This window comes from Diospyros lotus, chromosome 12 (assembly GCF_014633365.1).
Source record: "Diospyros lotus cultivar Yz01 chromosome 12, ASM1463336v1, whole genome shotgun sequence".
Lineage (NCBI taxonomy): Eukaryota > Viridiplantae > Streptophyta > Magnoliopsida > Ericales > Ebenaceae > Diospyros > Diospyros lotus.
In genome coordinates, this window is record NC_068349.1 from 32,588,667 (window position 1) to 32,643,753 (window position 55,087).

At 35.1% G+C, this 55,087-nt stretch overlaps 2 protein-coding genes across 10 annotated transcripts; both read left to right on the forward strand.

The window, feature by feature from the left end:
* The first annotated feature begins 5,235 nt into the window (after window positions 1–5,235).
* LOC127787250 (uncharacterized) lies at window positions 5,236–16,761 on the forward strand. 9 transcript variants are annotated; one of them, XM_052315205.1, is made up of 15 exons: window positions 5,236–5,468; window positions 5,761–5,901; window positions 6,036–6,165; window positions 7,694–7,896; window positions 10,328–10,397; window positions 11,267–11,463; window positions 11,647–11,722; window positions 11,836–11,919; window positions 12,002–12,081; window positions 14,141–14,267; window positions 14,506–14,565; window positions 14,658–14,708; window positions 14,808–14,966; window positions 15,967–16,099; window positions 16,180–16,761. In XM_052315205.1, exons 4-15 carry the CDS (start codon window positions 7,739–7,741, stop codon window positions 16,428–16,430), a joined length of 1,446 nt encoding a protein of 481 aa, XP_052171165.1. In that variant the 5' UTR covers window positions 5,236–5,468; window positions 5,761–5,901; window positions 6,036–6,165; window positions 7,694–7,738; the 3' UTR covers window positions 16,431–16,761. The 9 variants fall into 9 exon arrangements, with proteins under 9 accessions (XP_052171165.1, XP_052171169.1, XP_052171171.1 ...); XM_052315209.1 differs by having other exon boundaries at window positions 7,718–7,896; XM_052315213.1 differs by having other exon boundaries at window positions 5,237–5,468; window positions 16,258–16,761.
* A 1,807-nt stretch (window positions 16,762–18,568) lies between these two features.
* On the forward strand, window positions 18,569–50,681 carry LOC127814136 (serine/threonine-protein phosphatase PP2A-2 catalytic subunit). Its single transcript, XM_052355413.1, has 11 exons — window positions 18,569–18,849; window positions 27,290–27,346; window positions 31,887–31,970; window positions 33,001–33,072; window positions 34,788–34,859; window positions 36,271–36,311; window positions 47,529–47,595; window positions 48,683–48,874; window positions 48,960–49,049; window positions 49,145–49,252; window positions 50,063–50,681. The coding sequence occupies exons 1-11, from the start codon at window positions 18,757–18,759 to the stop codon at window positions 50,126–50,128; spliced, it is 942 nt and encodes a 313-aa protein (XP_052211373.1). The 5' UTR covers window positions 18,569–18,756; the 3' UTR covers window positions 50,129–50,681.
* Window positions 50,682–55,087: the final 4,406 nt, after the last annotated feature.

The following is a 55,087-nucleotide window of genomic DNA, read 5'->3' on the forward strand; positions in this document are numbered from 1 at the left end:
CGATTAATGTTTGTACTGTTTGCTTCCTCTTGCTAATTCTTTCCTTCTTCTTTTAGGATCATAAAACCAAGTTTTTCTCAAGGTTGAACTCATTTTAAAGATCAAAAGGATAACAAAACAAGTATTGGAAGCTTGTTGTCTTCAAGCTAGCACAAAAAAAGGCTTCAAGGGATTTTGGAAGGCTTGTTTGGTGTGAATTGACTAGGCCCTTTACTGCTTGAAGATAATAAGATCTTCTCATAGAAAGTGTTTATACTTTATTATTTGCATATTTTTAAAAGATATGTACTGAATCATTCAATTTATTACATATGATGTGATAATGCATTGCTTAAACATTCAAATATTATATAATTTGTGTTAAATTTCATTGCATTTTCATGAGATGAAATTTTTAAATGCACACACATCCATATTAGTTCCCCAACAATAATTTGTGTAGATGTTCTTGTGTACTTGGAGAATGGGGGGTCACCCTTATTTATAGAGGCTGAAGTTGACAAATGAAAGAATATTTGCATCTTTTGGGATTGTTTCTTCTGACTTTCAAGGTATTAGTTTTGAAAGTTAGTTGGCATATTTTAATAGATACTACATTTGAAAGGGTCTCTATGAAACTTATCACTTTCCTCAAGAGTATTCCTTTCATGTCTGGACAAGAGTTATGGAGGAGCTCTCTAGACGACCTAAACAATAGGGTTTTTGGGAGATCTAGATAAGAGAGTCTCTCGGTCATTCGAGATTTTCTCTTTTATTTTTTGAGTTTGTTTATTCTTGAGTCTAATCTTTTTGCATTGAGTTTATTTATTTTTGAATCTAATCTCTTTGCAAGTGAGCTGTGGTCCGAGCTACATCACATTTAGTCTAAATTTTATATATGTGGAATGCTTCCCCAATCCATATTAAATTAAAGTTTGATCCAATGAGAAAGAGAGAATAGTAATTTCAAAAATTGTTTTTTTTTTCAAAATGATTATAAAGTTTGAACTCAAAAGTCAAAATGCTTTGGCTAGAAAAAAAATCTAATGCTTTATTTAGTAGGAGAAAAGTATAAAAATGCAAATTTTTTAAAATAATTTTATTAAAAAAACATATTACTTTTAAATTATTTATAAAAAATATTATTATTTTATTTTCTTCATTATTAGCGCCTTATTTCCCTTGCTCTAGAGTATAGCTAAAATGATTAGGAAGTTATTTACTCTTAATTACTGGGGAGAATAAAGTTCGTAAGCTACTCACCCTTTAAAAAAGTGAGTTTCATGCAGCTAAATCAACCGCATTGGTATTAATCACCCAAAACATTGATTTAGAAAAAAATTATAGTATTTTTATAAATAATTTAAAGGTTTTGATATTTATTAAGATAGTGTTTGTTAATTAAGATATAGGGTAAAAAATATCAAATATAATAAACATTCTAGATATTTGTTATTTTTAACGTATTTATTAAACTTATTTGACATTCTCTAGAGAAACTCTCACGTGACTTTTTATACATAAATTTATTTGACCTCTTTCTAAATAAATTTATCTGATATTTTACAGATAAGACTAAATTATCCATATGTCCCTTGTAGGATAATTAATATCATTTAATACATTTTAAAATTTTCTCTCTATATAAATTTTATTATCTAATACAAATTCCTTTAACCAATTTTTTAAATTATTTTATTTAATTTTAGATTTTATTATCTATTATGAGAACATGTTTTGGTATTTTTTAATTATTTAAGTGAAATCATTATAATTCCACTAATAATTATTTTACTTTTTGAGTCTTTTTAGAATATTTTTAAATATGAATTTAGAAAATAAAACACTATTTTAATCATAAATAATGTAAGGATGTTAATATACAATTTTGAATGAGTTTGATAATAAGAATATTTTGATAAAAAAAAACTCTTAATCTCAGTAGTTATCATATACATTTAACAGATATATGAAAAAAAAAATACAATTCTCCATAAATTTTAAAAAAATTAACAAATAGTTTAATAAAAATATTGAAATATTTCTAAGTCTTATATTGATCATTCTATATCTTAATTTGAAAAATATTTCAATCTTATCTTGATACTTGTTTATCTTATTCATTTTAACAAACAGTATCTAAATAGGTAATTATTGTCGTAGGTGAAGTAAATATTACTATATTACAAAAAAATATATTATAAGACTTATATTGGTTGATAATATAAGTATCATATTTTAAAATATTTTATAAGCTAATAAATTATTTTAAAATAAAAAATAAGATATAATAAATTAATATTATTTAAAAATAAAATATTTTTACTTTATCTCAATCATTGTTCTTAGAATAATGCTTAATGTTATCCTTTTTAAAATATTATTTAGTATTTAAAAAACATAATATTTACGAGTGTAATTATTAGCTTGTGCTTTAAGATAAGTCATATTTTATTGCATTTTTTTATTTTTAAATATTTTTATTAATTAATAAAATATTTCAAAATATAATATATTAAATACCTAGTAATATAACTGCATAGGGAACTAAAACTTTGGTGCATTTATTACACCTCATGTTACTTTGAGTGAAATGCAGCCAAATCGGATGTGATTTGAAAATATTTTTAAAAGTCTCCATGAGTTAGTTTTTTTTTAGCAAATACATCTTCTTTTTTATTTTTTTTAACGCATCATCACGAGTCCCTCCACTATTTGACCCCATGATTTCAGTAGGAAAGATAAATCAAAAAATCCAACAGATAAGTTTCGACTCCTAGCACAACCACAAATATGAGGACGACAAGCATTTTTTATTTTTTAGCATCGCTCCTTATCTATTGAATTATCTACTGAACATGGCTCGAACACGGAACTTGGAAAGTAACACCCTAGCGCTTCTTCCTTTGCAAATACACCCTTTTCATTACTAATTATGTTAAATTAACTTAATTATATTAATTAAGTGAAAATAAACCATAATTAAATTAAAACACAAATAAAAATTCAAACTAAAAATAAAAAATTGATTTGAATTTATTGCCGCAATAAATTCCTTGATTCCAAAAGCAACCCATTGCCAGAATTCATTGACTATAGGCTCTTACTAAAACTTATCACCCGTTAAGGAATACATGTCATGTGATAGATTTTGAAATAAAAAGAAATAGAAAAAAGATAATCAATTGAACAAAAAAAATAGTGTTACTTTCGACTCAATGAGGTTGATCGGGCTGGTTGCAGTGGTGGTGGAGCGTCGTGATCCAACGATTTGTGCACTGAAAGGTAGTTGGCACCTATAAGTACTCTTAACTTTCAAATTAATAGAGACTTAGAATATCAGAGTATGGGTAAGAATTGAAAAAAAATAAATGAAGACAAATATGAGTCACTAAGAAAAAATAAAGAAGAACTTAGAAAGAATAAGTCACCGATTGCGTTGTCATTGCACTAATTCGTCTCTCAATTCTCCATCGTTATCTTTTTTTTTCTCTTAATTTTCTTTATTGATAATCTCTCTTTTATTTTCACTCAATTTTAGAATCACGTGCTATTCTTTAATTTAATTAATATTAAGTTAAAGATAATTTAAATTAATTTGATAGAACTATTAACAGGATCACTATTTTTTTAAAAAACTAAATCATAGAGACTTCTAAAAGTAATTCAAAATCAGAGAAAGTGTGTCGCCTAATTACCCAAATCACATAAATTGGGATCTACTCTAGCTTTTCTTTTTATATATATATATTTTAAAAATTAATAATAAAAAAAGTGAAAATAAAAAGAAAAATGAAACCTAACCTAACGTCCCCCACAAAAAAAAAAAAAAAAAGTGGAATTGTTTGGTCAAAACCAACAGTCAAGAGCTGATGTTAGGTCTAGGTAGTTGTCCGCATTTGTTTGAGCCTCCAAACTCAAAATTAAAATTAAAATTAAAATTAAAGTCAAAGGTAGGAACGTCTTTTTCAAACAATTATTATTAATAATTCAGAAATTGCCTGTCCCTCCGATGTAATCCATAAACAGTGACGGCCCAAACTTCACGGAGAACAAGAATTCTCAGACTCATGGGAAGATCCCAATTGACCGATCGCCTTGCTTGCTTGTCCTTCTCAATTGACCCTTTTGCCCCTCCACCAGAGAGTGCTGGCCCCCACCCCTGGGGACTGGGTTGTCTTTTCACCACCTGCCACCTCATGAGCCACGCACCAGGCATGCGCTTTCTTTGTCATCCCACTACTATACATCACTCATGAATTTTTTGAATATTATAATTATAATTTGGTTTTTAATTTGAATAGACCTAAATAAATGAAATTTATGGTTAATGCACTTTCATCACTCCATTCCACAAGAAAAGGGCTATTGCCAGGGCAATAGTCCTTTTTCCTTATGGGAGGGGTGTTTGCTTCCGAGTTTGATCGCTTATAAATTATTAAAATAATTTACAAGTTATATATTTTTATTTTTTGATATATTTGATAGTATTTAATAACTCAAATGTTACTTAATTTTTAAACTAATTCACCAATATTTAAAAAAGCAGCTTCTTTCTCAACTTTTTCAAATAAGTTCATAAGAGATTATTGTTTTGACTAAGTAAATATTGAATTTATCTTCAAATATTTACACATTTTATCCATTTTTCTTCTTTTTCCCTCTCTCTAAATCTATTATTAGTTTTTTCATTCCCGCCAGTGCCTCCATCTTTTTCATGGCATTTGTTGTTCGTCGCCTTTAGCCCCATCTTCATCGACCATCGCCTCCAATCTTTATCAATGCCCTCAGTTGTTCTGTCACAATTGTCTACCTCCTCTATCGACTTTTCTGTCATCCGTTGCCTCTTCTATCGTCGACGTCTCTTTTCACATCATCGTGTGTATATATATACTATATTAATATATTTTTTTAATAATTATATATAATTTATCAATATCTAATAGTAAAATTTTATCAATTTGACATTATTTTATAATTGTTTTTATCAAAAATTAATATTTTTATGTATTTTATTTGTATTATTTAACAACATGTCTATTTTAGTCTTTTTGTCAAATTTTAATATCATATAAGCTCTTTTAAATCAAACACATAACTATTAACTGATATCTTAAAAAATATATTTATTCAAATACGTTATGAGTTAAACATTATCTAACTTTTAAGATTTATATAATTTAAAAGTTAAATAACTTAAAATTATTAAAAAAAAAAAAATGGTAAGCCAAACACAGCCAAAATGACAAGTCTCCAGGGCTGCCCGCGGATCTGGTGGAAGCCAGTTTCCCTCTTGCAATAGCAGAATCAACTGAAGGCCGCGAAATGCAATTCACGTAACCTTAAGAGAGGGAGATGGAGAGAGAGAATGAAGTAGTAATACTTCACCGGCAAAATCTCTTTCATAGTTACATTTTCTGCTCCTCCGTCGCCCAACCGGCAGCTTTCCCCAACAGCGAAGAAATTGATCTCATAGAGCCTCGGAAGAGGTGCGAATTACGATTTTTTTGCTAATATTTTTCAACACGCGTGTACAGAGGGGTGGTCTTTGCGTTGTTCTTGTGATGTTTCTGGGCAAGGACTACTCATTTCTGTAACCGAAAGATGTTTCTCCGTTAGTTCGCTTCATGCTTTTCCCCTTTTCTTCTGGGTATTTAATTGAAAGGAGTATGCGTTTTCACTGTTTTGTGGGTGGTCCGGAGTTGTATATTTTCTCGGGTTATGATCAACGAGTTGTTTCTGAACCAGAAGGTAAAAATCAATTAATTGTTTGGTATTCAGAATAGGAAAGAAAGAAAAATGAAGAAGTGACGATTTGCCTGGGTTAAACGTGAAATTTTGGGCTTATCAATGGATGTATTGTTGTTTCTGATCAAAGCTTTGGGTGGTTGGATCCAGCAACTTGGTTTCATTTGGAGACTGGTAGGTGGTCCTTTCTGATTATGCATACCCTTTGAAGTAGTATGCTTCATTATTTTTGGTAAAGTGAGAATATTTGGTGTGTGTTTGGATGTAGGAATCTAGGGTAATAGTTCTTGATTATTTTGTTGAAACAGTTTGTCTGATTGCTGGTGAAGGCTTTTACTAGTTCATCGGTTTTATGTACGTCTGCTGCTGCTGCTGCTGCTGTTGTTGTGTTGTGGGGTGCTAGATGTTGTAGAGGTTTCTTATCTTGCAGACATGCAGGTGTTGTCCTGTTTACTTTTATGATTAACATACATGGTTGGAATTTGGCATGAAGGTCGTATGACCTAATTATTGTTTTACTCGAATGAACGCAACATGCCTTTGTCCAATTGCCTGGGGTGGCAACACGGTATCGTTTTGTTAATTAGCTCAATGGTAGAAGCCCTATTGCCAATTAAGTCTAAGAAAACTTTTACTTGATTATTACCTCAAATCTCACTCTTCCTGCCCCTCCTCTATTACTTTTAAGTTTTAACCATTTTAACATAATCAGAAACACTCCTTGCAACTGTCTCACTTTTCCTGTACTGAACATGACAGTATGATCTCAAATGAGTTTCCATGGTTTTATCTGCAATTGGTGCCATTGCTGACTCAATGCGGTTTGGGCATATTGGGTATTTTATAATGAGCTACCTGAGTTTTAATAATGTGTATATACAAATATGTACACAGTACACACGTTGGTGGAACTGTTATATTCAATATTCATCATATAATGAAACCGACTGTGTTCACAAAGATAGGCATATTAGGATTGTACCATTATATGTCATGTTTACTGTTTTGCTTGTGTGTGTGAATCAGTTTCTTGGCAATACCGACTTCAGGATAACAGCCCCATGAGAGTCCTTTCAGCTTAATGCAAATCTTATGATCACAAAACTCTTAATGAACTTTCCTATTTTGGTCATATTACTACTGAATTTAGGCCACATACTTCTAAATCTATCGTTTTTTAAAAGCACTTGGACCAAGATAAGATTAACTCTTAGCCAGCGTAACACTTTCCCTGTTGCTCATCAGGTTTTATTTTTTCAAATTCTTATTTCTAATTTTGCTAAACTTACTCTTTATATTTCATATTAGTCCTACTTAAACTAAGTTTTTTAGATTCTAAGGCATCTCTCAAGCCTTTTAATTTATCATGTGGCTCATATGGCCCTCTTCCACTTGAATCTCTCTACTTCCTATGTCACAAATCTGTATTCCTGTTAATTGCTACCCATTGATGAGGGACCAAATGGGAAAGGGTGTTCTCAATACATGTAGACAAAGGGTTGAAAATAGCTGGTTTACCAACTTGCAGAAGAATGAATCTGCCCTGCCCTTGCACTTTTTTAAGGGGGGATGCATTTATTTGCTTACTTAGAGGTCTTGGTATGCCACCTACAACAAGTTTGCTGTTCTAAGGTCAACAACCTTGGATTTCTATGATTGGCAAAGAAAAGAAGTTTGTCAATGGATCTTTTCATTTCACTTTGTCAATCAATTAGAAATTTCCTAAATGGACAAAAGAAAAAAAAATGCAGAGAAGAAAATAACTGCTTCTTTTTTGCCGGCTGAAGTACACTCTATTTATATAATTATATTTTTTTATGCTACGGAATGGATAGGTCAATTTGCTAGATTTCCATATAACCTATTTGTAACCACCTGTCTATACCTATGTAATTTTTTAAATTCAATTATTATGTTAATGGTGAAACTATTTATAATCTCTGAAGCTTTAACTGACACTTCACAGATTTTTGTTGATTGGAGGAATTAGGAAGTAGCTTGATGCAACAGAATGACTAATGATATGGAAGATGAGGTATTATGTACCAAGCCCCTTGGGAGGTGGTCCGTCCTTTGTTATGGCGTAGGGCATATGCTTAATGACATTACATCTTCCTGCTGGTTCACTTATCTCTTAGTGTTCTTAACAGATATTGGGTTGTCTCCAAGGTGCAGTTTTTAACTCCTTGTTTCCAATTAATTCCAATGGATATGTGATATCTTAGTTGTTGATTTCAATTTCAATAATTTTTCCTTTATGGATGTGTTCCAAAATTAGAATGTACTGAATGGAAATGAATTTTTTATATCACATGAGAGTAAGCTTGGTAAACCTAAAAAGGCATATTAATAGTTGCAGAAAACCTAAAGATCATATGTTGAATCATAATGAGTTTGATGGCTGGTGAATGTCAAATTCTCAAGAAGGTTGTTATTTAGTATTTTTATCTTCCATCCCTGGTGGTAGTCCTAACAGAATCAATAAACCACAAGCCAGCAAGCAAGAAGAGTTGTAGAGTGACAATTAAAGTACAACAATATAAAATACGCCCCTTTAATGGGTAATTATAAATTGTGAGGTGTAGCAGAGTGATTTAGGTACAAACTAAACCATTTAATATTTATTTAGATACGGTCAATTGGCTTAGAAAAAGTTATGCTTAGAAAAAGTTCCCAACCTTGACAACTAATAAGGCTAAAAACATGTTATTGCCTTTTTCTCAAAAAGACAAACGAGAAATTGTGCAGTACCTCGAAGGTATGCCTCAGTGTTTCCGAAAGCATGGAGTGCGCTTAAGTGCAAAGCAAAGCACATGCTTAAGCGAAGTGAAGCACACATAAATCAAAGTATAAACTTTTACAAGCATAAAAAAATATAAACTATTAAAAAACCAATCATTAAAAATAAAGTAAATAAGAATTAGGACTGCAAATTTAACAAATGATTAGATACTATTTTTCATTTATATTTTATACTCGTTTACAAGTTCATACAAGTATAAGAAAAACACATGGAAAAAAACCATCCCTAATTGACACCTATCAGCTATCCCCAATCAATCAACCCCTAATATATAACAATCTCCAAACGATCAATCCCTAATTTACAATCAATCAACAATCCGTAATTTACAGCAATTAGGAATCAATCATCAACCTCTAATTTACAACAATCGATAATATACTAGCAATCCTTAATTTACACCTAATTACGTGTTTCCATCAATATTTATTGCTCGATAACTACAGTCTAGTCTTTTTTTTTTTTGGTCTAAATGTATATATGATTTTATTAGATTTTAAGCAGCTTTTTTTGGTAGGTTTCCATTCTTAAGTCACATCATTGCAAAAATTTAAACAAATCCAACCATTCATATTGTCTGATAAAAAAAGAAAAGAAAAACAAGAGTATTTTTTAAACACCCTTTTTTGCTCTTTGAAGCTCAAGTAAAAGCACAACTTAAGCGCACTTTAATTGTGCTCAGCTAAAGTCTTTGAGCTTCATACACAGCAAGCCCTAAGCATGCTGTGCTTTGTGCTTAAAGCATGCTTTTTTAAACTCTGGCATCCCTTTTGTTTTGTCTTTTTTTATTCAGCTTATTAGTAATAACGAAAGAAACAGATTGAATTGCTGCACAAGAAATCCATAAATCATCTAGTGACCAAAACCGGATGAGCAAATGGGGAACTAAAACCTCACTGTCCCTCTACACATTACAACTACTGGAGATCAGGAGTGCTTTTTCCACGAGTGGCTTTGTTCCTGAAGGAATACCCAGAAGTTTTATATAATGAGATGAAGCATAAGAATATTAGTGTTTATAGTGGCAACCCTCTTCCATCATGCTTTCTATTATCTAGCAGCCAATCCTTGCGCAATTAACAGTTTACATAGACAACCTTTTACCCATTGGATGGCTTTGTAGCAACTCAATTGTAGCCAATCCTTGCACAATTAACAGTTTACATAGACAACCTTGCACCCATTGGACGGCTTTGTAGCAACTCAATTGTGAGGGAACAATAAGGGATGAGAAATTAGAATGAAGTGGAAATACATAAGATGACTTATGATAATGAAAAATGACACAATGATGTACAGAAATGTATGGTTATGTAATTCTAAATATAGACTAGAAGTATCCAAAATGTGAAGAGATACCATAATTTTTTGTTTTTATGTTTACTGATACAAAATGTAAAATGGAAATGCACAAATATACAATGTTATTTACATGGTGTCATAGTGAATTAGGATTTGTAGACAGTCCATTCTGTGGCATACCTTTCAAAGCATGCGATAATTTGCAAGTTACTTTGGAAAATGTGTAATGTATAATGTTATTACATGGTCTCATTGTGAATTTGGATATTTAGACAGTCCATTATGCAGCATAGCTTTCAGAGCATGTGATTAGTTGCAAGTTGTTACATAACATTCTATTTATCAGTTATCTTTTGGCCTTCTGAAATTAAGTTCTATAATTGGATTCTTTCATTTCATTCTTTGTTTCCCTTTGAGAAAATCTGGGCATCTTAGGGTTCATGCATAAAATTGTTTTTAAGACCTTCTAGTTCTTTTGGAACTTGTATATTGCAGGGATTCTGCTGCTGTCATGCTTTCTGGTCAGATAGCTGATGGATTTGTAACCATATTTGCTGGTGAACTGGTATGCCCTAAACTAAATAAAGAATTTATTGCTAGTCATTTTAGATTAAGGTATTCATATATCCCACTGATTTTGTTGCTCTGAGTTTTTCAGTACAAGGATGTGTACTGAAACCCACAACATTATCTTAGACTATTTGACATTTTATTGTACACAACTATGTTGTTGTGTGTTTTTTTTTTCCTTTTTTGGCTGCTTTTACTAATAGTATTTAATATATTCATTTGCTAGTCACTCTTCAACGTGCTTATTTTCAAAAGGTTTGCAAGCCACATTAAATTTGTAATGAACCTTCTAGACAAAATGCTTCCCATCTACAGTAGCTTGCTTGAACAGCTAAAGGTGTCTAAATTTGTTTATTTGGTCATCTGCATGCAAAACCTGAGAAAAATTCATTTGTTTTTCAGGAGAAGACAGTTACTGAAAAATGTTGAGAACTTACAATAGAATGATACTTTTAATTGATTACTGAACTGTAATGACAAAAACTGAAGTGACTAGAAAAAGAGACTAATCACTTTTGGTGGCATCTATTCCAACATTCTGGAAGTTCATTTGAGATGTTAATCAGTTGTTTACCCACCAAATTAGAGTTATATGAACCCAGATTCTATGTAGGAGCCAGGAGGTGATGAGGCTTGCTAGAGGGATATCAAGATGTTTATATACAGTAAAGTTACTGGAACTTGTTGTGCTTTTTTTTTTTTTTCTTTTGATAAATAGTACTACTTGTCTTTAGTCAGTGGCTATGGATTAAGTGTCTTCAAATCAATATTGTATTTAGTTTTCTAGACTGGTGTGCTTTATTTTTGTTACATGTGGGAGCTTTTGTATGATGGAGGTAACTTGTGTTAATTGTTTATTGATAGATAGACCGGTTTGGACATTTCAAAATATGGCATGGCGCAGGATCTGTTTTAGTCGCTGTTTCATTTTCTTCTGTTTTTGGGCGTTGCCTGCCTTGCAAAATCTTTGGTACCAATACAGCTGCCCTGCAAACTATTGGATACAGCACATTTGCGGCAATCTTTAATGTGGGCTGGGCTGCTGCTCAAGTTTCGCACATGTAAGACAGTTCTCTGACCTGCTTGAATTTGCAAAGGATCTGTTGCTATTGCTATTCCAGTTATCTGAATGGCCATAGCATACAGTTGTTTCTTTATTTTGTATACTCTATGGTTTGGACTATTTCTCTATGCTTTTATAACTTATATTTTTTATTGGTTCTTATAACTTGTACCGACTCCAGGTCTATGGTGAATTGCATCACACTCAATTCAACAAGTAGAGTGGTCTTGGCTAGCTGTCGCAATGCTTTTACCATGGTTAGCACTTAATTGGATATGATATGGCTGTCTTATTATAAAAATTTTACATTATTGAAGGTCATGTGTGCTTTCTTAATACCTTTATTTGGCTTGCTGGAATCTTTTTAAAGGTTGCGAACCTCAGCCTGTATGCAATTGCTTTACTAGTCTTCAGTGTCAGTGCATCAAATACTGTTGTAGCTGTTGAAAACCAGGTGTGTATGTAAAAACTTTATGCACTTGTAATTCTTTTCTTATTTATTTCATTGTGATCTTACTTTGTCTACAAATGAGCAGTATCGCTGGATAGCATATTCATCAATTTTTATAGGTTGCTGCTTCGTGGCTATATTTTATCTGGGAACCAAAGAGCCAAGGTTTGATACAAATTCTTAACTTCACCTCCCCCCCCCCCCCCCCCCACACACACACACACTCGCACTCACACGCAAAAGTGAAGTTGAACTTGCACATATTTGGGTGTATTGTTATGACTAATTTGTCACTATTTTAGGCAAGAGTTTAGCCAACTGGAATGCTTCTATTTGTCCATACCCAGATAAGATACATATATTTGATTTTTGAAGAAGCTACTCTGCTGATAGTAAAGAAAAGTTTAGTAGCATTCCTTATTTAACTTTTGATACAACTAGTGGTGAATCCGTGTGATACACGGAAGAGTTTAATTTAAAATAAAAAAATAAATTTGTTATTTTAAATAATTTTAACAAAATTAATAATTATATTTTTTTAATCTTTAATTATTTATCAAAATTTAAATTTAATTAATTATTTTCTATTCAATATATTAATGCAGAACACTTTTAATTCAATGTATTGCCATTTAATGTGTTAAAGAATAATTAATACATTAAATAGGTCACTTGACAAAATACTTATAAATTTTTTTATTCATTTTATTATATTTATTTATAAATAAATATTATAAAATCTATAATATATCCATTCAAAGACGTTCGTTATTTTCTATTTATTATATTATAATTATAAATATAAATTAAAACTCTTAAATATGATTAAGAATAAGTTTTTTCAATAATAACAAAATTTTAAAAATATGAATTTTGATTTCTTCCATAGTCTTAAAAATGTGATAGTTTAAATTTAATTAGCATTGAAAAACCCTAGCATTTGACAACCTTAAATAATTTTTTATGAATTTGTTAAAATATCACATTTTCAAGACTATAATATAATTATTAAAGTAATTAATAATTAATTAATCACTACCTTTGATTTAATGCAAGTTGTTGAGGAAAAAAATTCACCATTGATTGACACTTGGCAAAATACTTTGTTTGACTATCATATTTTAATATTATATAAATATATATAGAATAAAGATATAAAGATAATATTTTAAATAAATGGACAATTTTCTATAACTTAATTAATAGCTTAAGTTGTCTATTTATATATCTCATAGAACCCATGCAAATTTAATACAAATTTTAGAGGCAAAAAATAGCTTGGCAGATTTTTGGAGGGAACAAAAATTTGCAAACTATTCTAATTTAATATAATATATTATATATTATTATACTATAGAAAGATAAGATTTTATTTAATGGATCATTTCTCGTGACTTAGTTAATACTTTAAGTGTCTATTCATATTTCTCATAAATAGTAATTATTTTTGATTGATTGATGAATTAATTAAATATTTAATATTCACATAAGAATGTATTGAAAATTCCATAATTAGCATTGAAAAACTCGTGTATTTAAAATCCATTATTAATTTTACAATAATTAGTACATATTATTTCAAAACAATTGAAAGATTTAAATTATTAATGCAAATTACAAAATGTAAATTATTAATGCAATAAGTACTAAATGCAAATCATTAATGCAAGTTTTGGGGGGGAAATTTTATTACTACTTATTATTTCAAAGCAATTGAAAGATTTAAATTATTAATGCAAATTACAAATTGTAAATTATTAATGCAATAAGTATTAATTGCAAATCATTAATGCAAGTTTTGGGGGGAAATTTCTTTTTTCAAGACTAATCCTACTTTTATATATATAAAGATATGCACATTATTTATATGATCACAGCATGATCATATATATATATATATATATCCAGATGCCTAAGAGAAAAGTTGTTGGGAGGGCCCAATCCTAATTGCAAACCTACACCCAGTACCTGTAACCAAGTCCATGTAGCTAGGTTTATGTAATATCTGAAAGAAATGTTCGTGCATAAATTGGTATTGCTGTCACCTTGCATCGCTTTTGACCCAGTTGGCTTAGTCAGACATCTGCTTGATTTTAACTTATAGCAATCATTTAAATTTTATTTAATGTATAGATTGAAGCAGGGAGTCCAAAGATAAACCATGCAAGGATATCTTTGAGTTACTGGTTTAAGAACAATCACTTACATTTTATTTAATGTGTAGATTGAAGCGGGGTGTCCAAGGAATAAGCCATGCAAGGATATCTTGGATTTACTGGTTTAAGAAAGTGCTTTATTACCAAGTTGCTATTGTTTATGTTCTCACCAGATTAATTGCTAATGTTTCACAGGTATGTGTATGGTAACAGCACTGAGGTCCATTTTATTTTTGACAGAAAATAGTATTTGACTCATTCTTGACTGTAGGAATTTCCTAGTACATGAAGGAAGAATTGTTTCTGAAAAAAATCATATAACCCCTCCCCCCGGTAAAGAAAAACAAAAATAATGTTGTTTACCTGGCTATAAATTGTTTATTGTCTATTTCAAATTAAGCTGGCTTATATTTACTTCTTGTTTTCTATTCAGGCATTTCTGGCATTCTATGTCATTAATGATCTGCAAATGGCTAAATCATCTAAAGCTTTGGTATTCCTGCGAAAACTTTGTCAACATCAAATTTGCTGCCATGTATTAGGAGAAGGGGCATTCGTAATATTCATTTTTTTGCAATGTGATAGGTTCCAGCAATCATTTATATATGCAGCTTCATTGTCTCCGTCCTGCTACAGGTCTCCTTTTGAGACTGAGTTCCACTTGAAAATGTTATCTGATACTTGTACTTTTCTTCCTTCTGTTGGAATTGAACCATTATTATGTCAACACTGTAGGAGATCACGTGGACTGGGCAACGCTTGAAATGGTTTTATTCCACTGGAGGCATTCTTTGGATCTTTTGTGGTGCTGGGATCCTTTTTTTACCAAGGAGCATGAATGCTGCTATGTACCTTCTGGCAGTACTGATTGGTGTAGCTAATGCTTTAATCATGGTATGACATAAATTTCTATGCGTTCATTTTGGGCTGCATTCCGTGCAATCTCTCTGATTAAATTTTACTTATGTCAAGGTCAATACTTAAAAATTCAAATTCCTGCGCAGGTGATAAATTCATGAATTCTCTTCCACCCTCTGAATGCTAGCTTACGTTGTCATGTCCAATAGAATCTGTCTTTATTCTTGGTCTATGGTGTCTTAGAACTTGTCCAAACTAAGTAATATTCTCCCTGCAGTTTGTCAAAACCCTATTTCAATTTTTAGCTACTCAAGAATTTCAATGTCCTTATATTTTTCATGAGTTTAATCATAGATCTTAAGTAAATCAGAAATAAGTTGACAAAAATCATGGAAAGTGAGATATTTTTAGGTATTAACCTGAACATAAAGAGAAAAATTCATGAGTAGAACAAAAGCTTGCTGAGGTGGTGATGTATATTCTTTTGAGACTATGGCAAAGAGAGCTTTATCTGTTGCAAGAGTTAAAAAAGAGTGTTGGGCATAAATGTATCAGACTGATCGGGAGCTGTCAGTCTGAGTTACTTATATCTCTGTATCTCCTTTTTGTAGAATTTTGTAATCCCGTTGATACCATTGTATTAACAATTTTGCCTTCCTTTTCTTTTGTCGGGTGGCATTCCTCTTTTATGCAGCTATTTTGCAAATGATGGTGACCACCAAATAGAAATCATCCACACACAAATTAGGCGACCGTAAGACCTAAACGTTTTCATGTCAGCTAGTGTTCTTTTCAAATGTCTTGGGGGTAAATACAGAAATAAATAATAAATAGAAAATATCCGCATTTCTCAATTTAAATAACTGCCTTTATTCTTATTTTTACATGCAAAAACATAAAGAAAGAGGAAGAGGAAGAGAGGTAACAAAAATCAAAAGTTCTGCTGCACACATAATGCTTATTGTTTACTGCTATTCATTTTTTCAAATAAGGTTAGGATTCCTGATTTTTTTTTTCCCACTTACTTGAGTGACAGGTGACCGCTGTAAGCATGCAAAGTTTTCTTGTTGGTGTAGATCTCAGAGGATGTGCTTTTGTGTATGGATCTCTGAGCTTCTTGGACAAAATCTCATGCGGAGTTGCCTTATATATTCTTCAATCATATCAAAGTAAGTCAGATGCAATTTTATCTCATTTACAGAAAGCAAAAGACTCAAGTGGTTTTTTTTCTTTTCATCTGTTTGTGAAGGGCTTGAAGTTTCTCCTCCTGAAAACCCAGTGATGTTTTCTATGGTTTCTGACTTGACATCATCGTCCTCTTCTGTAGATATCTCTCCAAACTTGCAGGGATGTGGTTCAGTCATTTCGTGTTTTTCAGTTACAAGAAATGGCCTGGGCCTCGTGCCTGCCATTTGTGCACTTGTTGGGGTGGTAGTAACGTCGACAATGAAACTTCAAACCACAACCCCACAGCCCTTGGTGCAGCCCCTATTGGCATAGTCTTACACTGAAATTTTTTTCCTTGGAATAGTTGTTGATACATTGGAACAGAGGTTATCTGAGAGATTATATACTGTTAAGAGAAGATGAACTACAGCCAGCCAAATGAAGTTTCATGTCTTCTCTTCTTCATCATAGTTTCATTTTTCTTCTCCTTTCCTTCACTCTCTTTTTATTCCTTATAATTTTTAGTTTAAAATTCACATTCTTCACTGTGTAATATCATTTACAGCATTATGTCATCTGCTTGTGCTGATATAACTTCAGATAATCACACTGGGAATCAGATTGAAATTTCTGAGAGTCACAGTGGGTGCCTCTAATTTTCTCTTATTTTTTCTTTATTATTGGTTCTTAATTTGCTTTAATCAGGCTGATTATCTGTCTTCATTTGCTTAATGGTGTTGGATGAGTGCCCTGTTAATTCTCTGTTGTTGCAGTACTTTGAAACCCTGTACCATTTGAGAGCAGAACAGGGATCAACCCTTCCAACATTGCTTGAATTCAAATCAAATTGTGTTCTCAGCAAATGGGACTTCCTTCTAGCTCTGTAACAACAGAAACTTTCTAAAAGTACCATAACTTTTTTTAAAAACATAACGAAATACTATCAGAATTCCTAAAATCAGTTTGGGGTGACCCAAATGCTGATGCAGACTGTAATGCAGATGGCGACTCAAATAGCGATGTAGATGGTGACACATACAGCAATAGTGAATAGAAACAATGATGGCGAAGCGGATAACAAAGGCAAGGCAGATGGTGATGTAGACATATGGCAATGGCGAACACAAAATAGGCTGATTGAGGCGCTTTAGGGCAAAGAAAATTGAGAAAGGCGCTTTATACCAAGGGAAGAAAATGACTTCCCTTTGGTAGATTGAAAGTTATTTTTTCCATCTCGTGTGTTGTTTTAAGTTATATTTTCTGTTGATTGAAATTAATTTTTTTGTTCATATCATTTTTTTTATAAGTATAAAATACATTCTAAGATACCCCATAGCATGACATAAGTGATAAAACTCTTAAGTTTTCTTATGAGTGACGAGAGATCAACTCCTGATAGAGACAGAAATATTATATTTAGTGGGAACCCACTGTGTGCCCGTTTAGACGTGTATAAACTTGCGACCGTATCCGATTTACTCAGAGGCCAAACTAGGAGGAAGATCGGTCTCTTTCAAGACTAAGCGGGCAAAACTCGGACACCTAAGTAAAAATATATATATATATTTCAAGATGATCAAATATAAATCATTCAATATTAATATAATCCATGAATCTATTAACTATTTGTAATTTAATGATAAAAAAATATTAAGTTGTAAAAAATTATATAAACAATGATACTTATATGTGAAATCTAAAGTTTAATTTTTTTTTCATGTATTTATTCTTTTTATTTTTATCTATCTATCTATCTATACTTAAGTTGTCCATAAACAAAAATAGAAAATAAATACAAACTGAAGAAATGGTATTCTTCAGAAAAGTAAAAAATCAAGGGAGAAACGAGTAAATAAAAATATATAGGAATCATTTTGTGAATATATATTTTAATATAAAAAATAATTATTTAATTAAGTATAAATATAAATTTTATTGTGTATTCAAATAAATATAAATATAATTTTTTTTTATCTCTAACGTAATAACTAGAATAGTAGAAACAGAATGAACATGATCGAATCAGAAAAACATAATTTCTAAATCATTTTTAATAGTGTGAATGGTCTCAAAATATTTTCAAAATTATAAAAATAATTTTATGATATTTCTTGTTATTTTGAGGTAGGAGAAGTTTCCAAAACACCAAAACAATATTATTTTGATATTTTTATTTTTTAATTTATGTGCAAATAATACGGACCACATTATTAATTAATTTAATTGAAAAGAGAAAACAAAGGTGTTTGCAATATCTGGGCCACCTAAGTTGTGAAAACTGACGAGTCTCTGAAATCTCAACCACATGCTTTATTTGCATTTGGTTATTTGGCTGTTTTTTTAGTTTTATTATTATTTCGTTAATTTTCCCCATAATAATAATAATAATAATAATAATAATAATAATAATAATAATAAACCAAAAAATGAAATTGTGGATTTGGTTGGCAGTTAAAATATAGTTCCACCAAAAGCAGATCGCAGAGCTACGGGGCCCTTTCTCTCTCTCTCTCTCTCTCTCTCTTTAGGGTTACGGTTAGGGTTTAATCGCCCTTTCAGGCCACTGATCCGTCAAGTTCAGCGCTGTTTTGATCGGAAGGCCTTGTTCTTGTTTGTTGTTCCGGTGTTGTATTATACATATATAGATATACAGAAGAAGATGAGCGTGGATCTGGTGGCATCCAACACCTATGGCAGTCTCGACGAGCAGATTGCCCAGCTCATGCAGTGCAAGCCCTTGTCGGAGCCCGAGGTTCCTCTCTCCCTCTCTCTTTCCCTATATATATATATACCTGCTTGTGTGCGCTTATGTAATTATGTGTCTAATGTGAATTTAAAGATCCAATCCTGACTAATAGATTTGCGGGGACGGTTACTGTGTTTCAGACGTTTCAATTGCGCTGTTTTTGGACGGATCTGGGTTGGTTTTGCCTTGGTGTTTGTGTTGCCAACGGAAATCCTTGCGCCCCGCGTGTGCAGATTTGAACACGCGCGTTCGCAGGATTTTGTATACGCGTAAGTGTGGATGTCGGGTGAAAACCTGGACGTTTTTGACGTGTGTTGTGTGTAATGATTGTCGTCAGCCGTGTTTTGTGTTCTGGTGTTGGACTTGGGACGTACATGATCTATAGCGGTTCTGTCTCAGATTTGTATTTGTTTATGAACCTCGGAACGTTATTCTGTTTTTTTTTTTTTGGCTCAGTTGTTATTTATATATCTTTCCAGAAACGTGTTGCACTTTGTCACAGTTGCCTGTGACAATAGCAACTCTTCTAATTCAGTGTGAATTATGTTGAAATGTTGTCTCGAGTATATGGTCTAAGAAGAAGACCAGTGATGGCAGTACACTAGAGGGCCATTGAAGAATTAGATAGAAATTTATATCTCAAATTGTAATTAATGGAAATTGGGGGGTTAAACTGTAAATATTGAATGTCTACTCTAGGGATATCCGCCCACTCTATAAATAGAGTGCTAGGGGGTGTGTGCGGCCATTCTATTCTTTTCTATTGTAACGAGTGCACTATATTTTTTGGAGGAAGGCTAGAGTTCTGATTTAGCTTTGTAATCGTGGGAGAGAAGTTGTTGTTTGTACTCAGGAATAGTGGGGAGATCTTGCTGCTATACTGGTTGGATTTCTTTGGTTTAATAAGACTGCTCGGGGTGTTCTTTGAAGGCTGGATGTAGGTTTCCTCAAAGGGAACTGAACCAGGATAAATCTTGGTGTTTGTGTGGTTTGCTTTCTGTATCTTGTTCTCATTTTCATTCTGATTTGATTGCTTAAGTTTTCTGTTTCAATTCCTATTAACACTAAGAAGGTTAGGAGTGTTGAGAGAGGCCTATATCATCTAAGGGTAATTCTGCATGGTCCTAGGTTAACAAATTAGAAGGGATTGCTGGAGAACTGTGAAGAAGAATGGGAGAGATTGAAGAAGAGAATGAGAGAGAAAGAGAGAGAGAGTAAGAAATCAGATTCTTGATTGATTTTCCATAACCACTTACAGGAGGAGCCCATAGCTTATATAGTTTGTTCTAGGGTCCTGCCACAACATATCACCTCTCCTATAACCAACTATTTTGTCCCATCCTAGTCACCTTTACACTTGACTGTACTATCTAACTAACTATCAGTTGGAAAAGAGAAATTTCAATTAAAAGGAATAAAGGAAACAGTTAATAGCAACCAAAATCCATAGCAAAATTGGGCCAAAATTCGGCCTCCTTTTCGTTTTGTGACAATACCCCTCTCTTTAGCAATTTCTTGTCCTCAAGAAATGTTCAAGAGGCTAGCTGCCCTTGAAAACTGTTGTAGCAATTGGGGAAGGTATTGCTAGGTGCCCTTCCCTGAAGATCCTCCTTACCACTTGACCAGCATTTGGATGAGAGGGGCTCCTTGGTGGTAGACAACTCTTCTTTCCATTATAGCCTTTGGCTCCCTTGTAGCTTCTTTCTCCTTAGGCAGTATTGGTAGCTCCGGATTAACCCGTTCCTTGCCAGTTGTCCTCTTTAGTAAGGAAACATGAAAGACCGGATGGATTTTGGATCTTTCTGGTAGTTGCAAGCGGTAGGCTACTTTGCCTACCCTGGCTATTATGGGAAATCGGTCGAAATACTTAGGGTTGAACTTAGATACTGGCCCTTGGGAGATGGACTTTATAAGAGGATACCTAAGCCTTGGGTAAACATTTTCCCCAATTTCGAACTCTCGGTCACTCCTCCTCTTATCGGCATATTGTTTCATCTGGTTTTGAGCCGATGCCAACTCCTACTTGAGTTGCTGTAACACCCCTCCTCCTCTGCTACAAGTACTCCTCAACAGCTGTGGTCGAGGTATGCCCTTCAGTGGCTGGTAGGATAGGGGGTTTATACCCAAATACGGCCTCAAATGGTGACATTTTTATAGAAGCATGGTGGCTGAAATTATACCACCATTGTGTTAAAGCTAGCCACCTATGCCAACTCTTGGGTTGCAACAAACACATGCATCAAAGGTAGGTTTCTAGGCTTTGACTTACCCTTTCTGTCTGCCCATCAGATTGGGGATGATAGGCTATTGAAAGGTTGAGTTCTGTGCCCATGTTCTTCATCAACTCTCTCCAAAAATGGCTTGTAAACACCTTATTCTGGTAAGATATAATGGACTTAGGAACCCCATGCATAGCTACCACTCGATCAATGAATGCCCTTGCCACTTCTTGGGTTGTGTAGGGGTGGGCCAATCCTACAAAATGTGCATACTTAGTAAGCCTATTGACCACCACCGTTACACAATCATTCCCTTCGGATTTTGGCAGTCCCTCAATGAAGTCCATGGACACACTTGTCCATGATTGTTTCGGAATTGGTAGGGGTTGCAGCAGCCCTAGATATGCCACATTTTCGTGCTTGCACCTCTTACATGTATCACACCTCAAAACAAAATCCTTCACTCTCACTCTGAGCTGAGGCTAATGGAATAGCTGTCTCACCCTCAAATAAGTATTTTGGACACTCGAATGCCCCCCTAAAAGGGACTCTTGCAGGGATTGCAAAATTTTCCTCTTGAGTTCCTCACTGTGGCCCATTACTATTCTGCCTTTATATTTCAACAAACCATCCACCAAAGTGTACCCTTTTGCCTCCTTATTTCCTAGAGCTAGTTTCTCCAGCATGCCTTTTATGTGTTCATCTCCCTCATAGCTGTCCACCACTTCCTTGCACCACTCGGGGATTATAACAGTCAAGGTGGCTACACTCCCTTCCTCTTGGCATCTTGATAGGGCATCTGCTGCCAAGCTTTCCTTGCCTTTCTTATATTGTATGGAGTAATCTAACCCTATTAACTTGGCTATTCCCTTCTTTTGTAATTAAGTTTGCAGTTTTTGCTGTAGCAAAAACTTTAAAGACTCACGATCAGTTTTGATTACAAACCTCCCCACCTCTAAGTAATGTCGCCACTTCTCCATGGCCATAAGGATAGCCAAGAATTCCTTCTCATATATACTTAGGCCTAAGTGCCTTGGACTGAGGGCTTGGCTTAGAAAAGCTAATGGTCTGTCATCTTGCATAACACGGCCCCAACACCCACTCCACGTGCATCTATTTCAAGCACAAAAGGCTTGTTGAAGTTCGACAGCCCTAATGTTGGTACCCTACTCATCGCCACCTTTAATTTTTCAAAAGCAACTTTTGTTTCTTGTCCCCACTGGAAGTTTTCCTTTTTCAATAAATTTGTAAGGGGTTTGCTAATAACTCCATAACCCTTAACAAATCTGCGGTAATACCCCGTGAGCCTGAGGAAACCCCTAAGAGCCCTTATTGTAGTGGGCTTGGGCTAATTCTGCATAGCCTCCACCTTCCTTGGGTTAGTACTGACCCCTTCCCCCAAGATTAAGTGCCCTAAGTATTCTACCTGGTTCTGACTGAATGCACACTTAGATCTTTTGATGAATAATTGGTTGCTTCTAAGGATCTCAAAGGTGGTTCTTAGGTGGGTAAGGTGTTGGTCCAAAGTTGGGTATAAACAAGGATGTCGTCAAAGAACACAAGTATGAATTTTCTTAGGTAGGGGTTCAAATATTTGGTTCATTAGGGATTGGAAAGTGGCCGGGGCATTGGTGAGCCCAAAGGGCATCACCAAGAACTCAAAATGGCCATGGTGGGTTCAGAAGGCAGTTTTGTGGATATCCTCGGGCTTCATCCTAATTTGGTGGTAGCCCGAGAGCAAGTCAAGTACGGAAAATAATTTGGCTAGGTGTAACTCATCCATTAGGTCTTCAACAAGGGGTATGGGGAATTTATCCTTAATGGTCAAGGTGTTAAGTTGGCGATAATCTACACAAACACCAGGAACCATTCTTTTTCTTTCCAAAAGGATTGGGGAAGCAAAGGGACTTTGGCTCAGTCTAATGAATGATTGGTTCAACATTTCTTTCATCATTCTTTCAATTCCAGTTTTTTGAACATGGGTATAACGGTAGGATCTGATATTGACTGGCTCAACATTTGGTTTTAGGTTAATTGCATGGTCCAAGACACGGCTAGGAGGAAGGGTATTTGGTTCCACAAAAAGGTCTTTAAATTCTACCAATAATTCTTCAATAAGGGGCAATGTGTATACCTGGTTAGGACGCTCTTGCTGGTGGCTGACTGTTAATTGTAGCTCCCTCAGCTCTTATTCATTAGGCCTCTCTTCTACTTCTACAATAGAAAATAGTTGTGTGAGTTGACTCCACTTGCTCTTAAGGACCCTTTGCAGCCTCTTACCTGTAATCATCTTGCAAGTAGCAGTCTCTCTCTCACTTGTAAGAGTCATTCTTCTACCCCATTTTAGAAAGGACACTTCCATCTAGTTGAAGTCGAAGCTTATGGGGCTCACCCTCTTCATCCAATCTATCCCTAAAACAACATCACACTCCCCCTAGTTGGAGTAGTCTGAGGTCTGCCTCAAATTTATCTTCTTGCATTTCCCACATGAATCCAAGGCAAGCCGAGTTACTCAACACTCGGTTTCCATTAGCAACAGTCACACTCAGAGGCAGTGTACTTGTGAGTGGACACTTGAGTTTCTTGGCAGTGCTCTTATCGAGGAAACTGTGTGTGCTTCCACTGTCTATAAGGATTGACAAACTGCCCTCCTTCACCTTGCCCTCTACCTTAATTATCTTGTTATTGGTGATTCCTTTGAGTGCATGGAGGGATATCTCTCCATTGTCCTCTCCTCCAGTTTCTCTGAAATCTTCTACCCTCTTCTCCTTCTTCCACTTCTAATCCATCTTCTTTATCTCCTTCTAATAGTAACAATTGGCATTTGCATTGGTGCCTGGGATAATATCTATCCCCGCACTTGTAACACGCACCAGGTTGCCTCTTAGATTCATTAGGCCTCCTTCCCCCAGGATATGGACCACCAAAATTTCTTCCCCCTGCATTTCCCTTGATTGAGTCTTTGTTGAACCCCTTGTTGTTACCCCCTTGCTACCAATTCCCCATGGCTACAACCTTTTGTTGTTGCCTCTGTTTTTTCTTCAGGGCCTTAACTACCAACTCTTGCAATTTGGCACTCTCGGCCGCTTGCTCCATTGTTCGCGGTCTTATCATCTTCACCATAGGCCTCAAATCTTCATTAAGGCTGCTAAGGAAGCTAGACACAAAGTATGCTTTAGACAGGTAAGGGTCATGGTTACTCATTAATGACCTCAGCTCTTCAAACCTCCTCAAGTATGACCCAACATCCCTAACTTGCCTTAACTTGTTGAACTCTTCTATGGTATCTGACATGCTCCTTTCTCTAAATCTCTCACATAGCTTTTCAATAAATTACCCCCATGTATAGTTCTCCCTTGTTCGAGTCCACCCTTGGAATCATGAATGCACCAGGTCATCAAAGTAGGCAGCAACCAAAGCTACCCTTCTCTCCTCAGGTACATTATACCATTCAAACAATCATTCACACTTCCTAATCCACCATCTGGGATTGGTTCCCTCAAACACGGGTATTTCCATCCGTGGCATAAGAAACCCCGGCTGAGGCGGATTAACCCGGTCCTCCCAACCTCTTCTTGTCATCGTTTCAACCTCATCCTCTTGTTCTACTTCAATTTTAGATGTCCCATTTCCTCAGTTCACCCTCTCAGTATATAAAATTGGTTTTGATCTAGTTCTAGGGGGGAAGTTAGGGGCCGTTCTTACCTATTTTTGCTAAGTAAACATCAACATGAACTGTTGAAGTTGGTTTCCCATCTCCTCCCTCATCCGGTTGATGTCATCCCTCATTTGATTTAGACCACCTTCTAGCCTCCGCTCTAGTCCCCCTATCGCCTCATAGTTCTTCTCGGAGCCCCGTTCCAATCAGTCCACTCGGTTCTGGAACTCCCCCATGGCCGAATTAACTTGCTAGAATTGTGACTCTCTTGTTGTTGATAAGCTTCTTACCGAAGTCAAAGCTCTGATACCAAATGTCACAGTTAGATTGTGACAATAGCAACTCTTCTAATTTAGTGTGAATTAGAAGGGATTGTTGAAGAACCGTGAAGAAGAATGGGAGAGATTAAAGAAGAGAATGAGAGAGAAATTCGAGAGTAAGAAATCAGATTCTTGATTGATTTTCCATAACCACTTACAGGAGGAGCCCATAGCTTATATAGTTTGCTTTAGGGTGTTGCCACAGCAGATCACCTCTTCTATAACCAACTATTTTGTCCTATTCTAGCCACCTTTACACCTGGCTGTACTATCTAACTAAGTACCAGCTGGAAAAGAGAAATTACAATTAAAAGCAGTAAAGGAAACAGTTAATAGCAACCAAAATCCGCAGCAAAATTGGGCCAAAATTCAGCCTCCTTTTTGTTTTGTGGCACACTTATGGGGATCTAAGCGGGAGGAATTGTAAGAACCTGGGAAGCAAAATGAAGGTTACATTTCTACATGGGTCTTTGGTTCTTTCGTTCTAGATTTGTAACAATAGTACAGGACTGACCCTGGCCTATAATGGAGGGTCGAAGGAAGCCTTGTACTGGGGGCTTCAGAAATTTGAAAGTGTTGGGGCAAGCAGGGGTGGTTCCAGGATCTTTGTTCTGTGGAGGCAAAATCTGTATAGACTCATGTCATGCACAAAACTTTTTTTTTCTTAATTCATAATGAAACAAATAGTCATTAATATCATTTAAATTTGATTATTATAATTTTTTTGAAGTCTATTGTTGTGGGAAAAATCAAAAGGGCCATTGTTTCTTATGTAAATTGTACAGAAGTTGGATATTATTTCAATTTTCCTGAAGGAAAAGATCTCTGCTTGGGTGGTCTTGGAAGCATCATAGTTGAATGGACAAAAATGTACAGAAAAATAGAACTTGGACATCTTTATGCCTGCCCTTGTTCATTGGGATGACCGAAAGTGCTTTGGCCCTTAAGCTAATACTTATTCACTTGGGAGGACCACTATCTCTGATAGCAAGTTAGGAAGGGCTTATTTATGTTGAAAGTGCTATAAATGATGGTATGAAAGGAGAGCAACATGGATTCCTTTGAATAAGAACACAACTGGAAATTAAGATGCTAGGTTTGAGTTATCTGTTTTTGTGGCTGATAGGTAGTTTGTTAGTTTACAAATTCCAAGCAAGTCTTTAGTACAGTTGTCAAGGAGATTGCATTTCATTCTTGATTGTTTTTAAAGTGTTAGTTGTACTTGTATGTGGTGTCTCATGCACAAGAGTAACTTGTAATTAGTCCTATTGGTTCGGGCTCCTGCAACTAGCTGGTGTTAGAACTTATTCAGACCCCCTTCCCTAATTTTTATTTTTAGAGCAATAGTAATAAACATGCACAACATATGTCGACAGATGAGATAGAAGGAAAACTTCAATAGTTAGTATCTAATAAGGCTTAGGTTAGCTTAGCTTAGCTTTCATAAAGAATGAGGTGCCATAAATTTCACATGACAACTAGGCCAGCACACTGATGCTGAAAACTGGCATGCATGCCAGTTTTTCTTTTTCTTTTCAGCCACAGTATTTATAAACACAGTAGCACATGAAGATTACCCGGGGGTGGGGTGGGGTGGTTGGGTGAGGGAATGGGTAAACTCTGCCATCTACTATTCAAAATGATCTAACAAAAAATCTGAAGTTACGATATATGGTCACCATCGCTTAAATAGGGATTCTACTTTCCTAGGGTGATATAGCCAAAAGCTGCAAAAAGGCTAAAAGGATAGCTTTCCAAACACATTTGTGCTAAAAAAAAAGAAGAAAAGAAAATAGCTAAAAATGTTGAAAATTGCCCTTTGAACAGTTCTACTTTAATCACAACTTCTAGTTAATATGACCATCTTTATCCTACCTGGTTCTTCTTGGAAGTTGGGGCTATCAATGGAGCTATCAAATTAGTCATCATATCTTTGCAAACTGCATTCGTGAGGTTTTTGGCCTATATGCACATTCTGAGGTAATTAATATTGTGAATTTAATTCCAATAAGTCCCAATTTATTGAGTTCCTACTGCAGGAATATGTTATTTAATCTGGTTGAAGATGGAGCAATCATCATATAGTTGATTGATTGAAGAACATTATTCACAATGCAGACGGATTTATTCATTTGGATTTCTTTCCCCTTAAAACAGTCTTGTGCTTGCTTGCTGTGACTTGTGGAATTGGCCTTAAGGGATCATTCTTCTGTTTTTTTTTTTTTTTTTTCGGTTTTTGGTGGATGTAGGTCAGGGCACTTTGTGATAAGGCTAAAGAGATACTGATGGATGAAAGTAATGTTCAGGTATAACTCATTATTCTTATTCTTTTGGTATTTTTGAATTTATTACCCTTTTGCATGTACCTTGTAATGGAATGAAAAGTGAAATGTCTACTAGACTTCAGTAGATGCAGGCATGAATCATTTGAGTTATTTTCTTTGCTCAATTTATGGCATGGTGCTCATAATTCCAACCTTGATCGGTGATTATTATATATTTGTACCTTGTATCTCTTTTTTTTGGGGATAAGTAACAATATATATTTGACAAGGAAAATGGTAGTAGGGGCAAACCCTCTTTACAGTGCACACAACAAAAATTTACTTACAAGGAGAACTTGTCAAAAAAATGGAAAAAGAATGAGAAAAGAGGTATGGGTCCTTTCTTTATCGCGTGAGGAAAGATGTAAGTGATTTCCACTTGCCCCATATCTATCACGTTTTTTTTCTTAGTCCAAGTAGGGCATTAAGAGTTTTGTTTGTGCTATTCCTTTGGTTATTTTTTTTCCAAGTGATGTAACATTCAACAACAAAGCCTTTGTCCTACCATGTGGGTTGACTACATGAATTCTAGCTTTTTAGTTATTTTTATTTATGGCCTTATCTTCTGTAAGGACCTTACAATTAATATCATTCTTAGGTGTGTCTCACTTTTTTTTCTTGGTATTCCTCCGATTCTTTTGCTAAATACTTGTTTCATTTCAACTAGTTTCCTTGTAGGAGATTCTATTAATATTCTTTTAAGCTATGTAATGTTCAATCATGATTTATGCACAAGAGCACTAAAGCAGGGTGACAATTCATTCCTTATATCCTTTATAGGTGTGGAGATAATATAGGTCTAGGTAGAGTTTTTCTTAAATGTTCTCGAGTAAGTGGATCTATGAGTCAAAGGGGCGCATATAGGCTTAATTGCTTTAGATAGGGATATCAACCTAAGTTGAGCACGTAGTAGATTATGCATGCTTGGTTTAAAAAATGAATAATGCTATTGGTACACCTTTGTGTACACCTTGGGCTACACAAAGGTATACCAATGACAAAAAATGTCCCCTCATGAGGCGCATAAAGGCGCGTGAGGTGCATGAAGACGAGGGGTATTTTGGTCATAATACGTTTTTGTGTAGCCCAAGATGTACAAAAATGATGTACATCTAGCATGATTCTTAAAAAATTGATGGGCTTGTTTAGTTTTAATTTCTTAATTTTTGTTCCCATTTTTATTTTTCTTGTACTAAGAACCAAAATTTTTGAAGCTTTAGAAACCCCTTTTTTCATTTTTTTTTTTTCTTATGATAACCATTGTTGAATTGTTAATCACCATTTGATCTAAAAGTTTAATGTGGTAGATGGAGGGTTAACTTATCTTTAATCTCAGTTTGACCCCTCACATGTGACCAGGGTTCATGGCATAATTTTTCTTAACATAACAACTATTTAAATATTGGGTTATCGGTAAGGTTTGAACTTAGGACCTTTACCTCCTCAAGTACTATGTTGAATTGTTAATTATCATCTATCTAGAAGTTTAAGTTGGTAGATAGAGGGTTAACTTAATCTTTTATATTATTATTTTTAATCTCAACAACAATTGGAAGGAGTGAAAACAATTTTTTTGTTGTTGTTTTATAGAAGGGCATTTTTAGAAGAACTTTTTAGTAAGAAGTGGTAGAGGAAAATCAATAAAATTTGATGGGAAACTCGTAAGTATGATATGCTTTATGATGGTCTTATAGAAGATATGACCATAAATAGAGATGATTGGTGAATTAGAATCCATATTGCTGACCGACCTAGTGAGATTAAGGCTTGATATTTTGTTATTTTTCTAAAAGCGAGATTAAGGCTTGATATTTTGTTATTTTTCTAAAAGCGGGATATTTTGATGTATTTTTTCTAAAAACTAATTCTAGAATCAAATGTTTTTTTTTTTTTGAATTTTTCAAGTATATTTTTGGAACCAAAAAGCTATTTTGGCACTATATACCAAATGGCTCCAAAAAGTTTCAAAATGTACTCAAGCTTTGGTTTGTTTGACTTTCGAATAATAAAGACTGAGAGATACATGTTATTCAAAAAGAAACCTAAGCTTATTTCTATAGAGAGGAAACATGAGGGCTCTTCAACAATCCATTTGTAAATGTGAAATGAGTCATGCCAAAAATGACTGGCAGAAATTTTGGGTGCAATCATTTGTGGTCCTTTGAGGGAAAATTATTTTTTGAAAAAATATTTCACCCCCTTTTGCGCAATCAACTAGATATGGGTAAAATATTTTTCAAGAAAATAATTCTATAGTTCTCAAGCCGAGCTTCATGGTATATCTATAGGAATTACATGTTCTATAGATGTATTCGTCCAAACAAAGTGAAGTAAGTTGTGCAAAAGATAGAGAATGGTAAAGTAATACCTAAAATCCTAATTAAAGCATGAAAAAATAATATCAGAAATGAGGTTATTCGTAATAAAGTTGGAGTGACTCCTATTAAAAATATGATGTGTGAGACACAATTAATATGGTTTGATCATGTGAGAAGAAAACTAATAGAGGCTCCTATGAGGAGAGTGGATGGAATGAAATAAGTATTTAGCAAAAGAGGTAGAGGAAGATTGAGCAAGACTTTGTGGGAGACATTTAGGTTTGATATTAATTATATGAGCCTCTTAAAAAATAAAGCCATATATAGAAATTAATGGGAAGCTAGAATTCATGTAGCCAACCCCACTTATTGGGATAAAGGCTTGGTATGTTGTTATTGTTGTTGATCTTTAAACAAAAGAGGATGAGGGCAAATTCTGGTAGCATGGTAAGATTGCTCCTTTGTAACTGGAAGGTTACATGTTTTGAGTTGTAGAAACTTCTTTACAGAAAAGTAAGGGGAAGGTTGCATACAGATAAAACCTTCACCCTACCTTCAGAGCGGGGAGCCTCATTCACTAAGGATGCCTTTTTTTCCCCCCTTAAATAGAATGAAATGCCTGATGAGTGGAGAAAGAGCACTCAAAGTTCCCATTTACAAGAATAAAAGAGATGTTCAAAGTTGTGAAAATTATAAAGTGATTTAAGCTAATGAGTATACTATGGAACTTTAGAGGGTGTGATTGAGCTAAGATTTAGAAGAGAAATTATGGTATCTTGAAACTGATTTAGTTTTATGCTTGCTAGGTCCATAATGGAAACTGTTTATTTACTGAGACTTCCTGTGGAAAAGTTCAAAGATAAATAGATGATTTGCATATGGTATTTATGGACTTAGATAAAACTTATGACATAGTTTACAGAGTAGTCTATTGGAGTGTTTTTCAAAAAAAGTAGTTCGGATTGCCATATGTAAGTTATTATCAAAGGCATGTATCATTCAGTATAAACTTGTTAGGACTTGTGGAGCATATTGAGGCTTTTTAGCTATAATTGAGTTTCATCAAGCATCTCCTCTGAGGCTTTACCCTTATTTCTGTGATGGATGAGCTCACAATGCAAATCCAAAAAGAGGAGCTTCTGTGTTTGTTATTTTTAGATGATATTGTCTTGGCGAATGAGACAGAAGAAGGTGTAAATAGTAAGTTTGAATTGGAGGAGGAGGGACATTAGAATGTAAAGGCTTCATGTTAAGCAGGTCAAAAGCCAAATATATCAACTGTTAATTTAGTAAAAATAAGACTTGAAAAACAAGTAATTTTTAGAGAGATTAATTTAGAAAAGTCGTATCAATTGTTCAAAGATGTTGCTTACAAAATGAAGACATGATAGTTATTGGTTAGTGTATATGTGTATCCAACATTTTACACAACAGCAGCAAACAATTATAAGCCTTAATCACATCTAGCATTTTATGCAATTTTAAAATCCCTTAAAAGCTGAAAGGGCAGTTTTGTTGGGTGGTTATAAGACCATTTATATTGTATGGTACAGAATGTTGGGTAATTAAGTAATGACGTGTGTAAAAATCAGTGTATTTAGATGGAAATGTTGTAGTAGATTTGTGACAATACAAGAAAAGGTAGAAACAAGAATGAGTTATTCTTAATGTTAGAGTGGCACTTATTGAAGGTAGATGCATGAGATGCAATTAAGATAGTGACATGTGAGAAGACCAGTCAGTGAACACGCCTGCAAGGCCTTAAGGTGAGTGGATGAATTGGAAGAAGTTTGCAGCAAAATGGGTGGAAGCAAACCAGGGAAAATTTATTTAAAAAACCCTTAGATATGGCCACACGAATAGAGATGATTAGAGAGGTAGAATTCTCATAGCCAATCCTGTTTGGTGGGACTAAGAATTGTGATGATGATGCATAAGTGGGATTGTTGAATAGTTCACCGAGAGTTTGTTTCATATTTTTGGGTGTCTGATAAAGTTATTTCTGAACTATTTGGAATATTAATCTTGAATTCTTAAATTACAACTTGATTGCAGTTTCTTGCACTTCTCATAATCGTGAACTTTGGTTGTCAGACATTTCTCTGATTTTCATGTTAAATCCCCATCCCCCTGCCTCATGTTTCATTGCACACGAAATTCTGAATGTTTAACATCTTTCCTTTTTATTTCGCCCTTCCATGCAGCCTGTAAAAAGCCCTGTGACCATTTGTGGTGACATTCATGGGCAGTTTCATGATCTTGCTGAACTTTTTCGCATTGGAGGAAAGGTATTTGTTTATTAAGATGCAAGAATCAATATGTAACAGTATTACTTCATTCAATGTCTGAACTTGAAGTATGTTAACTAACCAGTATGAAAGAATTTGCTGTTTGTTTGTATATATATATACGTTGCTTATATTGAATAAATTGTTAAGTTCTCTATTGCTATGTAGGCTTTGTTCCATGTCCATCATTTTAGTCATGTGTACTGGAGTTTGGGAAACTTCTTTCATTGGTAGATGATTACTTAAACTTGCAAAGAGCATTTCTGAAGCCTGTAAAACTGACCACATTGTGCTCCATGGGAAATAAGTAGTTAAAATTGAGAATGTTATGTATTCTATTTCAACTCTATATCTAATGGCTTTTCATTTCTACCTATCAAGTTGTTGCATGTAATCAATTTGGTTCTTACCTTTATCAGGAGGACCTTCAGATTCTTAGTTTGCAGTATGCACCAATACCAATGTGCCGATGCCAAAATTTATTTATTTTTTTTAGTGACTCATGTGAGCTAACTAGCAAAACAAGAACTTCCCCATAAATTGTTAGCTGGAGGTGCCTTCTCCTATCTATTTCATGCATATGTTCAACATTATTATTGTTGGATGAGATTGAAATTCCAAGTGGAAGCCTATCAACTCTCGGGCATAGATTAAAAACAGATTATCCTAAAGTTGTTTAATTACTTTTCAAGTTGTAGATATTGTTGTAAATTTGTATTTTATTTCTGATTTATCTCCTAAATTTTAGGAGGTAGTTCATCCTAGTTCTTAGGGGATAGATTACCTAAATCTTCTCCTACTTTATAGGAGAAAGATTAGGATATAACCTGTATATATTTTCAAGCTCTCTTAATATCAATTGAGGAAAGCATTCACCGTTTTCTAAGGCTTGTTTCAATTATTCATAGTATTCTTGTGGTAATTATGTTGTTTAGTTATGCTACCAGTGATGACATTTTCTTATCAGCAGTGCCCGGATATAAATTTCCCCACATAGTGGTATTGAAGCTTGTGATTGTTTTTGCTGTAGTGCCCAGATACAAATTACTTGTTCATGGGAGATTATGTCGATCGTGGGTATTATTCAGTTGAAACTGTCACGGTACGTACTTTTGTAAGATATCTTCTACCATTGTGGATATGTAATCTTTTTTTACCTTTTTTTGTTCTTTTGTCTTTCTTAAAGCACTTGGGCTTAACAAGCTAACATTGTTTCCTTCTGCCGTTGATTCAATCTGATGGATGGGAATCTTTTTTGTTATTAAAAAAGAAAGGGAGAATGCAAGCAGTAAAAATTATGAATGGTTTAATATACTTTATTGCTACCAAACTGTGAGGGAGCCAAAAGTTTATATGCCCCTTTCCTGCACTCTCTATGAAACGGCTAGGAAAAATGCTGTGTTTTATATATATTTGATACTTATTTGGCACATAACAATGATGTTATCAAATGGGACAAGATGCACAACTATAATGTTGGTGCAGTTATGATAACACATAGGAGAGAAGCATGCATAAGAAAAGGTAGTAGTAGAATTTTGCACAGATTAAGATGACATATTCAGCATCAGTTACTGTAACTCATGTTTCAGTTCAAAATCTTCTGTTCTCTTTCTCTTGTTCTTTTGTTTTCCTTTTCGATTGGTAAAGCTAACTTTTGCATTGAACACACTGCATAAGATTGTTATGCTTTGGCCATATCAATGTAATCTCTAATTGAGTTGCATTCCATAACACCCACCTGCTTTATAGTCTAAGCTGATGCTAGAGCTTTATGTTCTGATGTGACCCTAGCATAAAAAAGAATCTTATGCATACTGCTGTATTATTCTTGATAATCCACGGGCATTCTGTATAGTCCTATCTGCTATCTTATTTTGTATGCAAGCTTTCCAACAAGGATTTAAAAATTCTAAAGAAATTTTAGAAGCCTCTTTGATTGAAAGGAATATTTCTTGCTTTTAAATATATTAGGATGCTAGATTCTATATAGGGAAACATTAGATATTTTGGGTGTTAAAATGAGGTATTAATGGACTTAACTTTATGCATGAAAAAGTACGAAAGGAAATTGAAGGCCTATGTCTTCTTGTGATTTTGTCTGAGCTTAGAAAATTGGGGATGGACAAGAAAGATATTAATATTTAACCTACAGTCTATTGGATTTTATCTTGTTATAGTTACATGGATAGACACTCCAAAAGTTTAAAAAACTGTTCTTGAATAATTTAGTTTTGATACCAGACATTCTCCCACACCTTTGTAAGATTTTCCTTTTTGGTCTTCTTATTTGCACTTGTTGCAACAAAAACGTCTTTCTTTTTGTTGTCTTGAATTAGTCTTGCTTTATTCTTGCATTGCTTTACCAAAATCAAAGGCTGTTGGTTTGTGGATTTACTTGCCTATTCTCTCTATAAATGCATATAGATTTATATTTGTCATCCTGTGCCTTGATGCATCACCTTGTTTGTGCATCTTTTACAAAATTTTAACACAAGTAGATTGTTAAACTAGTTGATCTAGCCTTTATTATGGTGTTGAATGGTGACTGCTGTGCATATGATATTCAAGATCGTTATTTGCTCACTGTGTGCTTAGGGTTTTGCTCATGGAATCTTGCTGCTCCTGCATGTTCTTTACTATCCTCTCACTTTGATTTGTTCACTCCGAGGAGATAAGTTACAAGAAGTGTAACTAGCCACACAGAAGTACAATTCAAAAGGATGTATTAACTTGGTCTTATGATAGTTTTGGCAGTGTGCTATTAATTAATTTGAACTGTGTATTTATTGATACTAATTTCTTTATTTGCTTCAGCTTTTGGTGGCTCTGAAAGTGCGCTATCCTCAGCGAATCACTATTCTTAGAGGAAATCATGAAAGTCGACAGGTATTCTGTCACCTCATTGCCTTTTACCTGTTAAAGTATAGCTTGAATGAGGAATTCATTGATCATGATCCTTGTATATTGTCAGTGTTACTGTTTGGCATAAAGTATCTGTCTAATGACATGATCTAAGAGCGGAAGTAAAATCTTGTAGATAAACTTGATTCATGGAGGATGAGCCTTGGTAGTAACAGTAAAGTTGCTCTTTTGTGACTAGAAGGTCACAGGTTTGAGTTGTGTAAACAATCTGTTTGCAAAGCATGGTAACCATACAAAAATGACCCTCCCTTGACCTTTGCAAAGCCGGGAGGCATGGGATACCCTTTTTCTAATTTGATCTGTGATGTTTGACTTTTCCACTTCCATGTGTGGTTCTCCAATTTCCAGTGAAGTTCCTGTGGTGCAATTTACTGATTTCTCTCTGCATCATTCCTGAAGTGTAGCATATTTTATAGGCATAATTTGGGTAGGATAATGAGGAGCCTTTAAGTACTGGTGATGGAAAGACCTGCATTTGTTAAACTCAAACGGTTTCAACCATTATTGTCTGCTGATGTATCACAGAGGCAAAGAGGATGAAATAATATTTTGTGATTTGAAAACTGCATTTACACTTGTCTATACAAGAATCTTTGTGTGTGAGTTTCAATGTTAGTTTGTGTGTTTAGTCAATTTTGAATTACACCGTTATCATTTTATGCTTTGGATATGATGGTGTAATTTATAAATAAATTTTTAGTAGAGAGACTAATTCATATACTGGAGAAATTAAGAGAAATGATAGGAAATCCTTGAGGAGCCCACTTATTTGTCACACGTATAAAAACTAGAAACTAGCTGTGGCAATATTTGCATTAGATTATGATGATATTTGTACGAAAATTGATGGAGCAACCGAAGGCTATTAAATTGGGTTAATAGCTAGATGGATGTGTGTGCAAGGATTGCTTCACCAGAGGAATTTATTGAAATGAATGTGAGTTGGCTGTGGTTTGATACTAGATTTTATTTTATTTATTTTTAAGTGTTGTGTGATACCAAATTTTGTAATGGATTGGTCAATTTTAATTGTGGATAGTGGTATGGATATGGGAAAGAGAAAGGAGCATCTGGTGATTGAATGGACTGACAACTTTGTTTGCATCCGAGGGACTTTTCTTCTCCAATTTGCCTTTTCTGGAAGCATCTGTACAAAGCCTGAACATTTGGCTCTACAGTACTAAGATTATCTTTCTTTTCGGGATTCAACTCCTTAAGAGGGAATTCATCGCATTTTCACTATTCTTTCACAATTCCCAGTCAGCAAGTTGCTTTCACCCTTTTAGCCTTTCTTAAAATGCTAGTCTTCCATATCTAGCTAAATCTTGTGCTAGATACTGTTGACTGAATAGATGTTAATCATTTTTGTGTGCAGATTACTCAAGTTTATGGGTTTTATGATGAATGCTTACGAAAGTGAGTCCCTTTGATCCTTTTCTCAATTAAGGTGCCAGCTAACTTAAAATATATTGATTGCTTAATCTTGCCAGCTCTTTTTCTGAGTTTGATGTGCATAGTAATTGCTAATAATATATATTAAAACAATGCACTTGATGCCCCCATTCTCTGGTAAACCCCGAGGTTACTTGGCTCAAATTAGCCCCTGAACTTTTTGAATGGTTTAATTAAGGGGTGAATTTGAGCCAAATAAAAGTTCAGGGGCTAAACTGACCAAAATTGAAAGGTGTAGGGGCCAATTTGGCCATTTATTCTACCTATTTTTATTTAAGTTGGTCATGATATCTACCATAGCCAGAATGAATACATCAATTTTTCAAGTTTTAACTTGCTATTCTGTTTTTTTTTACTTTTAGTGTTTAACAATATATGCACATTCCTCTGCTGAGTCTGCTGCTCTACCTTGGCATGTGACACCCCATCTCACAAGGAACCAGCATTTTGACACATCCAATAATCATCAATATGTAATATTGAAACAACGAATTGACCATGGTTGCCTGCAAGTATATTTCTTGGTAACCAGCTAAAGGCAGACTCTCCAACGAAATGTAGATTGCCTTGAAAGCGAAGCCAAAGAAGAGCTGGGCCATGGATAGTCATGGCTTTATATAGTATTTGAGTCAAAAGTGTATTGCTTATCTGAAACAAAGATTAGAACAAAGAATTACCATGTACAATTTGAAGCCAACATTTTATAGATTTGCCCATCATTTCATCTAGACTGGGTTTCCTAATCATTGATGACTATACACTTATTTTGGGAATCCTGATCTTGAAAGTCTGACCCTTTATTCTGTTTTACTTCTCGGATTTATTCCCTTTTTCTTCTTTCCAAGATTCTTTCTCATGGTATGCAATCATGTTATGTCTTTTTTACTTGCATGTTTCTTTTGCTATGTAATTAAATCTTGAAATACTATTTCTATTTTAACATCACCTCATCATATACCTTAAAAGTGGTTTCTACTGCATTGCCAACATGATTTTATAATTATTGTGTTGTGTGAGCAGTGAATCTTGCCATTAAGTAGATAGGAATTTTGGTTTTTGTAGTAATGGAAATCTTTGAAGTGCAAGAGGAATGAATTACTAAAACTAGCTTGTATATTTATATCATAAAATATATAAATATTAGAAATCATCATAAACCTTAATCCACACATGGGGCTAGCTACATGCAGGGGTGTCTGTGGGTCGAGTTAGTTTGGATTTGATATTAAACCTGGACTTGAACCAATTTTGATTGGATGTGTAAAACTAGACCCAGACAATCACAAAGTAGAATCAAACCAGCCCAACCCAATAAAATTCAGGTTGGTATTGGTTGGGTCTCTGTTCCAAAATACATAGAGCAATCCCAAATTTTGAAAACATAAATTTTGAAAAAAAAAAAAAATTCAGTGTAAATATTTCTGTTACTAATAGATAAATAAACCTGCAGGAATATTTACAAATGGGATGCGAGTCAAATGTTACATGTAATTGAAAGTGAGACCTCAGATTTTATAAATGAATATGCTTCAGTTAATTTGAATTAGAATTCTTTCTTGTTTCTTTGTTACATGAAATTGAAACCATCAAATTTTATAAATTTAATCAGAGTAATTGTAATGGGAGTCAAATGTTAATTCTATACTTAATTTCACCCAACTTAGTGTTTTTATTGGTTTTCTTATGTACATTGGTTTGGGTTGGGTCTATATACCCGAACATATAAACCCAGAACCAAATTGATTTCAATCAGATCCATACAATTGAACCCAGAACCGAATGGAACTACAAAAAAATCAAACCAAACCAAACGCATTGGTTTGGTTCGGTTCCTGATTCTGCCCTGAACCCATGCACACCCCTGGCTACATGGATCCCAGCTCCAGTCATCACTATCTGTAAAATCTCTAGGATAAACCTAATACTTTTTTCATTAATAACTATGAATACAACCAGCTCTCTTATAGAGAGAAAATACAACAAGAAAGGAAAGATACAAGAGAGGAAAGATAATCAACAATAGAAAAGAAATGAAAGATATATATAAGATCCTAATTCTAGTTTGGGAATTAATCCTAACCAAATCTCCATTGCCTTAATCTTGGGTATCCTCATAATCCAACACTCCCCCTCAAGCTAGAGAGTGTATGTCAATCATTCCCAGCTTGCATACTAAGTCTTCGAATCTCTTAGTTGCCAGCCCTTTAGTTAACACATCCGCCACTTGGTCTTTAGATGAAACATAGGGTATTTTGATCAAGTCTGCATCCAACTTCTCTTTAATGAAGTGTCGGTCTATTTCAACATGTTTTGTCTTGTCATGTTGAACTGGATTATGAGCTATGCTGATGGCTGATTGGTTGTCACATAACACCTTGATTGGGCCTTGAACCTTGATCTTCAAATCTTCTAGGATGATTCTTAGCCACAACACCTCACATAGGCCAAGAGTCATTGCTCTAAATTCAACCTCCGCACTTGATCTTGACACGACACTTTGCTTCTTGCTCCTCCATGACACAAGGTTTCCACCGAGAAATACACAATATCCACTAGTTGATCTTCTGTCAATAAGAGATCATGCATAGTCTGCATCTGTAAACCCCTTAATATCCAACTCTTCTCCTGATTTAAACAAGATCCCCTTACCTGGGGTAGCCTTCAAATAGTTTAAGATCTTCCTCACTGTCTGCATATGTTCTTTTGTCGGATTGTGCATGAATTGGCTCACAAGACTAACACCAAAGGCAATATCAGGTCTAGTGTGAGACAAGTATATCAGACGTCCTACCAGCCTTTGATATCTACCCTTATCTACTGGTTGACTATTAGGATCAACTCCCAACTTGTTGTTAGGCTCTACCGGCACATTAGATCCTCTTCCTCCTGATACTCCTGTCTCAGCTAACAAGTCTAGTACATACTTCCTTTGGGAGAGAAAGATTCCAGCCTTCGAATAAGCAACTTCAATCCCTAAGAAATACTTGAGGGAACCAAGGTCTTTAATCTCGAATTCCTTGACTAACTTGTCCTTGAGACTCTTATGTTCCTCTGCATCATTCCCTGTGACTATTATGTCGTCTACATACACCAATAGAGCGGTAACCTTCTCGTTGTCTGAATGCTTGAAGAAGAGTGTATGATCACCCCGGCTTTGGTTATATCCCATATCTGTCATGGCCCTGGAAAACCTACCAAACCATGCTCTTGGGGACTGTTTGAGCCCATAGAGTGCCTTCTTTAGTTTGCACACTTGCCCTGCCTCCCCTTCCTGAAATCTAGGAGGCACTTCCATAAAAACTTCTTCGTCCAAATCTCCATGTAGAAATGCATTTTTTACATCCAACTGCTGTAGGCTCCATCCAAAATAAGCTGCTAATGATAAAAGAATTCTCACAGTTGCCATTTTTGCCACAGGGGCAAATGTCTCAAGATAGTCTATGCCATATGATTGAGTGTAGCCCTTGGCTACCAATCTAGCTTTGTATCTCTCTAGGGTCCCATCAGCATTATATTTGATATTGAAAATCCACCTGCAGCCAACTGGAGTGACACCTTGTGGTTGAGGCACTAAGTCCCATGTATGATTCTTCTTCAAAGCTTTCATTTCCTCCAACATGGCTTGCCTCCAATTCAGATCTTTTAGAGCCTCCTCAACTGACTTGGGGATTTCAATGGAGTCTAAGGATACTAAGAAGGCCTTGTGATTCTGAGAAAGACGATGATAGGACAAGAAGTTGGTTAATGGGTGTTGAGTGCAACTTCTTTTCCCTTTTCGAATGGCTATAGGTAGGTCTAGGTCATCAGGTTGCACTAAGGGTGAAGATTGAATGGAATTCATACCTTGACTAGGAGATGATGATAGTGCATGCTGGGGCTGCCTGCGTTTGAATACATAAGAAGATCCCTTATACCTAACAAAGGGTGACAGCTCTTGAGTATCCGAGTGCCCCTGCTCCTTCTCAGTCATACCTTGATTGAGGGATGATTCATGACTGCTATTTGAAGATTGAGGAGAGATAATAGGATGGCTAGGGGGTTGAGAAGATGTAAGAATAGGTTGAACAAAAGGAAAGAAGATATCATTATCACATAAAGGGCTGTCACCAGAAGGGTGGTCACCTTGAACCAAAGTCTCCCCCTGGGGACCAGCCTGGGATGAGCCAAAAAAAGGTGTAGATTCCACAAACGTGACATCCTTGGAGACATAAAATTTTCGAGTGAGAGGATGGTAACACTTGTACCCCTTTTGAGTGGGTGAGTATCCAAGGAAAACACATTTGATTGCTCGAGGATCAAGTTTATCACGGTGTTGTTTGGGAATGTGAACAAAGGATACACAACCAAACACCCGAAGAGGAAGAGGGGAATGTAAGAACTGATCGAGAAAGAAGGAGATAGACAATGTAAAGGACTTTGATTTTGTAGCAACTTGGTAGGGACTCGATTAATGAGATAGGCCGCTGTAAGGATTGCTTCCCCCCAGAAGAATTTAGGAACATTGTGATGATGAAGAAGAGATCGAGCCACATTAAGGATGTGTCTCATCTTCCTTTCTGCTACCCCATTTTGTTGGGGTGTATCAACACAAGAAGATTCATGGATTATTCCTTCTTGTTGGAAGTATTGATGCAAGTGATGATTAAAATAATCCCTTGCATTATCAGTTCTTAATCTTTTGATAGGCGAACCAAACTGAGTTGTAATCATTTTACAAAAAGTGGGAAGAACTGAACTAATAGTGGCCTTATCTTTTAATAGAAAAACCCAAGTCATACGGTTACAATCATCAATGAAGTAGATGAACCAACGAGCCCCAGAACAATTAGGAATTTTAGATAGTCCCTACACATCTGAGTGAATCAAAGTAAATGGTGTAGATGAGATTTTATTGCTAGGAGGATAGGACACACGATGGTGCTTAGACATAACACAAAACATCACGATGAAAAAGACTAGGATTTAAAGATGCAAACAATGTAGGCAGTGTTCAAAAACGCGCTAGGCGCTAGTCGGGCGCCAGGCTGGGGCCTAGCGCCTAGGGCGCCTAGGCGGCGACTAGGAAAAATGATTTTTTTTTTTTTTTTTTCTAAAAACCTTTTGATGTAATTTGATATTATTTTCAGGTAAATCAAAGTTGAAATCAAACTCATCTAATGAAATGAAATCAATAGCTGCTGCTTGAAGCAGCAAGCTTGCGTATTGCTTGCTTGCTTGCTGCTCGTTGAAGCAGCAAGCAAGCAATACGCAAGCGAGCCATGAGCAGTTTTGCGTTGCTGCTTGCTGCTGAGTTGCTGCAGAAAGGCAAGCTTGCGTTGGCGGAGGAAGATGGATGGTTGGATACATACCGCAGCAAGACGCGAACGGCGACGAGAGAGAACGACCAACAGGCAACAGGTGAGGTCAGCAGCAACGAGAGAGCAAGACCAAGAGAAGAGATCAATGGCGGTGGCAAACAACCAAGAGGAGATCGAAGGCGAGAGAGAGAGAGAGGAGCCGCGATGAACACAACCAGAGAGAGAAAGGGAAAGGGGATCGGGAAATAGAGAAAGGGAGGGGGAAAAAAGGTCGGCCCAAGACGCGCACGACCTAGGTGGCCCAGGTCGTGAGCGACCCAGGCGGTTAGGCGCCGCCTGGTCCACCTAGGCGGCGCCGCGGCCCGATTAGTCGACCATGGCGCATAGGGCTATCGAGTAGTCCTAAATCGCTACAGTCGGTTGCTGCTCAGCGCCTAGGCGGCCGTCTAGGCCGAATTTTCGAACACTGAATGTAGGAAACATAGATTTTAATAGAGTAAAAGGAGGATGACCCAATCGATAGTGTTGCAGCCATACATCCTTATAATTAGAGGTTGACCGAGATGAGTAGGCAGCAATTGGAAGCTGTTTCTTTGTAGGATAAGAGTCTTCCCTCATCAGGTAGTACAGCCCATTGCATTCTCTAGCAGCACCAATCATCTTCCCTGTTGTCATGGCCTGAAATTCACACAAATGAGGGGAAAAAATAGCCCGACAAGTCAAATCTTTGGTTAGTTGGTGAATAGAGATAAGATTGGCTGATAAACTAGGTACATGAAGAACTTGTTTGAGGGAAAAATGAGGATTTAGAGTGACTGTACCCTGGCCTAAAATTGGAACAGATGTTCCATTGGCTATTGTGATTTGTTTAGAGGTGGAAAGAGAGTGGTAGACATCAAAAACATGGGAATGGGGTGTCATGTGATCAGAGGCCCAGTATCTAGGATCCATACATCCTGTTTATCAGTCTTAAAGGCTGGAAAAAATGCTGAATGAAGGCAGTTACCTGAGGAGTCTTTGTGTGCAAGAGAGCATGCACCATCTTGTAGGGTCTTGAGGAACAGCTTCAGCTTTGAGATTTCTTCAGTGTTTAAAAAATCTGCACCTGGAGCAGGCTCACTTTGGTTAGTTAATCCCTCTTCTTCTTGACCCTTGCTGCATGCATATGCCTGATTCTTGGCTGCCAGATTTTTAAAACTGCCCAAACGATTTAATACCACTTCCTTTCCATGGAGCTTGAAACAAGTCTCTCCAGTATGTCTCGGTTTATTGCAGAAGGTGCACCATAGTGCCTCTTTATTTGCAGCTCGAGACTGAAATTCTCCCCTGCCTCCTTTCATCCTTGATCCGCCTCCTCAGTTGGACACCATGGCTGATTTTTCTGAACCAATTTCAGTCACTACAGCAGCCCTTCGATTGGAGATCATGGCTGAGCTTTCTAATCCAGCTTCATGAAGCATTGCTGTTCTTCGATTCTCCTCACTTCTAACCATAGCAAAAACCTCATGGAGTGCTGGAAGCTTTTCTCTCCCTAAGATTTGCACCCGGATCTGATCAAACTCTGAATTGAGGCCTGCTAGGAACTCAACCACTCTATCTCTTTCAAATATTTGACTAAGAGTTGCAGCATCAGCACTGCATACCATTTTAATATTCTGATAATGGTCTAACTCTAGCAATAAGCCATGCATCTTATTATAGTATTCAGTAACACTCATGCCCCCTTGTTTAGTGCTACTAATTTTAGTTTTAACCTCAAATATAACTGATGCATCATGAATTTTGGAGTATGTTTGCCATATGGTTTCCCAAATCTCTCTAGCCGAACCCAAAAACATGTAGTTTTTACTTACCTCAGGTTGCATGGCATTCCAAAGCCATGACATGATTTGAGTATCTTCTACCTCCCATGCTGAAAGTGCTGGATCTGTTGGTTTTGGAGGAGCCGAAGTCAAATGGCTAATTTTTCCTTTACCCTTGAGGAATGTTTGTACCAGTTGGGCCCATTGTAAATAATTCCTACCATCTAATCGGTAGGATTGGTGGATTCCAAGCAGCTCTCCAATCCCTGATCCAGTTTCGGCTTCCATTACTTGAGCCATTGGAGTTGATTCTCTAGTTTCCAGATCTGGAGTCACGTCCGATTGTTCCGACATGGCTAATCCAATTGGTGAGGAAGAGGGTGGATGCGATGAAGGTATGTTGAACACCAGGGATGAGTGAGAAAAATGTCGGAGGCCTGATCTGGAGAAGCTGGAAGCGAGAGGGTGGTTCACGCACTGGCACGTGGGGTCGAAGACGAACTGGGCGGTGGCGCGTGACTGCGAGTGGAGGATCTGACGGCGGTGGGTCTCCGGTGGTCGGCCGATCTGATAGTGGCGACCTCACTGGCAGTGATGGTGCTGGTGGCCAGACAGTGCACTGAAGGCACTCTAACAGGTTACGATCGATGGTGAAGAGGAACCCAATGAAGGGGTGGCGGCTGGTGCAATGAAGGCACTAGGGTTTCAGTGTATTAGCCTATTAGGCTCTGATACCATGTAAAATCTTTAGGATAAACCTAATACTTTTTTCATTAATAACTATGATTACAACCAGCTCTCTTATAGAGAGAAAATACAAGAAGAAAGGAAATAACAAGAAAGGAAAGATAATCAACAATAGAAAAGAAAGGAAAGATATATATAAGATCCTAATTCTAGCTTGGGAATTAATCCTAACCAAATCTCCATTGCCTTAATCTTGGGTATCCTCATAATCCAACACTATCTATAGCCATATCTCTTATGAGGCCATTTTATTGTTATGTTCAAGGGCTTCCACCAAGTTCTTTTGGTCTTTTTCGATCTCTTACTACAAATTTCTTTCATTCCATTTTCTCTCCTCACTAGTGCATCAATTGGTGTTTCTTGCACATGTTTAAATGATCTTAATCACATCTTGTGCACTGCATCAATCTTATACAGTTGCATATCCACCTTAGCATATCTTAATTACGTTCATACTTTTGCATATGCTAGTACTCAGTAGCCCAAGATTCTGTACCATATATGATGAGGGTTGTCTTACAACTACCAATAGAAGTTTTCACTTCTTTAAAGAGATTTACAATTGCATAGCATCCTACTTTTATGCTGTTAGTAACATCCTTAGTAATCTTCCATTATTTTCGAACAATTATCTAAACTGATCTTTTTAAAAGTTGATCTTCAGGTTTCATCATTACATCTTTCACACTCCTATTTCTATTGAACTTACATTTCATATATTCAGTTTTTGACTTGCTCAATAGCATACATCACAACTCGCCATTTTCTTTTTTTGTGTGTTCTTTGTCAGTTCATCCATCTACTTGATGATTTATGTTTTTAATTACCTGTATATGCACAATCTAGATTCATTTCTTCTATAGGACTCAGCACAGTACATATTTGGGGAACCTATCATAAGCTTTTTCCTTAAGCCTATGAACATGATTTACAAATTCTTTTATTTATCTCTAGACCTTTTTATTGATGCCTCAATAAGTAGATAGCTTTTATTGTTGATCTGCTATGCATGAAATTAAATTGATTTTTAGAGATTAGTTTCTCTTCTTAACCTCTATTTAGTCACCCTCTTCCACAGTTTTATATTACGACTCTTTTGTTGATTTGTCTATAATTTCCACATTTGTGTATAATTTCTACAACTTAAAATGTCTATTTTATTGCTGTAAATGGGCATTAGATTGCTCCTTGCCCACTCATCAAGCATCCTCTTAAATTCAAGGATCACGTTAAGTAATTTCATCAACGGTATCTATGCTTTTATCAATATATAGCAGGTCCAACTATTTTACCATTTTTCATCTTTTTCATAGATTGCTTTGTCCTGTTTGAACAAATATGTCCACAGAATTTGTAATTTCTATCATGTTTGGAATTATCATGATGTCCTGAACTAGTGTTTATCTTGCCACATTCATTGAATAGTTTTAGGGAAAACAAACCCCTTTCCAGCTTCCTCAATTTCTCCCTTATTCATCAACATATTTTTGGTTTTCATCTTTGATGCACTTAACTTGGCTCAAATCCCAAGTTTTTCTTTGTCTTGCTTTAGCTGACTTGTATGTCCCTCTTTTTTCCAATTTTTGTGTCAAATGTTGGACCTTGTTCCACTAATTGCTTGCTTTTCTTCCTTTATGTACATATTTTTTAGGTTGAGACATGTATGCCAAGTTTTCTACAAAGTCTTCTGGTTTTTATTTATTTATTTATTCTGTACCGCCTCACTCTATCACTATGATTTTTTGGGTTGGAGAATTTCTCGTTGAATCAAACAATTTTTCCCCATGTGTCAGATGGTCATAACGGTCTTTTTCTAACATTGGATTAGCCTCAAGCTTCAATAGTTCAGTCTATTTTGCAGGCTTTTCCCCCTTTAAAATAACTTTTTTGCATTTTTAAATTTCACCGTTTGATTCTTTGACTTCATTTTCTGCAATCTTTCCTCTTCCATTTTCTTAGATCAACATTAAGCCTGTGTCAAATGTTTCTCTTGGTACAAATTTACAACCTTTGCAACATAAACCAACTTTTTGTCTCACAAGAAAGTAATCTATTTGAATAGTTGATAAATCTTTTTTATATACCATGACAAAATTTAAAATGTTCATCCCGCTTTTTGAATGCCATGACCGAGTTTCAAATAGTTTTTTCTTCATTATATGTTTTCCAAAGCCACATCTTCCATGCCCATCCCTATAGCCATTCGCTTTTCTGTCCATATGACCATTTAACTCACCTAATATAATCTTCTCTCATCTAGGTATTTCTTGCAATAAACGCTTTAAAATCCAAAATTTTGCCCATCTTTTCTCTCAATTCAACTTCTGGTGCATATGTGCTAACATATTAAAGTCTTCTTCTAGAACAATTTTAATTGTGATAATCCTATCTCCTAACCTCATCGTATTTGCTATATCATCTTTCAAAGTTTTATTTATAATAATTTCTGTTCTATTCCTCATACCATCTTTCTTGCATACCAAATTTTGTATCTTGGTTCTGCAAACATTTTAACTTTCCCAATGATGCATTTTTGTCACTTGAAGGCAAATATATTGATTTTTTTTCTTGATCATTACACCCACCCAACTCCACGGCAATATATGTAAACAAATATATCAGGTTTTACACTGCTATCGGCTATCTAAAGTAACCCTTTTCTTTTGATTGGGCTTGGAACTGACTGTGATAAGAAGGAATAATTTATACAAGTATAGAAGGAATTACTCAATCCACAAACAAAGTTATCAAACAATATATATGCACAGTAGATTGTATGATGTATACTTCATATCCTTTCTTCCATAGGTGTGCATTACACTTTGACTAATCACCCATACAAATTATCCACATTTATCTATTTGCTCAGAGTACATGGTGGTTGTGGATTGGATGGCTTTTTCTGATTGGATTAAAAGACCACAGTTTGAGATCATGTTACTTCCTGGATCTTAATCATCCATTAAATGGTCTTGTTATCTTGGAAAATGAAACTCCACGTGGTATGAAGTGTTATCTAGACATTAGACATTAGTTGAATGCATAGATAATATGTGAAATGAACGCCCAACATAAGCTTGAAGATTCTTTTTCTAGCTGATTTGAGAAGGTTTATAATACGTTTACTTGACTTGCAGATGAGCAATGCTCTTTTTCTGTTTTATAATTTGCTCAAGCATCACTTGTTTTATAATCATTTGGAGTGACTATTTTCACCGCCTGCTTGCATCACAATATATTTTTGGTTCTGTCATTTGCCTTTGTGGAATATTGCAATCTTTTTCCTGTTTTTCTTTTCATATTTTCCGACTCTAAAATTAACCAAATTCATACAGGTATGGAAATGCAAATGTCTGGAAGATATTTACAGATCTTTTTGATTATTTCCCACTTACTGCCCTGGTTAGTAGATTACTGCATTTTATATATGCATTATTTTCCTGTTATTTATGCTTATTTTGCAGGTATAGTATTGAAGCCATAACTTTTTCTTTTTTAACTTTTAAGAAAAAAAAAAAAAAATACTCTTAAGCCTGGGGAAGTACAGTAACATATTAGACCAGCCCCAATATGTATATCCACTTTTTCACAAAGAAAAAAGAGAATAGAATACACTACAGCCGTATCAATTATCTTCTTTCACTAGTATCTCATGAAACTTTTCCATATGAAAATAGTGTTGGAACTTCATCTCATCATTCTTGCACTAGAGCGTTGCATCAAAAGGCCATCCAACAATGAAATTTAGCCACATTGTTTTTTTACATGGATTTTTAACCTATAATATCTAATGAAATATTTAATATTCCTATTAAACATGTAATCTGTCAAATGTGCTATTATGATATTTTCTCTTATATCCTTATTGCTTTATAATTAATTAATATTAGTCAATTTCAATTGAAGCCAATTGATTAGAAGTATGCTCCCGTGCAAAATATGGCTGAGAAATTTTCATATTCAAAAACAAAAATTAGCAATTGTAAGTAAACTACTGACAGTTTATTACATTTCAAACATTTAATATAAACTAAATTGTATGATTCATTCTGAAACTCCTAATATGGGCTGATACAGGAAGTGATATGGAATATGCTTTATTTTATTTTATTTTTGCGGCCTCTGCAGTATGCACCACCTGGTACTGGTTTGTACAGTATGCTACAGGAAATTGTGGAATGAGCATATTGGATTCAGTTTGATATTTCTGATAATTGCTTTTTATTTGATTCTTATTTCACGCTATTTAGTATATGAAATGTTTCAGGCAGCAGGTATTATTGGATACCACACGGCCTTCTAGCTTTACATGGAAAAAAATATATTCTACTGGGCATCTTATTAATCTCAACTAAATGATTATTTGATTTTTCATCTTAAGGATTTCAGAGTTTCCTTTTGGATCTGGACTTCCCGTTTCAGACTTGTTTGGTAGATATTTATTTGATTGTGTGATTTATTTCAACTTGAATCTGGGAATATGTTGTAGGTTGAATCAGAAATATTTTGTTTGCATGGTGGATTGTCTCCATCCATTGAGACCCTTGATAATATAAGGAATTTCGATCGTGTTCAAGAAGTCCCTCATGAAGGCCCTATGTGTGATCTATTATGGTCTGATCCTGATGACCGTTGTGGTTGGGGAATTTCTCCACGTGGTGCTGGATACACTTTTGGCCAAGTACTTTTTTCAACTTCAGTTTCTCCTTCCGTGATGTAATTTTATCAATTGTGTCCCTCATTTGTTTTCATATACCTTTTTACAGGACATATCTGAGCAATTTAACCACTCAAACAACCTAAACCTGATTGCTAGAGCTCACCAGCTTGTCATGGAGGGATATAACTGGGCACATGTAATTCTTTTACACGATTAAGTTTAAGTATCTTTTTATTTATGATGCTTCTTGAATGTGGGTTTTCCTTTAGTGACTTTGTGTGCCTGCAACAGGATCAAAAGGTTGTCACTATCTTCAGTGCACCTAATTATTGTTATCGATGTGGAAACATGGCATCTATTTTGGAAGTTGATGACTGCAAAGAACACACATTTATCCAGGTGGGTACTTTATCCCACCCCCATTCCTCATATGACTAGTAGGGGCCTTAAATGTTACCTGACCATTTTGCTCATTACGTCTTATGATATTTTCTGGTTTTACAACATAAAGTCAGTTGTATTTAATGCAAGTTACCCCCAGATCATCTGAATGCCACATGCTAATCTTATTTTTCTTTTTAATGCTTTGCTTTCTGAAGTTCATTATTTTCTGATAGTCTCATTGAGGATATTTTTCTGAAATTATTGTCAAGCCCTTAATCTAGGGGGGTCACCTCCCAAAATTGGACATTAAGTACTTTACTTTTTTAAGTGTAATTATTAAAACTAGACTGGTTCAGCTGGTTGGATGGCGAACCAGTCACCGTACAGATCCAGTTCAGGAAAAAGAATGGGCAAGCAAAACCAGTCAGAAACCCATCGGTTTTTTGTGTATTGGTAAAACCAAACAAATTGGTCTGTTTTAATTTTTATCCAACAGTACTAAATAGACCCTGATTTTTAGAGGGGCCAATTAGTCCTTGGGAAGAATAAATAAATAAAAAGAACCACCGGTTCTTTAGAAATGAATTTACTATAATTAAAAATATGAATTTCTTAAAAATCAATTTATTATAGTTTATATATGAATTTTTGATCCAGTGGTTTACCAGTGTAAACCAATTTAACCAATAGCTCAACTGCAGTCCGGTCTTAAGAAGTATGCTTTGTAAGTTGTGAGTGATTCAATACATGATAAATGGCATTAGTATGTTGGGTACTAGAGTGGGAAGTAGCTCATTATTCTGTATCTCTTCTTCATGTTTGCAGTTTGAACCCGCTCCAAGGAGAGGCGAACCTGATGTTACAAGGAGAACACCTGATTATTTCTTGTAATAGAGTTGCTTGAGTAGCTGATCTCAGCATCATCTGCATGCCGGGTGAGATAAGCTCCGGTAGCAGGTCGACACGGTGATTGATTGAATTCGAGCTTTTTATACTAAACCCGCTATGCTACTACCAATTGTGGGAGGCCTAATGGTATGCAAACTGGAGCAGCGAGGGTTCCCTTATTTTGAACATGTTTGATATATATATATATATATATATATATATATAGGTTCCAGGGGGACTGGAGCATTGGGAAGAATGCAAATGCTGATGCTGATGTTGATGCTGATGCTGATGCTGTGATGTATTATTATTAGATGCAAAACTTCGGATCTCCTACGTTGTCTCTCATTTTATTAAATATTTCCGTATCACTTTTTTTTTGGTTTTGGTTTTGGTTTTGGTTTCTCCTTTTTGGGCTTCCAGAGGTATGATGTGAGAAAAGAATGGAGAGGTAAAGATGCAAATCTGATTGTAGTAGCGGGTTGGTTTCCTGTTCATGTGTTAATTTGACTGAATTGATTCAAATAGGTGGCTGCAACTTCTTCGTTCCTTGACCCTTCTCTGTTTTGTGATTGTGAGAAGCTATTAACTAAACTAATTCTGCAGAAACATCAATCATCTGTGACTTTGATTGGGTTCAGTAGTTAGGTGCCGCTTGGGCTTGCGCGCCTCTTTCTTTCGGTTTTAGGTTTCGTTTTTGTTTGGACATATAAACACTTATATTATGGTGTGTTAGTCTGATAATTTTGTTTTGCCTTTGGTTTTGAGTCTTTTGACTGCTTTCATTTCATCGTTATGCTTTTGTGCATGAATATGAACAAATTGCTTGGCAAATTTATTTATTAAAATATTTTCTTTATGACTCGTTATTAGAGTGGGGTCGGGTGGGTTTTAAATGAATTAATTTGTGGTGGTATTTTACCATTTTTTGGGTTAAAAGGTTCATTTAGATGACCTTTCAATTCTTTGAAAACTTGGAATTTGAATTTTAAAATTTTATTTTTATTTTTTGGATGTATTTTCGATAAATTAAGTTGGATTTGAATTTTAAGTATTATCAATTTGGAATTGAATTTGAATATTTTCTTAGATTGGATTTAACATGACACCTTATACGGTTTAGGATTTAAGGTTTAATAAATTTTAAATTTTAAATCACTTGTTATAATTGTGTAGTGTGAAGATGATATTTTAAAAAATAAATTTGAAAAAAAAAATATGACAAGATTAACAAGAAGGATAGTATTAATATTTAAATTTGATATTTTATATTAAAAATATGTATATGTAAAATATTAATATATAAATTTAAATAATAATTTTTGATAAAACTTGGGGAGTTCTGATTTGCGGGTATCAGGCGTCTGTCAGAGCCGTGGGATGGGACCCTACCCTTCCCTTCGAAGAAATCTCAAAAAAGGTCTATTTTCCAGTTTTCACTTTTCAAGCCTCTGCCACAGCTTCCTTTGTCAGCCTCCTTTGTCACTGTCACTGCCCTCCCAGCGCCCATTTTATTCTCTCCATTGTCTTATATGCATTTCTACTACCACTCTCAAGTCTCTCACCCCACCAAGCGCGTCCACTCCATGCTGCTCCATCACTAAAACCATTCCTCCCAAAGAAAGGACTTATAATAATAATTTATAATTTATTTAAATAAATATTAGAATTTTATTAAACTCTAATAAAATTAAACCAAAAAAAAAAAACTCACTAAATCCATTTTATAGATTAAATTTCATATTTATCAAGAGATAATTAATTTCTTCTCCATCCATTTTAACCCAAATAAAAAATCACTAATTCCATGTCAAAAATTCACAAATTATGTTAATAATTGTCACCACCCCTACACTACACATTTTTCTTTATTCATTCTCCGCAAAATAATTCTATTTTAGTTCTTTCACTAGTTATAAATTTTCTTTAGAATCATTAAGAAAATTTGTTAATTTTAGTCTTAAAAATAGTAAATAGTATGAATAAGATAAAGTTTGTATTTTTTTTTTTTACAAACATGATGAAATAAAAAAGAAGTATTAGTCAAGACTTAATATAAATTTTTGTAAGGTAATTGTAATTTACAACAGAATTGTTAGATCATCGTCGTAATGTTAATTAGGTGGAAATGAAAAAACAAAATTATTTGGGCATTAAATCAATTTTTAATATTTTTGGGAAATGATTAAATGTTATTGAATTTGTTTAATTTTTTATTAGAAATAATTTTTTTGGTGCTTATTTTTTATTTATTGAAGTGTCCTCCATCTAATGGTGAACTTCTAATATGTTTTCAACGTTAATTTATTTAAAATTTTTATTTTAAGATTTAAAAATAATAACTTCATCATTTGTAATATTTAGTTTTGTAATTTTTGCCAACTATTGTAATCTACCCTTTAGGGTAATTCCCTAGAAAAAGTTTCCAGGGAGTCTCTGAGAGGGAGATGATCGTTCTCTGGAGAAGGCATTTTCCCAAAAGACGTCTTTGGGGTTAGTTTCTCGATGGCTTGTTTCGCATCACCTAGTTGAGCAATTCTCCTAGGCAAGTCTTCAAGGAAACTCGTCTCCCACAATACATAACCCATGTCGTTTTGCACAACCCGACTTGCCCTTTCGAGTCTCTTTTCTTTAGGAGATCATTCCCCAAGGTAGTTTCTCACCAGTGTTCTTTCAAGCTTAACCATGGGATAACTGCATACGGTTGGGAGATCCACATACACAACCCATAGTTCAAGGAGTCGCGCGTCCCCTGCACGTGTGCATCACATGTCTTAGTCACCAACTAATGCCTATAAATATCCCTTGACCCCTCATGTTTGGAGACTTTAATGGGAAATTCTGATTCTAAATCTGACCTTTCTACTTTCCCAACTTTTCAGGTGATCCAAATGACTCTTCTACACATTTCTTCAAGAAAATCCTCATATTCCTGGACCACCAACTACATACATCATCCACACTATATCTGCATACTTTCTCTACCATAGTAGTACTTAACTTAAGTATTGACGGGCCCGTGCAGGGAAAATTCCCGTATGTCTTTTAACTGTTTTCTATCTTTTAAACCACCTCTCTAGAGCAACCTCTTTGGGGATATTTACTTGCTCTTTTAGACAGCGGATTGAGCATCCTTTCTGCGGTGGTAACTTTTTTTGAATAAGCCTTGCATTCCTCTCCTAGCCTTACCGATTTCTTATTGAGCTTTCCCGGAATAAACAAATTTTAATTGTTATATTCAAACAACAATAATTTAGCGTCATCTATTGAAAATGAGCAAAAAGTCAAATTCAATGGTGGATGCAAGGTGCAATCGAGACAGAAACTCATTGCAGCTAGCCCTTGGGGCCTGAAGACACTCTTCCTAGATCCAAAGACATTCCTTCGAAGAACTCTTTCGCTCTTAATCTTTGGGGCAACCTTCTTTCAATTGGATCCCATTTTTCTCCAAAGAGGTGCTTTGGGACCCCGAAGGATATCCCTAGATTCTTCCGGGTCATGTCTTCCTTTATATAGGATATCCCAAATGTTCAATAATCCTAATAACCAGTCATGTCTTCCTTTATATAGGAGAAAAGCCCATTTGTATGGACCCCTTCTTTTTTGTCAAGCTACTTGTTGTTGGCAAACTTTAACCAATCACCAATCACTTGAGTAACCCTTTTTTCATGTCAGAAACCACCTTGCAACATGGCTTACTGTGGTCTTCCATTTATCATCACCATAAAACACCGAAAACCATCAGAATAACCTCTTGTCCCTTCATTTTCTCCGAAAAATTTGGGTCACCATACTGGTTTTTTCGACAACCAAAACCTTTCATTTTCTCTTTTTTTCCTTCTTCTTCTTGCTTTATCTCATTTAGTGTTTCTAAATTTAAAGAAATCCATTGATATTGATAGCCAAGACTCGTATGTTAAGTTCCATCGATATCACTTTCATTCACCTTTGCCATTGTTCGATTTTTGCTATCTTTGACCTAATTTCTTTGGATTTTGCAAGATTTCTTCCTTATTTTAGAAGAGATGGTCATTTATGATGAAATCTAAGTGATTGAAAGTTTAGATTTGATTGAGCTAGCATTGCCAAGTAAACACTTCATTGGTTTCTTTGATTTTGTTTCATTATTTTGTCAAGTTTTTGGTCTCGATATCTTGCTCGTCTCTGGTAAAAAATTGAAGTTGAAAGTACCAACTTGTTATCCGCTATGTCATTTTCGAGTTCATAAAATGGTTTGGAACTATTTGATCGAAATTTTGACTAAAAATGCCATGCCCAAGTTGTTCATCATATCTTAGGTAAAATTTTCTACAATTTTCTAAGCTTGATTATTTTTATTTGAGGGTCAATTGTGAAATCCAATTATATCGTTGTGTTCTAGGTTATGTGTATTTCAACACCCATCTTTTAGTTCATTTAAATTCAAGCTTATTCGGATTTTATTTAAGTTCGAAATAGGCTATCCAATGTACTCGCTATGCATTTCAATGAATTTCGAGGTTGAATAACTTTTAATTTGCCTATCGATTTCTAGCAAACTTGAGTCCTACGAGTTACCTATCTATGATGCTTGGCATTGGGCTCAACCTAATTTAATTCATTTTGGTCCAATTTTGCATTTAAAGTCTACTTGTTAACTAAGTGAAATTGCCTTATTTTTATAATTTTCAACCAATTTCACTTGGGCCTATTTTTTTTGTGAATTCATTTTTGGCTCCGTTGGATTTCTTCTTAGGTTCGATAATTTGCTATATTACAACTAGGTCCCATTTCAGGCTTAATTTTAATTAATTTAAAATTAAATTTTAAATATCCAAAATTTTTGGATAAGTCTACTGAAAGCCTTGTAACTAGTAGACTTTTTTAACTTTAGTCATGTCCCAAGGTTAAGTTTAGATGAAATTAAGACGAATGGAATAAGAATGGAAATGCACACTTGGTTGGCACCAAGAAACAGAATTC

Excerpts from the sequence above, each read along its gene's own strand:
- LOC127787250 (XM_052315205.1), top strand. The coding sequence starts at position 7,739 with ATGACTAATGATATGGAAGATGAGGTATTATGTACCAAGCCCCTTGGG. Across the intron at positions 11,723-11,835 it reads GTCGCAATGCTTTTACCATG|GTTGCGAACCTCAGCCTGTA; the intron begins GTTAGCACTTAA and ends ATCTTTTTAAAG. Across the intron at positions 14,709-14,807 it reads TTGTCTCCGTCCTGCTACAG|GAGATCACGTGGACTGGGCA; the intron begins GTCTCCTTTTGA and ends TCAACACTGTAG.
- LOC127814136 (XM_052355413.1), top strand. The coding sequence starts at position 18,757 with ATGAGCGTGGATCTGGTGGCATCCAACACCTATGGCAGTCTCGACGAG. Across the intron at positions 18,850-27,289 it reads AGCCCTTGTCGGAGCCCGAG|GTCAGGGCACTTTGTGATAA; the intron begins GTTCCTCTCTCC and ends TGGTGGATGTAG. Across the intron at positions 47,596-48,682 it reads ATTTCCCACTTACTGCCCTG|GTTGAATCAGAAATATTTTG; the intron begins GTTAGTAGATTA and ends AATATGTTGTAG.